Source organism: Ornithorhynchus anatinus, chromosome 11 (genome assembly GCF_004115215.2).
Source record: "Ornithorhynchus anatinus isolate Pmale09 chromosome 11, mOrnAna1.pri.v4, whole genome shotgun sequence".
NCBI lineage: Eukaryota > Metazoa > Chordata > Mammalia > Monotremata > Ornithorhynchidae > Ornithorhynchus > Ornithorhynchus anatinus.
In genome coordinates this window covers 40,657,716-40,725,069 of record NC_041738.1, presented here as the reverse complement: position 1 = coordinate 40,725,069, position 67,354 = coordinate 40,657,716, and the positions used below count along the sequence as shown (strand labels likewise).

At 47.1% G+C, this 67,354-nt stretch overlaps 2 protein-coding genes across 3 annotated transcripts; one reads left to right on the top strand and one right to left on the bottom strand.

Annotated features, from left to right (window-relative positions):
* Positions 1-11,135: 11,135 nt before the first annotated feature.
* Positions 11,136-31,728, top strand: GAS8 (growth arrest specific 8). The gene is made up of 11 exons (XM_007672553.4): positions 11,136-11,218; positions 15,887-15,979; positions 16,800-16,997; positions 17,320-17,526; positions 19,123-19,177; positions 19,700-19,905; positions 20,264-20,431; positions 21,007-21,093; positions 23,136-23,345; positions 27,583-27,648; positions 31,374-31,728. The coding sequence occupies exons 1-11, from the start codon at positions 11,216-11,218 to the stop codon at positions 31,521-31,523; spliced, it is 1,443 nt and encodes a 480-aa protein (XP_007670743.1). The 5' UTR covers positions 11,136-11,215; the 3' UTR covers positions 31,524-31,728.
* An 807-nt stretch (positions 31,729-32,535) lies between these two features.
* On the bottom strand, positions 32,536-45,163 carry LOC100079688 (cadherin-1-like). Of its 2 annotated transcripts, none has more exons than XR_005660570.1 (9): positions 45,046-45,163; positions 43,419-43,568; positions 42,810-42,965; positions 42,574-42,718; positions 41,216-41,274; positions 40,250-40,345; positions 38,233-38,372; positions 35,942-36,093; positions 32,536-32,868 (listed from the first exon to the last, which is right to left on the bottom strand). XR_005660570.1 is itself a non-coding variant. In XM_007672536.4 (9 exons), the coding sequence occupies exons 1-9, from the start codon at positions 45,103-45,105 to the stop codon at positions 32,779-32,781; spliced, it is 1,032 nt and encodes a 343-aa protein (XP_007670726.2). In that variant the 5' UTR covers positions 45,106-45,149; the 3' UTR covers positions 32,536-32,778. The 2 variants fall into 2 exon arrangements, 1 of the variants encoding a protein (XP_007670726.2); XM_007672536.4 differs by having other exon boundaries at positions 35,942-36,077; positions 45,046-45,149.
* Positions 45,164-67,354: the final 22,191 nt, after the last annotated feature.

Here is a 67,354-nt window from a genome sequence, read left to right as displayed (position 1 = left end):
TGTAAATTATAATCGTCTAATGAAGAAGCTGATAATGATGAAGAGATTGCAGTGTCCCCTAGGTATTTACCAACCCGATCAAATCCAAGGGCGGAGTTGATGGGGTCTTTGTGCGGCCCCTGGAATAGAAGGTCCCTTTCATGTGTGCTCGAGGAAGGTATCTTTGGACCGCATTGAAGGCCCCTATCACCGGTACGTCCTCAAGCATCAGGGCTGACGGTTTAATTAATTAGTTATAGTATTTGAGTGATTGCTAAGCAGCGTGGCTTCGTGGAAAGAGCCCGGGCTTGGGAGTCGGAGGTCACGGGTTCTAATCCCGGATCCGCCGCTTGTCAGCTGTGTGACCTTGGGCAAGTCACTTAACTTCTCTGGGCCTCAGTTCCTTCATCTGTAAAGTGGGGATGGAAACTGTGAGCCCTACGTGGGACAACCTGATTACCTCGTATCTCCCCCAGCGCTTAGAACAGTGCTCTGCACATAGTAAGTGCTTAACAAATACCAACATTATTATTATTATTACTATGTGCCAAGCGCTGCACTATGTCCCGGGGTAGATACAATCCCAACAGACACCGTTCCTGCTCCACGTGGGGCTCACATTCTAAGTAGGAGGGTGAAGAGGTACTGAATGCCCATTCTACAGAAGAGGAAACTGAGACAAAGTTAAATGACTTGTCCAAGGTCACCCAGCAGGCAAATGGCAAAGTTGGGATTAGAACCCAGGTCCTCTGACTCCCAGGCCTGTGCTCTAACCACTGTGCCATGGTCCAAACGGGGCCCGCTAGGTATCCCCGGATTGGATTGGGTCTTTCGAGGTCTTTATTTCTATTAGTGTCTGTCTCCCGTTCTAGATTGTAGTTCTTTATAGGCAGGGGATATGTCTGCTAATTCTGCTGTGTTGGTCATGGGTTCGAATCCCGGCTCTGCCACTTGTCAGCTGTGTGACTGTGGGCAAGTCACTTAACTTCTCTGGGCCTCAGTTCCCTCATCTGTAAAATGGGGATGAAGACTGTGAGCCCCACATGGGACAACCTGATTCCCCTGTGTCTACCCCAGCGCTTAGAACAGTGCTCTGCACATAGTAAGCGCTTAACAAATACCAACATTATTATTATTATTACTCTCTCAGGCACTTAGTACAGTGCTCTGCACATAGTAAGTGCTCAGCACTTGGCAAAAAGTCAGCGCTTAACAAATACCATTATAGTTACATTATTAAATACCATTGATTGAAAAAAATACCATTTATTTTGTGGCGGCCCCTGCCTGGGAGAGAGTGGTGATGAGTTTTCACTGGACTGCTTCAGGCGCTTCAGTGATGTGGACCCAGAAAAATGGCACTTCGGCTGCTTGAAGGGACCGACCCCCAACCAAGCTGGGGCAAGAAAAGCCAGCACTCACAATCTCGGCACACTTCCCATAAAAGGCAAATCCTGGACTGTCTGCCAGAGGGGGTTCCATCTCCTTAAGCCATTTGAAACTGGGCAGCCAGCAACCCTGGTCAAAAGTTCTTGGGAATGAAAGTACATTGATTGTTGGGGTTGGGGAGGAAGGAAAAGACCAGGGATAGAATAGGACTTTGTTGTTCCAGTTTCTCTGACGTCCCAAGAAACGAGCCTACGGAGGCGGTTGCCACAGACACGGTCTCCAGAGTGTGAACCTCCAAGGAGAACAAGTTCATGTTGGGAGAAGGGAATGAGAGTCCTCCTTCCCATCTGTTCCTTCCCGACTCCTCATTTCAAGAATCGGTTGTGGTCTAGAGCATGGGCTTGGGAGTCAGGAGGACTTGGGTTCTAATTCTGGTTCTGCTGCTTGTATGACCTTGCGCAAGCCACTTAACTTCTCTGGGCCTCAGTTACCTCATCTGTAAAATGGGGTTTAAAACTGTGAGCCCCATTTGGAACGTGGGACTGTGTCCAACCTGATTATCTTGTATCTACCCCAGCAATAGTACAGTTCCTGGCACATAGTAAGCACTAAACAAATACCATAAAAAAGTTCCCCTCACCATAATCGATGGGAAATAAATTCAGTTTTCATGATACGGGCACTTCTCTGCCAGTTCTGACTCTTGAATACCTAACTCTGCTAGTTTTTTGGGTTGGTTTTTTTTTAATGGTATTTGTCAAGCACTTACTATGTTCCAGTCACTGTACTAAGACTGAGGTAGATACAAGCTAATCAGGTTGGGCACAGTCCTTTTCCCATGTGGGGCTCACAGTCTTAATCACCACTTTACATATGAGATAACTGAGGCACAGAGAAACAAAGTGATTTGCCCAAGGTCGCAGCAGACAAGGTCACAGCAGACAAGTGGCAGAGCGGGGATTAGAACCCAGGTCTTCTGACTCCTAGGCCCATGCTCTTTCTACTAGGCCACGCTACTTCTCACCCATCTTGCTTTAAAGTAATCTCTGCACCCCTTCACCCTGACCTATTACTAACTCAACTCCGTGGACCTCACACAGTCTCTTAATACACTTTTGTGGCAGGGAGGGGCAGGAGGGGAAGGGAGTGTGTAGCAATTAAAGGACATAATTGTAGGGAGACAAAGACATTGCTCTAGTACAAGACATTCCAGAAAGCCGGATCTCGCTTACTATAATAGTAATGTTGGTATTTGTTAAGCGCTTACTATGTGCACAGCACTGTTCTAAGTGCTGGGGTAGCTACAGGGTAATCATGTCCCACGTGGGGCTCATAGTCTTACTCCCCATTTTACAGATAAGGCCCCTTTCTCTCTGCTCCTCCCCCTCTCCCTTCCCCTCCCCTCAGCACTGTGCTCGTCCGCTCAACTGTATATATTTTCATTATCCTATTTATTTTGTTAATGAGATGTACATCACCGAGATTCTATTTATTTGCTATTGTTTTAATGACATGTTCATCTCCTTGATTCTATTTATTGCTATTGTTCTTGTCTGTCTGTCTCCCCCGATTAGACTGTAAGCCCGTCAAAGGGCAGGGACTGTCTCTGTTACCGATTTGTACATTCCAACACTTAGTACAGTGCTCTGCACAGAGTCAGCGCTCAATAAATACTACTGAATGAATGAATGAACTGAGGCACGGAGAAGTTAAGTGACTTGCCCGAAGTCACGCAGCTGACAAGAGGCAGAGCCGGGATTAGAACCCACAACCTCTGACTCCCAAGCCCCGGCTCTTTCCACTAAGCCACGACGCTTCGGGAATAGAACAGTGGCAGGACTAGATTCTGTTACTAACCATCCTTTTGGGATTAGAGAATACGACCTAGAAGATATGAGAAGCCGTAAAGGCTATTCTGCCTAAACCTGGGAGTGTGTGAGATAGAAGTTTGGGATTATAAATTAGTGATCTATTAGCCTGTGGTATTTATTGAGCTCCTACCATGTGCAGAGTTTAGGAGAGTACAATTAGTAGACCTGATCCCTCCCCTCAGTCTATTCAGTCTACAGGGATTCAGTCTACTGGGGGTTCAGAAACTAAAATTCTCTGTGCCTCAGTTACCTCATCTGTAAAATGGGGATTAACTGTGAGCCTCACGTGGGACAACCTGATGACTCTGTATCTCCCCCAGCGCTTAGAACAGTGCTCTGCACATAGTAAACGCTTAACAAATACCAACATTATTATTAAAATTACAGATAGGAGGAAGAAGGGAAAGGAAGATAGATTCAATACCCTAACAGACACGATGATATGGCAGTGGTGGAGGAGCTATACAGCGGGGAGATGAGAAATTAATGTAGGGAAGGTTTCCTGGAGAAGATGTGACTTCAAAATAGAGAGAGAATTGTGAACCGAAAGAAGGCTGGTGGATAGGCAGAGAGGATACGTTGGAAGATAATATATGGGGACCAACTTTTCATTGTGAGTATGGGGAGAAAACGGAAGGAGGAGAGCTAGTAAGATTGGAGTTGAGAGGCGCAAGTTCCGTTACGGATCTGTACGTTGGTCCCAGGGGACTGAGGGAGGGGTGAATAAAGGGTGAAATCCAAGTGCAAGGATGATGAAGAAGACAAAATGAGAGCTTAGGACAAAACATTTATTTTGGTTAATCATTAATCATTTTGGTTATTGACCATTCATTTTACCTCCGGAGTATTCTGTGATACACAGTGAACTAGCCTTTCGATTTGGAAATTGACTTAGAGTCCTGGCTTTAAATGATAAATGAAATAAGTTTGCTAATCTTGGCCAACTTCCAATATTCCCAAGTTTATCCCAAGCGCTCAGTATAGTGGTTTTGCACACAGTAAGCACTTAGTAAATACGATTGGTCGATTGATTGGAGAGAGAGAAGGGGAGAGAGAACTATCCTTTATTTTTGAAGATGATGCCGTCGATGGTGAGATCGCTATCCATGTATAGTGAGTATAACGCCAAAGACCAATGAGGAGCCATGCCTCTCTGTCCACACTGGGTACGTGTAAAGATAGTTATTCGTGGCACTAATGAATTTGTCCTTTTCAGAGCTTGCCTCTTTTCCAGCATGCCTTTCCGTATCCTGATTTTTGCAAAGCCACGGGGAGCACAAGGTCCCTCTCTTGATTGTCACCTTTCCGACTGGTGGTCTGCCTCAGTCTCCCCACCCCCATCCCCGGGGCAGTACACTGGTAGGTTGCATCTTTTGAATCGGGGCTTCATTTTTGTCTTTAAATTGTTTCATTCTGGCTTTCTGACTTTCATGTCCCCCCTCTTCGGTTTGCCCTACGACAACTACTCGGGCATCCGGCTTTCGTCGATTCTTCTCTCCGGTCCCTCCCAGTGAGTTTCGGAGCAGTGCTTTTTGCCGGTGAGCTGGATTCCGGGCCTCTGTTGCTGGTTATCTTGTCCTGCCATTTGGGGTTCAGAATGGTTTGTCGTGACCCTGGCGAAACTGCCCAAGGAGCCAGATGTGACTTTGTCTCCTTGACACACAGAAGGTTGGACACCCCCAACAGTTGAATAGACTTTCAGCTCGGTATGGTGTTTGATGTCCCTTGTGCCACGCTCTATTAATCTGTCGAAACCTTGCTACCGCTCAGGGAGAAAAGGGTTTTCTTATAGAGTCAGGAAGCAGGAACTCTGATAGACCCAAGTGCAGCATGTTGGACCTGCCTAAGACACGGCTGCTCCTCTTCAGGGGGCCCAACGAAGGAGAGCAGCAGAAACTAAACCACATCTGGACAGGTGTGGTTCAGTTTTCTTCTTCATCTCAAGCTTCCTAGTCGGAGAGCTCGTCGAGCGACAGGGTCTGTGTTTAATTCCCACTTTAATACCCTTTTTTAATATATGTATTTGTTAAGTGCTTACTATGTGCCAGGCACATAGCGCTGGGGTAGATACAAGCTAATCAGGTTGGACACTTGTGGGACTCCCAGTCTTAATCCCCATTTTACAGATGAGGTAACTGAGGTGCAAAGAAGTTAAGTGACTTGCCCAAGGTCACACAGCAGACAAATGGCAGAGCTGGGATTAGAATCCATGCCCTTCTGACTCCCGGGCCCCTGCTCTAGCCACGAGGCAACACTGCTTCTCTTTCCCAGCCTTTAGTGCAGTGCTCTTCACACAATAAGTATTGAATAAATACTATTGCTATTACTAGTCCTTGATCCTCAATACCGATCAATTAATTAGAGATAGAAGAGCTCATTCAAATCAATCTCCTTCAGCACAAAAGGCCTCAGCTGGATATAATAATAATAATAATAATAATGTTGGTATTTGTTAAGCGCTTACTATGTGCAGAGCACTGTTCTAAGCGCTGGGGTAGACATAGGGGAATCAGGTTGTCCCACATGGGGCTCACAGTCTTAATCCCCATTTTACAGATGAGGTAACTGAGGCCCAGAGAAGTGAAGTGACTTGCCCACAGTCACACAGCCGACAAGTGGCAGACCTGGGATTCGAACTCATGACGTCTGACTCCAAAGCCCGTGCTCTTTCCACTGAGCCATGCTGCTTCTCTAACCCGATCTTTCTGTTAATGCACAATACTCACATGAGCTTTAAGCTCACCTTAATTAAATATCCAATTTACCTCTGGAATCAGCCACACTCCCTGTCAGTCCAGTTATTCTGGGAATTAACATTTCAGCATCCTCTGCATCATAGTGTCCCAGGCTTGAGTGAAACCGTGGGCCTCCTCCAGTGGGAAAGTAGAAAAAACACCAAAGATGAAGGTCTAGTAAGCTAAATTCCAGACGATGCATGAACACGCTGGACTTGCCTAATTGTCGAGGACCGTTTCGTTGGGATAGACTTCAGTATCCGTCTTTCTGGATCGCCAGGCTAACTCTAGAGGTCTTCTGTCATATACACATTCTAAAGACTCTAACTGGGCTTTGAAAATTGTTAAGTCTTGGGAATTCCTCAGAATAGAAGGTTAAAAAGTAAAACAAATAAATTGGGACGTGACTGTATGAGTCACCCTGTGCCGACTCCCTTTATAGTCCCACAGCTATGTTATTAACAGAAGCCTTCCGGTAAGTAACCTCACATTACCCAAATCAAGAATTCTGTTGTCGCTGCTGCTGCTGTTTCTGCTTCTGAGAGCTCCCTTCTCTGACTCTGCCAGGACAGTTTCAGACCCCTCTCTTAGGGACAGAAAGCACTTTGGTACGTAATTCCCAAAGAGCATCTCATGACCCTGGGGCCACGAGGTTCAGGCTCCGCTACTGGCAACTATTTCTAGCCTAATAATGCAGAATTGGAATGATACTGACTGGAGTTTGCACTCTAAATCTATATTGACCAGGCACCTTGTTCAGGAAAAAGGTTCATTAGGTTATTCAATCAATGGTATTTATTGAGCACTTACTGCATGCAGAAGAATTGCATTAAGTAAGCACCTGGGAGAGTATAAGAGTTGGTAGACATTTTCCCTGCCCACAAGGAGTTTATAGGCTAGAGGGGGAGACGAATTGTGGTTATGTACGTAAATGCTGAGGGGCTCAGAGTGAATATCAAGTGCTTAAAGGGGTACAGATCCAAGTGCAGAGGAGATATGGTGCATAGGGGAAATGAGGGCTTGGTAGGGGAAATGAGGGATTGATAGGGAAAGGCCTCTTTGAGGAGATGTGATTTTGATATGGCTTCGAATGTGGAGCAGTGGTAGTTTTTTGTATCTGTAGGAAAGGGAGTTGCAGGCCAGAGGAGGACATGATCAAGGGGTCAGAGGTGAGATAGAGGAGATCCAGGTACGGTATGTTGGTGTTAGAGAAGTGAAGTGTGCAGACTGAGTTGTAGTAGGAAACGAGTGAGGTAAGGTAGGAGAGGGGAAGGCGAATGAGTGCTTTTAAGCCAATGGTGAGGAGTGTTTGTTTGATGTGGGGATGGGTGGACAACTACTGTAGGTTCTTAAGGAATGGGGAAACATGAACTGAATTTTTTTTTAGAAAAATGATCTTGGCAGCAAAGTTAAATAAGGACTGGAATGGAGAAAGGCAGAAGGCGAGGAGGCCAGCGAGGAGGTTGATGAGGTATTTCTCAGGAAGTAAATAGGTAAACAATGTGCTGGTTTTTTCATTTAAAAAAAAAACCCAAAGAAAAGATGAGTCTTTGAAGTCTAGAGGGGTGAGCTGTTTGAGGGCGTGGACTGTGTCTACTAACTCTGCTGAGCTCTCCCAAGCGCTTCCTACATTGTTTTGCACGGAGTAAGTGTCCAGTAAATTCTATTCATTTACTGACTCTGTCACTTCTGTAATTGGGGAAGTTGGAGTGGACGAAGGAGAGCTGTGCACCCAAGTTGTCTGAAATCCCTAGAAGAGGCAAGTGTGGCACCTTTTGATTTCCAGGTAGATGAAGAGAAGCAGGTGCTTGTCTTGTGTTCGGGTTATGTAACTGTCAGCTCGGTGCTATAAAAGTCTCAGGCTAAATGTGGGGCAGGGTCTGTGACAACCTGATTTGTTTGTATCTATCGCAGTGGAAAGAACAGTGCTTGACACATAGTAAGCCCTTAACAAATACCATCATTTTAATAATATTGTTATAGATTGTTATATATTATTAAAATGATGGTATTTGTTAAAGGCTTACTATGTTTCGATGTCTGTCTCCCCCCTTTTAGACTGTGAGCCCATTGTGGGCGGGGATTGTCTCTATCTGTTGCTGAATTGTACTTTCCAAGCGCTTAGTACAGCGCTGTGCACACAGTAAGCGCTCAATAAATACGAATGAATGAATGTGTCAAGCACTGTTCTAAGTGCTGGGTTAGATACAAGGTTAGCAGGTTATCCCCCGTGGGGTTCACAATTTTAATCCCCATTTTAAAGATAAAGTAACTGAGGCCCAGAGAAGTCAAGTGATTTGCCCAAAGTCACACAGCTGACAGGTGGCAGAGTCGGGATTAGAATCCATGACCTCTGACTCCCAAGCGCGGGCTCTTTCCGCTAAGCCTCGCTGATTCTCAGATTCTCTGTTATCATATTTGAGGGTTGAAAACATGGGTAGCTGATGTTTAGAAGCTTCTTAATGATCGTAATCCCTCAGGGAAGAGGGCAACTGAATGACCTGAGGTCAAGAAAATCTTTATTGTCACTGAAACCAACTCTCTCAACACAGAAAGCACTGAGAAGTTCTCAAGGGAAACTCAAAGAAACTCTTTGGAAGGCACCTGTAGGAGAGGTCCGTCTTCCAAGAGGCCTCCACTGGGACATCATACTGCCAAAGGCAATTAGAGAAGCAGCGTGGCTCGGTGGAAAGAGCCCGGGCTGGGGACTCAGAGGTCGTGGGTTCTAATCCCGGCTCTGCCACTTGTCCGCTGTGTGACTTTGGACAAGTCACTTAAGGGCATGTCACTTCACTTCTCTGTGCCTCAGTTGCCTCATCTGTAAAATGGTAATTAAGACTGCGAGCCCCATGTGGGACAACCTGATCACCTTGTATCCCCCCCCAGCGCTTAGAACAGTGCTTTGCACATAGTAAGTGCTTAACAAATACTATCATCATTATTACTATTCTCTGTGCCTCAGTGACCTCATCTGAAAATGGGGATGAAGACTGAGAGTCCCACGTGGGACAACCTGATCACCTTGTATCCCTCCAACGCTTAGAACAGTGCTTTGCACATAGTAGGAGCTTAACAAATACCATCATTATTATTATACTCTGTGCCTCAGTGACCTCATCTGTGAAATGGGGATTAAGACTGGCCCTGGCCCACGTCCTCCCGCTGCCCTGGAACGCCCTCCCTCCTCACATCTGCCAAACTCACTCGCTTCCCCTCTTCCAAGCCCTCCTGAGAGCTCACCTCCTCCAGGAGGCCTTCCCAGACTGAGCCCCCCTTTCCCTCTGCTCCTCCTCCCCTTCCCATTCCCCCTTCTCCCGCCCTCTGCTTTTCCCCGTTCCCTTCCCCTCAGCACTGTGCACATTTCTATATATTATTTATTACCCTATTCATTTTGTTAATGATGTGTATCTCTCCATGACTCTATTTATCTTGATGATGTCTGCGCTAGATGGCTTGTTTTGTTTTGTTGTTTTGCTTTGCTGTCTGCTTCCCCCGTTTAAACCATGAGCCTGTCATTGGGCAGGGGTGGTCTCCATCAAGAAGCAGCGTAGCCCAGTGGAAAGAGCACGGGCTTGGGAGTCAGAGGTCATGGGTTCGAATCCATGCAGCTGTGTGACTGTGGTCAAGTCACTTAATAAGATTGGTATTTGTTAAGCGCTTACTATGTGCAGAGCACTGTTCTAAGCGCTGGGGGAGATACAGGGTAATCAGGTTGTCCCACAAGAGGCTCACAGTCTTAATCCCCATTTTACAGATGAGGTAACTGAGGCGCAGAGAAGTGAAGTGACTTGCCCACAGTCACACAGCTGACAAGTGGCAGAGCCGGGATTCAAACCCATGACCTCTGACTCCCAAGCCCGGGCTCTTTCCACCGATCCACGCCGCTTCAACCTCTCTGTGCCTCACATCTGGAAAATGGGGATGAAGACTGTGAGCCTCACGTGGGACCACCTAATGACCCTGTATCTCCCCCAGCGCTTACAACAGTGCTCTGCACATAGCACTTAACAAATACCAACATTATTATTATCTGTTGCCCAACTGGGCACTCCAAGCGCTTAGTACAGTGCCCTGCACCTAGTAAACACTTACCAAATACCAACATTATTATCTGTTGCCCAACTGGGCACTCCAAGCGCTTAGTACAGTGCCCTGCACCTAGTAAACGCTTAACAAATACCAACATTATTATCTGCTGCCCAACTGGGCACTCCAAGCGCTTAGTACAGTGCCCTGCACCTAGTAAACGCTTACCAAATACCAACATTATTATTATCTGTTGCCCAACTGGGCACTCCAAGCGCTTAGTACAATGCCCTGCACCTAGTAAACGCTTACCAAATACCAACATTATTATCTGTTGCCCAACTGTGCACTCTAGGCGCTTAGTACAGTGCTCTGCACCTAGTAAATGCTTACCAAATACCAACATCATTATTATCTGTTGCCCAACTGTGCACTCCAGGCGCTTAGTACAGTGCCCTGCACCTAGTAAACGCTTAACAAATACCAACATCATTATTATCTGCTGCCCAACTGTGCACTCCAGGCGCTTAGTACAGTGCTCTGCACCTAGTAAACGCTTAACAGATACCAACATCATTATTATCTGTTGCCCACCCGGGCACTCCAGGCGCTTAGCACAGTGCTCTGCACCTGAGAAGCAGCGTGGCCCAGTGGAAAGAGCATGGGCTTGGGAGTCAGAGGTTGTGGGTTCGAATCCCATCTCTGCCACTTGTCAGCTGGGTGACTGTGGGCAAGTCACTTCACTTCTCGGTGCCCCAGTTCCCTCATCTGTAAAATGGGGATGAAAACTGTGAGCCCCACGTGGGACAACCTGATCACCCTGTATCTCCCCCAGCGCTTAGAACAGTGCTCTGCACATAGTAAGCGCTTAACAAATACCAACGTTATTATTATTATAGGAAGCGCTCAATAAATACGATTGAATGAGTGATTACAGCGGTAAGGAGAGCGGCTTCCTCCCGGCCACACCCACACGCCCACACACATCTTCGCGCCTGCGCATGGCGACCACCTCTAGGGGGCGGTCGTGGGCCCCGCCCAGCTCCGCGGGCCGTTGCTATGACAACTGGCGGATGGGGAGGGAGGGAGATGGGAAGTCTCGCGAGGAGATGCCGGGGTCTCGCGCGCGTTCGCGCGCTCCTCCGCCGTTGCCTGGAAACCGAGCTCGGGTAGCAAGGAGGGCCGGTGCGGGCCGGTCCCTCCTCCTCGGGCATCATGGTGAGCGGCGCAACGGACCCTCCCCGGCCGGGACTCGGGCTTGGAGGGGGCAGGTGCCAGGGCTCCCCAGACAGAGCAGCAGCCTGCCTCAGTGGAAAGAGCCCGGGCATGGGTTCGAATCCTTGGCAGCTGTGTGACTGTGGACCAGTCACTTCTCTGGGCCTCAGTTCCTTCATCTGCAAAATGGGGAGGAAGACTGTGCGCCTCACGTGGGACAACTTGATTACCCTGGAATCAAGAACAGTGCTCCGCACCTAGTAAGTGCTTAACAAAAACCAACATTATTATTATTAAAGCGGCCAAGCCCCCAGGGCCAGCCCGGATCTGTGCCCTGCAGGGACCCGGCTTTGCCCTTAGCAGTGACCGAGACCCTCCGAAGGGGAAATCCGTCAATTTATCAATCAGTGGTGGTGATTAATAATAATAATGTTCATTCATTCACTCTATTGAGCGCTTACTATGTGCATAGCACTGGAATGGACAATTCGGCCACAGATAGAGAGACGGTCCCTGCTCAAGGACGGGAATTTGGTATTTGTTAAGCGTTTACTATGTAATAATAATAATAATAATAATGTTGGTATTTGTTAAGCGCTTACTATGTGCCGAGCACTGTTCTAAGCGCTGGGGTAGACATAGGGGAATCAGGTTGTCCCACGTGGGGCTCACAGTCTTCATCCCCATTTTACAGATGAGGGAACTGAGGCCCAGAGAAGTTAAGTGACTTGCCCACAGTCACACAGCCGACAAGTGGCAGAGCTGGGATTCGAACTCATGAGCCCTGACTCCAAAGCCCGTGCTCTTTCCACTGAGCCACGCTGCTTAATAATGGTGGTATTTGTTAAGCGCTTTCTATATGCCGAGCACTGTTCTAAGCGCAGGGGCAGATACAGGGTAATCAGGTGGATCCACATGAGGCTCACAGTCTTAATCCCCATTTTACAGATGAGGTAACTGAGGCACCCAGAAGTTAAGTGATTTGCCCACAGTCACACAGATGACAGATGGCGGAGCCGGGATTAGAACCCATGACCTCTGACTCCTAGGCCCGGGCTCTTTCCACTGAGCCACACTGCCAAGCACTGGTGTCAGCGTACAAGGTAATGAGGTTGTCCCACGTAGGCCTCACAGCCTTCATCCCCGTTTTCCAGATGAGGTAACTGAGGCACAGAGAAGTTAAGTGACTTTCCCAAGGCTACACGGCTGACAAGCGGCAGAGCCGGGATTAGAACCCATGACCTCTGACTCCCAAGCCCGGGCTCTTTCCACTAGGCCAAGCTGCCTCTCTATGGGCAGAGCACTGTAGTAAGCGCTGGGGAGAGTGAATGTGCCTTTAAACCGTCAGCACGGGACCTCTGGATCCCAAAGAGGGTGCCGGGATTGGGGGCTGAGGTAGGCAGACCCCGACTCAGGCCCCTGTAGGGCAAGAGACTCCAGAATCAGTCCCCAAAGCCTCAAGCAGCAGGGAATCAAGATTTTGAAGCATCTAGAAGTAGCCAGTTTGCATTAGATAGCTCTAATTAGGTAGGCATTAAATAGGGGTTTACCACGCAATGGACTTTCTGAATCAAATTATGGATAAAGAGTGAGAAAACAGAGATTGTTTACTCCACTGGGGTAGAATGGATAAAAGCACTGTGGTGAAGTGGAAAAAACACGGGCCTGGGCGTCAGAGCATTTGGGTCATAATCCTAACTCTGCCACCTGCCTACTGGGAGACCTTGGGCAAATCACTTACCTTCTCTGTGCCTCATCTGTAAACTGAGGATTCAATGCTTGTTCTTACTCTTACTTAGAATGTGAGCCCTATGGTTGACAGGTACCAAGTCTGACATTGTATCTTAATCTAGTAAGCACTTAACAAATATCGCTATTATTAATAGTATTATGATCATTATAAAAATAGGAGTGGGAGAAGCCATGCAAAGGAGGAAGAAAGGTTATTGTTGTTGCTATTATTTTTATAAAAATAAGAATGGGAGAAACAATCCAAAGAGAGATGAAAGTTCCACTCCAGTGAGTGGAATAAAAGCAGATAAGAAAGTCTGAAGGAAAAGGATCCACCCTTATTAAATTCAGTCAGTCAGGGCTGTAATCTAGTTCATTCATTCATTCATTCAATTGTATTAATTGAGTGCTAACTGTGCAGAGCACTGTAATACGCACTTGGGAAGTACAATTCAGCAACAAATAGAGACAATCCCTGCCCACAACGGGCTCACAGTCTAGTTGAACAGAATTGTAATGACCCTGACTCAAGTTTCATCTCAGAATGACTATTGTCTGGCACTTTGTTCAGGAAAAAGCTTCAAATATAAGGAAGAAATTGAACTGAACAGAATGTGTTGGGCTTTTTTAAAAAAAAAAAACAAAAAAAGTGAGTCTTTGAGCATTTACTGGGTGCAGAGTATTAATTCCAAGTATTAAACACTTGGAAGAGTACATAGATGATGATGATGCAGTCCCTGCCCAAGTAATTTATGATCTAGTTTGGGGAGACATAAAATAACAAAGAGGAAGAAATGCCCAAATAATCGATTATGTAATGTGATATGTGCAACATTGCTACTGGATGTGGTGAGTACAAAAAAGCTAAGGTGGTGCAAAAGTTTGAGGTGGTAGTGGGGAGGATGTGACCAAGGAGAAGAAAATGTAGACTGTGAGCTCTTAATGGGCAGGGATTGTCACTGTTTATTGTTGTATTGTACCTTCCCAAGCACTCAGTACAGTCCTCTGCACACAGTAAGTGCTTAAATACGATTGAATGAATGAATGAATGGGAAAACCTGCTTGAACAGTTGGGATTGCAGAGAAGCAGCATGACTCAGTGGAAAGAGCACAGGCTTGGGAGTCAGAGGTCATGGGTTCTAATCCCACCTCTGCCGCTTATCGTCTGTGTGACTCTGGGCCAGTCACTTAACTTCTCTGTGCCTCAGGTACCTCATCTGTAAAATGGGGATTGAGACTGTGAGCCCCGTGTGGGACAACCTGATAACCTTGTATCCCCCCCAGTGCTTAGAACAGTGCTTCATACATAGTAAGCCTTTAACAAATGCCATTAGTATTATTTCAAAGATTTAGAGAGGTGTGGTCTGGTGGATTTGAAAGGGTAGTGAGTTCCAGAGAAGAAGAAAGGCTGCGGTCCAGGGGTCAGAGATGGGATAGTCAAGAACCAGGCACAGTGAGAAGGTGGACTGAAGAGGAATAAAGAGTACAGGCTGGCATGTAGTATAGGAGAGTGGCTTGGTACGAGAATGAGAGCTGTTGGAATGCCATAGGGCCAGTGGTCAGGAGTTGTTTTTTTCCATGAAGATGAATTGTTAGCCATTGGAGATTTTTGAGGGGTGGAGAGATGTATGGTGAATGACTTTTTAAAAAGATGATCTGGGCAGCAGAGACAGGTCGGGAGAGGCCGACATATCAAGCTGGGCTGTGACAAGTCCCTGGACCAAGGTGGTGCCTAGTTGAAAGAGAGCAGAGTTGCAAGGATTATGCCAAGGTTGCAGGCTTTAGAAACAGAGGGGTAGGTGGTCTTGTCGACCACGATGAGAAGCGTACGTGAAGGAGTCTAGGAGGGAAGATGAGTTTGGGTTTTTGACATAACAGGCTTTACGTCCCAGCGGGATATCTGTATGAGATGTCTTTCAGGCAAGAGGACATACGAGTTTGTGGATTGGGGGTGAGAGGTGGGATCTAGTGAGAAAGATTTGAGGAAGCCCATAGATGCCAAAACATCATGCTCCTCACAGTTGGATAGGTGAAAAGCCATAGAGCCCAAGAGTGAATATTGCTTGCAAAACAGTTACCCGTTGAGTGTATTCAGTGTTCACTACTCTGGGTAAAGGGAGCTGATCTCTCTTCAGTTGCTTCTCATTTGAGTCCTGCCGGGAAAGTGCTTTGTCCCTGACCTATTAAATTTCACTTGCAGTGTTTCTGCTTTGGAAGCAAAGCATTCTACAACTCATTAACATTTCAGAATATTATGGTGACTAGGGTAAGATAGAGCTATTTTCTTCTCTAGCTTTTCATCCGTTTGTACGAAGACCGATGCTGATGTTCAGTAATAAGAGATGTGGGAATATTTACCCCAAAGCTGTGTTCCGTCTTTTCCTAAATAAAATCTAAAATCATTTCCATCGGGTACCTCGCCAACTGGATCAAGGAGGAAATACATGAAAAGATATCAAGAAACCTATAAACTTTTATGAAAGAATAGTCATTACAAATGACTTGTGGAATTGAATGTCTTTGTTGCGGACATTTGGTTGGGAGGGAGGACAACTCTAACATGCAGTGAACTTTCCTCAATAGATCAGTCTTATTTATTGAGCACTTACTGTGTGCGGAGCGCTGTACTAAGTGTTTGGGAAAGTACAATGTAACGGAGTTGATAGACACATTCCCTGACCACAAGGAGCTTCCAGTCTATAGAGGACTGGACTACTACCATACTCTGTTGTACTTTCCCAAGTGCTTAGTCCAGTGCTCTGCACAGAGTAAGCCCTCAAAAAGTACCATTGCTTAATTGACTGATTGATCCCAGCAGGCCTGTAGAAACTATTCAGCCATGTCCACTTCCCATAAGGTTGCTTGTCAAAGAATATGTGTCAGTAGGCTTCATGTCTTTCCTCGCTGTGCCCATCAATCACGTTTATTTTCTAATTTCAGCCGCCCAAAAAGAAAGCAGGGAAGAAAGGAAAGCCGGGAAAGGTCCCATCAGTTATCGATGGAATCGCGCCAGATGAGATGAACAAAGAGCAGGTGAGAGTTCCTTGGAATCCCTTGTTGAACACTGGTTGCTCTGTCAAATCCATACTATAAGGAGGAAAATACCTATTGCCCAGGATTTGCGTAGCTGTTTCAAGGTCGTTTGAAAGTACGATAATTAAAAGCACGTACAGATGTCTCTAACATTAAGTTTATTTTTAAAAACCTAACATCCCAAAGCTTGGAAAAGCTGCTGCCAGCGTATAAGCTGATGTTGACTGCCGTATCGTTCTCCCACTACACCTCAGCTCACGTTCTTAGTTCCTCTCAAGCTAACCTACTCACCGGACCTCGTTCTCATCTCTTTCACTGACTCTTTCCCACACCCTTTGTCTTAAAATCTGACAGACTACAGCTCTCCCCATATTCAAAGCCCTCATGAAATCACATCTCCTCTTGGAAGGTTTCTGTGATTAATTTCTTCTCTCTCCAGGTTATAGTCCCTCAACTGCCACTTCAGCACTTCCTTACCTCCTGAACACTCCAAAACAGTGCTCTCAATCTCCTGTAACATTTATGAACAGTGAATATCTCACATGGCCTGTTGCGTGATTGCTTATGTACATAACCTCTGTTTCCTTCTTCTATGTTATCTTAGTGTCTGTCTCTCCCACCAGATTCTAAACTCCTTGAGAGCAGGGTTCAGGTCTACTAACTCTATCGTACGCTCCCAAATGCTTAGTACAGTGCTCTATACAGTGTAGATGCTCAATGAGTGCTACGGATCAATTAATTGCTGTGGTCACTGGAGGTCTTCCCTACCTCTCCTGCTTCCGCTCTCCTTTCACCGCCTTCTCTGGTTTTGATTCTGCAGCTGGAGGAACACATGGGGCGCCTTAGGGAAGAGCTGGACCGGGAACGGGAGGAACGCAACTATTTCCAGCTGGAACGGGACAAGATCCACACCTTCTGGGAGATCACACGCCGACAGCTGGAGGAGAAGAAGGCAGAATTGCGTAATAAGGACCGTGAGATGGAGGAGGCAGAGGACAGGCATCAAGTAGAGATAAAAGTGAGCAAGAACCCAGCAACTTAGACCCAGAAGGGCACCATTGCAATCCACCGATGTCCAGAGAGGGCTACGATTGGAGGTCTAGGGCTTTATAGACTTTATCGCGTCGGATTATTGCACCGTAGCCCTTTGTGCTTTTGAGCCCACGGGTCTCTTGAGTGAGAGCGAACAGAACCGAGTCCTGAAAAGGCAAAAGGAATGGGAGAAAAACGTGGGTCAAATTCCAAGGCGGGTAACGACTCTTCATTTCCCCGTCTGCCCTTTGCAGTGATGATGCTGGGGTTAAAATTCAGTCTCTGGGCCCTCCCCTTCTTTGTTTCAGGTTTACAAACAGAAAGTGAAGCATCTGCTGTATGAGCATCAGAACAACCTGACAGAGATGAAGGCCGAAGGCACAGTGGCCATGAAACTTGCCCAGAAAGAACACCGGACCCAGGAAAGCGAACTACGTAAGGACATGCGCACTTTGAAGGTGGAATTAAAGGAGCAGGAGCTGGCTAATGAGGTGGTGGTGAAAAACCTTCGACTGGTAAGTGCCATACCATCCCTAATGAATAAACCTGGGGTGAGAGGACCCTCTTTTATGAAGACCTGTGAATGGAAGTTTCTTAAAGGGATAACCAAGTGGATGAGCGGTCTTGGCGGTCATGTCAGCATTGAGATGATTAGAGGACATTTGAGTGAAAAACATAAAATGCGGAACAACCTAGGGAAAAGTCACCTTTACTTTTTTATTCCATCCTGGAGTCTAGTAACAAAAAGTACTTCTGTGAAATTAGTGGCAGATACTTTTGAAAACAAAATCAAGGCTAAGCACAATGAATATGGAGGATTTCAGCAAGTGAAGCAGTGTGTCAGGGGCTTTTTTTGATATCAACTGCGATTCATTCATTTTGTGGTGGGGGGATGAGGAGAAGTAAGGAATATGTCTACCCCAGAGCTTTGTGTAACATTTTGCAAAACCAGATGCTCAACTATTTCCCCAACATGTTGACTACCTTAGCTTTTAAATAGGGTTAGAGCTTTTTTATTTTTTCATTTTTTATTCATTCATTCAGTTGTATTTATTGACCCTTACCATGGGCAGAGCACTGTACTAAGTGCTTGGAAAGTACAATTCAGCAATAGAGAAAATCCCTGCTCAGATTGGGAGCCCCCAAGGGAAAGGAACTATGTCTAATTCCCATGCAGGTATTCTCTCCCAGTGCTTAGTAGAGGGCTCAGCACAAAATAAGAGCTTAATAAATACTATTACTCCTAGAGTTTCTCCTCAGGAACTCATTGGTAGAATGCATTTTGGGGTTGTATTACTGATGACCTGATCCAGGACCCAGGTCTGCTGTTGCTAGGCTGAGTCCACTTCGTGTTAAAGATTGCAGGTGTGTAAACAAAAGCAGAGGCAGGTTGATACTTGCCAGTGATAGAAGTCATACCAGCCTAATAGAAAAACGTAGCATATAGATAAAGCTGGCTCATTTTCCAGTTTGTGAGAAGAGAAAACCAGAGGGACTAAAGCCCAAGCCAGTATGAGAGAAAAAAAACCTTCTCTTTGATGACTTTTTTTAAGTCCATGTAGGCATTTAGAATAATAATAATAATTGTGATATTTTTTAAGCATTTGCTGTGTGTCAAGCACTGTTCTAAGTGCCAGGATAGATAGGTGATATTCAGGTCAAACAGAGTCCCATAGGGTCATCACAGTCCAAGAAGGAGGAAAAACAGGTATCGAGTCCCCATTTTACACCTGAGGAAACAGGCACAGTGAAGTGATTTGCCCAAAGTCACACAGGAGATAAATGGCAGAGCAGAGAGTAAAACTCAACTCCTCTGTCTTCCAGGCCTGTGCTCTTTCCACTAGGCAACACTGCTTCCTTTATCTCCCAAACCCCAATTTTCAACTCTGGGGTATTTCCAGAAACCATTCTATACGCCATATTACATTTACAAGAACTTTCCTCCACAATATGGAGATGAAAGTAACAGCAGCCTGCCCCTGCTAACGTAAAGCAGCAGCGGGCCTGTCAACGTAGCTCTTTTTGGGCAACTGAGCGATTGGATCGACCCGACCGTGATTACACTTGCCATATTGAATGGGGGCTCTTCTTCTCCTGCTTACTCCTGTTAGAAACATGATGAGGAGACTACTCAGATGAGGAATGACTTCGAGAGACAAGTAAGAGGTCAGCCATCTTTTTCTCTCCTCTCTCAGAAACCTCTTCTCTCATCCCTGGGGCTTATCCGTCCAAGATAAAGAGGAAAGTAGTGGTCTACAGTCTGTTTTCTCCTCCTTAATGCAGAAGACAGAAATTGGCCATTTACATGGCTGATGTAACTACCCAGGGTAAACACTTTTCTCTGCCTTAGTCAAAAATAGGCAGAGAAAAATAGGTGGGTGGGAGTCGGCTAGAACTGTTCAGTCAGAACCCTCAGAACATTTCTCTCCATGATCCCAGTCCTCATTTGAACATGATCTGAAATGACCCCATTTCCTGATAATCGTCACTCTGTCTAATTCTAAATCCCCTATAGCTTTAGAACCAGAGCCCCTTCATGTAGGCTAGTACCAGGATTTTCCGCATGTTTATAGAGAAATGCACTGTGCTCGAGAGAGCTTGTCTCGATCCGCTCCCAGCTGTGCTGTGGAGCTTCAGTGATGATCACTCAGCCCTTGTTAAAATGCCTTTTATGCTGCCTCCTTTCAGAGATCGAGGCCAAGTATGATAAGAAGATGAAAATGTTGCGGGATGAGCTGGAGCTACGAAGGAAGACGGAGATCCATGAGGTTGAGGAGAGAAAGAATGGCCAGATCAATACCCTGATGAAAAACCACGAGAAAGCTTTCAGTGATATCAAGAACTACTACAACGACATCACTCTTAACAACTTAGCACTCATTAATTCCCTCAAGGTAACCGTACCTTGCGTAACTGTCCCAGACGCCACTCAACTGGGTGTTCCCCATATCCCATAAAACCAACAGTCCCGTGAAAATGATGGGACGCAAATTCCATCCCAAGTATCTCGTGTTAAACTGAACGTTGACTCCCCAGTGACTTACTGGCTAGCTGTGTGTTCCTCTCCAACATAGGTCTGAACAGATGGACTGAACAGCTAATTAAGACAACTTTAGGCTAATTCAGCCATCATCAAACTGCCAATGATTTGGGGGAGAAGCAGGGCCAATTCTTGGGGTTGGGAAAAATCCACTTGCATGTCCGGACCTCTTTAGTCTGCCTGAGGTCACACGTCTGTGTTTTGGATCCCAGGAGCAAATGGAGGAGATGAAGAAGAAAGAGGACCACCTGGAGAAAGAAATGTCAGAAGTGACGCTGCAGAATAAGCGACTGACAGAGCCCCTGCAGCGGGCCCGGGAAGACCTTAATGAGTTGCAAAAGAAGTTAGCCAACTATGAAAAAGACAAGGCATCTTTGGCTGTGAGTCTCTTCTTAACTTGGGCCCTTTTCAGGGCCAGGGTAGAGGGGGTCGTTTGAATTTTGGCTCTCTAATTTATCATATTCTTTGAGGTTCTTTGGAAGAAAAAGAGGAATTCTGAGGTTGCTGTGTTGTGTTGTCCAAAGCCTGAACTCAGATTCTTTTTTTTCCACACCTATCTAAAGAAGGACAGGTTGTAGAGATACTGCATTCGACCCTAGCGACTAGGGAAAGGAAGCTTATTGGTCAGCGAGGAGCAACACAAGGGGTGACGTTTATAGTTTATTTTCATTTGGCTCTCCAAAAGGTAAGGAAGAGAGGTGGTTGAGACTTTTGAGTTCCAGATAATCCAACCAGGAAGGAAAATAAAGTGCCATCCCAGATCTCGGAGAGGTACTGAGTTTGATGTTAACACCACCCGCTATCTTCCCTGCAGACCCTCCCTTGCTAAGGCTCCAGCCGGTTGCCTGTTGGAGCTGCTCCTTTCGGGCGATTATTTTTAGCCCTTCCGTCTCCCACGAGACTGTACCGCGCTGTTGCCTATTAGCCCTAAATACATTTTTCCTCTTTTCTCCAGAGTACAAAAGCCCGTTTGAAAGTCACTGAGAGAGAACTGAAAGACTTACAATGGGAACACGAAGTGCTGGAGCAACGGTTCATCAAGGTGAGAGGGCCAGAAGGAATGGCAGCGGGGAGGGGGTGGGGACAGACACATACTTTGGGCATTAGGCTCTGGGCAGGGAAGGCAAAAGATTTCTAAGAGTCCCACCGAACCAGTTCCCCATCGCCATTGGAAAGAGCAAAGTTGAGGCTTTCACATCTTTAAAGAGAGGCAATGAAATTTAGTAGAGAGAATCCTGACTCAATTTCCTAGTCAGCTGTGCACCTCTAAAGCAAGACAATTACTCTGTGCGTCGATTTCCCCATTTATGTAGTAAGGGAAATATCCCCGGTCCCTGTCTTCCTAACCTAGAGAGGTTGAGAGGAAAAACGAGATGATGTTTTTGAAGAAAAGCCCTAAAGGGAAGAGATGATGGGCTAAGAGGCCATCATTACAAACCAAACCACCCGATCAGTGATGCCACCAAAGAAATATTCTTCCCCACAACCACCCTGATCCAAACACTAGGGCTTTCATTTACACAGCTGGGAAACCAGACCAGCATCTGCGGAGATGTTTAGTCCCTTATGTAGGTTGCTGCCTGGCTGTCTCTGTGGCTCTTGCAGCCCCGTCTCCTCTTAGGCTCAGCTGACAAGCCTAGCTTTGTTTTCGGTGAAACAATTCTGCATGCTGGGCTGGTCCCATCCCGGCCTGCAGCTGAAACAGATGCAATCGTGAGCTCTCTCGTTGGAGGCTGTGGGATTTAGTGCCCAAACTGTCGTGACCCGTCTGTACAGGAAATGACCAACCCACTGTATTATAACAAAATTTGGGTTGTGGAAATATATTTATTTTGCAGGTGGTGAGCTGGTGGATTTTTATCTTCGTGAGGCATTCCGTTGGGTTTTTTTTTCCCTTTTAACCTAATTAAATTTAAGTCCAAATGAAACTAATTAGAGATTGGTGAAGAATTCCCAGGAATGGCAACCTGGATCCCAGCCCCTCTTTAATAGGACATCACAAATTCAGCTCTTCAGAAGCAGACATTAAGCATGATGTCTTAATTTAGAATCTCACAGACTCAAATTGGGTGGGCTCACTCTTTAAAACTCTAAGGTCCGATTTAAAAAAATATATATATTTTTTAGCTCTTAGAGAGGAGGGACTGAAAAATGTGACTTAAGCTTGTAGAAGGGAGGTGGGCAAAGGGACGGCTCTGAGAACTTTTTAAACCATTAAAGTCCTGTATGGGCGTATCCCAATATGACTTACCAATTTGTACTTTTTCTTTTATTTTTAAAAGTTTGCAGTTCTAAACGATAACCTGTATCTTCCTCTGCCGAGAGAAACAAAGATGTCAGAACTGCTACTTGGCTGCAAATTTCAAAGAAAAGCTAAATTGGCAGGCAGTTCAGCTGGTTAATTATGGGGAATTGTCAGCCCCAGTGGCTGAGGGCTAGGTTTGAGGTTGGCTAAGCTTCTCAGTCAGTGATCAGTTTGTAATAATAGTCATTTTAAGAAGGTCCCATCGAGAAATTACTCCCTTTACAAATATAACCCAGAGGCAGAAGTTATTATCCATGCTTTAGAAGGGGGAAACCGAGATTCAGGAGGATTCAGTGGCTTGCCAGAGATTACACAGCAAGTCAACATTGGAACCAAGACTAGACCCCAAAATCCCAGCTCTCTATAAGAATCTGGCCCCTAGCCACCCTGACGCTCAGCTAGCAGAGTCCCAGCTCTTCTAGTTTTGACCATCTCTCATGGCTAGCCCCCAAGGCTTTTTTGAAAGAGAAGAACTCCGTGCAGATGCCTTCTGCCAACATTTCCCTTCTGCCTTCCAGCCTGGGAGAGTCTGCCTTGTCAATGATTCTGTGTTTATGTAGGCAGGGGGTAAAATGTCAGATTTTTTCCTAAGCCCATATTATCCATTTAGAAACTAGGTATCCTTCTTAGAAGGAGCGATCAGTTATTGTTGGAGGTGGGCCATGTGTTGGTTTCTTCTCTGTTTTCGGTGGGCTTTGGAGAGTCCTGTGGGAAACCCGTGAAATTTTCCCAGTACACGAGGATTTTGTTGATTATACCTGCCCGTGTGTCCTGAACAGGTCCAGGTAGAGCGAGATGAGCTATACAGTAAGTTCACCAAAGCCATTCAAGAAGTGCAGCAGAAAACCGGCTTCAAGAACCTGATCCTGGAGCGCAAGCTACACACCCTCTCAAATGTGCTGGAGAAGAAGGAGATGCAGCTCAGTGAGGTCCTCTCCGCCTCCAACCTGGATCCGAACGCCCTCTCCATAGTCACCCACAAACTGGAGGTATCGTGACCTGCGAAGGTGCCCTGGAGGGCAAGATAGGACAGAGGGGAAGCTCACAATCAGTCGAGCAGTGGTATTTACTGAGCGCTTACTTTGTGCTGAGTACTGCACTAAGCACTTGGGTGAGTGCAATGCAATAGAGTTGGTAGCCTCAATCCTTGTCCACAAGGAATTTACAGTCTAGGGATGGGAAGGTGGAACAAAGGGGAAACATCAATCAGTCCATATAATAATAATAATAATGTTGGTATTTAAGTGCTTACTATGTGCCGATCACTGTTCTAAGCGCTGGGGTAGATACAGGGTCATCAGATTGTCCCATGTGAGGCTCACAGTCTTAATCCCCATTTTACAGATGAGGTAACTGAGGCACAGAGAAGTAAAGTGACTTGCCCACAGTCACACAGCTGACAAGTGGCAGAGCCGGGATTCAACCCATGACCTCTGACTCCCTAGCCCGTGCTCTTACCACTGAACCACGTTGCTTCTCTATGCAGAGAACTGTACTAGCACTTGGGAGAGTTCAGTATAACACTGTAACAGACACATTCCCTGCCCATAAAGAGCTTAGAATCTAGAAGAAAAGACAGACATTAACATCCGGAATGCGCATTAGTCTCAGAGCCTTTTCAATGCAAGGATTAGGGATATCAGAGACTCCAGCAAGGAAGCAGGGGTGGCTCTGTTATTGTGGATGTGACCTGGTTTATGCCACCATGGTGTCTGATTTTTAGTGTGTCTTTCTTAACTGTATTAGAATCCATTTAACCAGCCAAGTTCATTCATTCATTCAATAGTATTGAGCGCTTACTATGTGCAGAGCACTGTACTAAGTGCTTGGAATGTACAATTCGGCTACAGATAGAGACAATCCGTGCCCAGTGACGGGCTCACAGTCTAATCGGGGGAGACAGACGGACAAAAACAAGACAACGTAATCATGATAAATAGAATCAAGGGGATGTACACCTCATTAACAACATCAATAGGGTAATAAAATTATTTACAAATGAGCACAGTGCTGAGGGGAAGAGAAGGGAGGGGGAAGGAGCAGAGGGATAAGGGGCTTAGCTGAGGGGAGGTGAAGGGGGGAAAAGGGAGGGAGCAGAGGGCAGAGGAGGAGCAGAGAGGGAGCAGAGGGAAAAGGGGTAACTCAGTCTGGAAGGCCTCTTGGAGGAGGTGAGCTGTCAGTAGGGCTTTGAAGAGGGGAAGAGAGTTAGTGTGGCGGAGGTGAGGAGGGAGGGCATTCCAGGACAGGGGTAGGACGATGTCAGTCGGGCAAGGAAGGGGGAAAGGTGATCTTGAAATCTTCGCAAAAGGCTTAAATTCTTATCTTCGCTCTGAAACGGACTCTCTGTGCGACCTTGGGCAGGGCATCCTTTCTACATTTTAGGTTCCCTCAGAAAAACAGAAATAATCATGGAGGAAGGAAATACCTGAGCTTAGGTCAGTGCTGCCATCTTCTGTTTAGATCTGTGACTCTTTTGGAACAGCAATCGTCAGTGATGCTACAGTAGTTTGGTGGGAAGTCGCTCTCGGGCGGTGGTATTTACTGAGCACTTAATCTGCGCAGAGTATTAAGTGCTTGGGAGAGTATAAACCACACACAACTTAGTCGTGTGACCAATCAGAGGAACATGGTGAAGAACTTCCAAAATCTTTTCAGGATATTTTAATTAGGTCCAGCAGAGATCTAGGAGAAATAGATTAGCTGTGCTAACAGGAGGGTATAGGTAGGGAAACTGATCGGTGAGAGTGGATTGACTCAAGCTCGCACCTTGACAGTTAAAATCATGATGAGAATTTGGGGCTCTTGACCTTTCGGCGAGCTCCGCGGCTTCAGGGAAGAATCCCCTGAGCTCCAGTCAGCTCCTGTGATTCAGGTTAGGCTCAGGGCCCTCTTTAGGACGTGGTTAATGATTCATTAGAAGGAACGGGTGGATCGTGTGAGAGAATCGGGGGGCTGCAGAGGAAGACTTTTCAGCCTGGAGTTTTATGGTTATTTCGAGGAGACTGGTGGCAGTGTCAGCAAGAATGTTTTCATAACCTGGAAAAGTGCTTACTGTCTTACTCTGCTGCTGAACGGCACCAAATAAATGATAGCCCCATCTATCTCACCCTGAGGGAGGGGCCCAGAGGGCTATAGAATCCAGCACTTCAGACTCAAACAAGGCCGGGTGCTGTCTTGGTTCCGTGCAGCTGCTGCCGTCAACTGGGATCACAACAGGTCTAAATGGTTCGCATTCAGAGGCAGCCAGTTCTGAGTCTTGAGCCTTCCCGTTGCACATCACAGGAATAGTCACGGCCTTGACAGAGAGACTGCTGGTGGGGAGAGGAGACGGAGGGGAGGAAAGGATATATCTTCCTATAGGCTTAGTCCTTTTGTTCCCAGACTTAGTGCCCCAAGTCTGTGTCTAGTGAGGAAGTGCATATCCATCTTGAGATTAAGGATCACCTTCCAAAGTTAAGTTTGTCCTATTCTGGGGCTCGGACTGCTTCTAACCCAGGCGGCTACCCAGCTCAGCCCTGGTAATCTGCGGTTTCTCTGAAAACTTCTTCCCTTTAAAAAGATATTACTGTTTCATCTTTTTTTTTATAGTATTTTGAAAGCGCTTTCTGTATGCTTGTACTAAACATTGAGGGCGATACAAGATAATTGGGTTGGGCACAGTCCCTATCGCTCAGTCTTAATCCCCATTTTTACAGATGAGGTAATGGAGGCACAGAGGAGTTAAGTGACTTGTCCCAGAGGGGCAGAACAACTCGGGCTGACTCCAGAAACTGAAATGGTTGAAGTGAACTGAGTTATGTGATCTCCCAGGTGGAGAGTGGTGGTATCACTCAGTGGTATTTATTGAGCATCTACTGTGAGAACACTTTACTAAGCACTTGGGAGAATCCACTTCAACAGAGTTGGTAGAAATGTTCCTGTGATCCTGGATAGCATATGGCTCGAGTGACAGACTCCTCTGCCATTCTTGGACTTTCCACGGTGAGCCGGGTTTATGGTCACCATGATTTAAGTGGAGTAGGGCTTGTTTTGCATCATCCCCACTTTGTCATTCCTGCCTTCATGTACTTACCCAGTGAAATGACTGCAGGGGATAGCCGGGGTGAGGAACTCTCGGGGAAGATCTGACGAGCAAAACCAGGCTGAGAGACCCTCTCGGAGCAACTCTTCGAAATGAAAGGCTCTAGAGCACAAATGATGTAAAGGAGGCTGGGGATAAAACTCAGCCGATCTAGTAGAGCAGCGGTTGCTGGCAGATGTTGACTATGTATTTTACGTCTGCATGCCAACTTCCTGGGGAAATAAAACTCTGAGCCTCCCACCAGAGGGAGAAGAAAAATCATCATGTCATTGTGGGCAGGGACCATGTCGGCCAACTCTGTTGTAATGTACTTTCCTAAGTGCTTAGTACAGGGCTCTGCACATAGTAAGGACTCAATAAATACCACTGATGATGATGATGATGTCAAACCAGGTAAAGGAGCAACTAACTTGGGTTCTCCCTGCACACTTGAACAGATTCTCTCCTCAATGGATTAATCATTCAGTCAACGTTTATTGGGTTTCTACTTTGTGCAGAACACTCTACTGAGTGCTTGGAAGAGTGCCCTTAAGAGCCTTCTTACAGTCTGGTAGGGGATACATTAAAAGCAATTATCAAAGAGAAGAAGAGAAAAGAAAAATCATAGAGGAGCAAGTCTAAATACAGTCCATTAAATACAGTCCATTAGATTAAGCAAGAAGGAGGTTCATGTTTTCCTTAGAGAGGACAGTCGCAGTGGAGTGAAGGGGGTGGAAGCCAGAGGATCAAGAAGGGAATTGGAAGAGATAATAATAATAATAATGATGATGGTATTTGTTAAGCGCTTACTATGTTCCAAGCACTATTCTAAGCGCTGGGGGAGATACAAGGTTATCAGGTTATCCCAGGTGGGGCTCACGGTCTTAATCCCCATTTTACAGATGAGGTAACTGAAGCACAGAGAAGTTAAGTGACTTGCCCAAGGTCACACAGCTAATAAGTGACAGAGCCAGGATTAGACTCCATGACCTCTGACTCCCAAGCTCGTGCTCTTTCCACTAAGGCACACTGCTTCTCTGTGAAAGCAGTGGGTGTTTACCCCAGAACTCCAAGCCTTTCCCCTTTTGGCTTAAGCAACTCTCAATTCAATGGCCTCTAACAGAAAAAAAAAAACCCTAAACTCAAAATTCTTATTTCTTTTTCAGGATGTTCTGGATTCCAAAAACAACGCCATTAAGGACCTTCAGTATGAACTGGCTCGAGTCTGCAAGGTGAGATCACAACGGAGTGAGTGCGGGTGACACGCGGGAGTCTAGCCTCCGGCAAGTCCTGACCTCATTGCCAAAATGCACTTCCCTATTTGTAAATGTCTACGCCTGTCTCCCTCGTTCAAGTGGGAGCTCCTGGTGGGCAGGGAACGTCCATAGGGCTTCTTTTGTCCTTTCCCAGGTGTATTCTGTAGTGCAGTCAGTAGAATTTATTGAGCATTCACTCTGCAGCACGCAGTACTAAGTGCTTGGGAGAGGACGGTGAAGTTAGAAGAAGTTAGAGTTAGAGAAGCAGCATGGCCTAGTGGAAAGAGCAGAGTCCTGGAAGTCAGAAGACCTGGGTTCTCATCCCAGTTCTGCCTCTTGTCTATTGTGTGGCTTTGGGAAAGTCATTTAACTTCTCTGTGTCTGTTAACTCATCTGTAAAATTAGGATAGACTGTGAGCCCCAAGAGGGACATGGACTGTGTCCAACTTGATTAGCTTGTATCTACCCCAGTGCTTAGTACAGTTCATGGCACATAGTAAGCATTTAACAGATACTGTTAAAAAAAAAACACCATGGGAGGATTGAAAAAGAGAGCAGAAGTTTTGAGGTCAAAGACTCCAGATCCCTCTATCTCCAGGCTAATCTAATGCTTATTCATTCATTCTTCATTCATTCAGTCATATTTATCGAGCACTTATTGTGTGCAGAGCACTGTACTAAGCATTTGGGATAGTAGAATATCACAATAAACAGACACATTCCTTGCCCACAACAAGCTTACAGTGTAGAGGACTGTAAGAGGACTGTGTATCTCACCACCCCATTTCCCTAGGCCAGGACAAAAATTTTGTGACTTAAGCCAGGCTGGAAGTGAGAGAGGGATTCATGCCTAGAAATGATAACTGCTCCAGAATCACCCCTGTTTTTCATACACTTTCCCAGCAAACTCTAATTTGCTTAACTTCTCTGACCCTAATCCCTTTCCAGAAGATTCTGGAATAGTATAGGCTCCTCCCTGGGAATGTCTTATGTTCCCCAGGGAAGAATTTAGCTTGTGTAGTTTGTCTCGAGTGGAATCAGTGATCTGTATTGAGTACTTACTTTGTGCAGAGCACTATATTAGGTACTTGGAAAAGTACAATACAACAAAATTAGTGGACCTGTTCCCTGCCCATAACTAGCTTACAGTCTAAAGGCAAAAAGGAAATGCACATGATATAATGAAGAAATTTACTAGGAAAAGACCCAGCACTTGATACAGTTCGATGCATACAGAAGGCAGTCAGTCAGTATTGGTTGATGTGCATTGTACTATATAAGGTTCAGGAACTTAGCTTTTTTTCTCCAGCCCCCATGTGGGACTTCAGTCATTTTAATGCAAGATCTCAAAGCTTTTTGTCAAGCATCTCTTAGGTATCCATCAGTGGTGTTTATTGAGTACTTACTGTGTGCAGAGTACTGTACTGAGCACTTGGAAGAGTACGGTACAATCGAGTTGGCAGTGACGTACCATGCCCACAGTGAACTTACAGTCTAGAGGGTATCTGACTCAATGTCATGGGTCTCTTTTGGTTATTCATGCCTGTTTCTTCTCCTCCCCTGCTCCCCTAGCCAGGGCTCTGCTCTTTCACTGATCACCCCTGGATTTTACTTTCTTCTGGGAACTTCCCCTTATTTCTATTTCTTTCCTCCTACCACTTATCTCCCATGCCACCCTGACCCCAGGTTTTCCCTAGCTGACTCTCTGCAGAATTGGGGGCCTTGAAGCGTTCCTAGACTGAACTTTTAGAACTGTTGCTGGAGACTGTGCAGTAATTAAGAACAGCTGATTAGACTACTTTGACCTTTGGCCTTTTGTGCATTGTTTGTACAACACAGAGGGAATGTCTGACTCATATAAACTTGCCTGTTTGCATCAGTGCTAGGCAACAGAGGGATTTATTGAAGAGCAGCAGGACAAAAGAAACGTGGATGGTCTAAGCTCTTAATTCTTTTGGGGTGAATTTTACATTAGTGGCTTCTGGGTACCGGTTGTGTGTCATTTGCCCGGTTTTGTGTCATTTGCCAGCTCGTGAATTAGCCAGCCAGGACAGACATATGCTATTCCAGGTTCCTAGCCTAGTCCCCCAAAGACAGTGGTTTAAAGATGGACCAGTTTAAAAAAGTGAAACAAAAGGACAAATTTGGGGGTGGATCAATTATTTAATTCCTCAGCTCCTTTCTGCACCAACCCTCACCTTCCCAGTTCTGTTTTCATGCTCTGATTTCCAGATTTACATTCCATTTTCCATGCTGCTCTCCTGCTCTCCAGTGCTGGGCCCTGTTCTCTCATCTACCTAAAGTCACCACTTTCCCCACTTCATTTCTAGCCTCCTTTCTTGTCGTCCAGGAACCAGTACTCCTGGACTTTAGTCCTCTTCAGGATCTCTTTTCTCTACACACACCCCAGCTTCCCCATCTCCATGGGGGCATTTTGGGGTGAGGTGTTCTTGGTGAAAGTACTGCTGTTGCAGGATGTTACAATAGGATCACTCTAACCCTACAAGTAAAAGAGTCTTTCTCCTCAGATTCCTTGATAAAGTTTATGGGAGCCCAGATAAGTGCCAATTTATGGAAACAGTGATTTTTACCATATTCCCACCTCTGCTCCTGAAAATACATGTAGGGAGAGGGCCCCACGTAGCTCCAGTGCTTCCTTGGTGGTAGAGGTCTGTTAACTTGTTTTGATGTCTTTCTCCCCCCTTCTAGACTATGAGCCTGTTGTGGGCAGGGATTGTCTCTCTTTGTCGCCGAATTGTACTTCCAAAGCGCCTAGTACAGTGCTTTGCACACAGAAAACACTGAAAAAATATGATTGAATGAATGAAAGGCACTGTTGGGTTTGATTGAGTAAACTGTGTGACAAGTGTGACACAGTAAATGTGACAAGTTTAACTCCTAAGGGCATCGGCTACAGTTCTCTCATTCCACGTGTTGCTGTATATCTTGCCTCTGACACCCATGTTTATGTGTCTCCCCTTCTCTCCCCACAGCTCTTACAGCCAGACCAGATAAGCCCTCACACTTCATCCCGAGGAGGGAGGGGGTGGGCAAATTACCCCCATATTCAGCCCTCACCAGACCCCCCAGTCCCATTTCATCTGTGAGAGCTCCATGACTCATTCACTAGATCTGTGCGGGCTCCAGGTAGACAGTCAGAAGTCAATGATGGGATCTGAATTACCCGACTGAGCGCTAAGCGTTGAGCGAACCTATAGGATAACCCCTCGGCCTTCCTCTCCCCTGGGGCCGGGCTTACTGGGGCAGAGCCCAAATGGCCAGCTCTCAGATCGTGTGAAAGGGGGAAAGCTTCCTGACAATTTCCAATTTGTGAAGCATCCGTGTCCTCTACTTCTCTTCCTCCTAGTTGTGTATTATTTACTGTGTTCCAAACCAACACCTCCTTTAGAGGGTACACAAATGAAATAATAGGAGATAAGTCAAACCATCCATTAGTGCTTGTAGTTTTGGCCTAAAAGTATAAAGTGACTGAAAGAAGAGATCGAAGTCAGGGATTTTAATTACCCAAATTATCCCTGACCCTCACTGACATAGTTTTGCCTCTCTGGATTTGTGTTAGCTTCTCTTCCAAGAGCATCTCCTTGCGAAGAAGCTGGTGAAAGGGATGACAGAGATATCCCTACCCCAGCAAGCAAACCGTTCAGCTCACTGACACCTCATAAAACCTTTCCTCATTTCAGGCTCACAACGACTTGCTGCGAACCTACGAAGCCAAGCTCCTTGCTTTTGGAATCCCCCTAGACAACATGGGATTCAAGCCTCTGGAGACCACAGTGAGCGGGCAGACTCTGGGACAGGGCCCCGCTGGACTCGTCGCCACTCCCACATGACCCCTCCACGCCCAGCCTGGGCCATGGCCCGGAACCGAAGCCTGCTTCTGCTGCTGTAGCGTGGCCCGGGGAATAGAGGCCTGGGAAAGACTGGAGCGCTGTTCATGTCAGTACATTACTCTCCCTCTTTGCAGACCTAAAGATGCTTTTTTTTTTTATTAACTCGTGTTTTCTATAAATGAAAAATTTATATCTTGAACGGTAAGGTCATTTGTCTAGCTCTGGAGCCCAGCACTGCGTGGAAACAGCCTTGAAGGTAAGGCGAGAAAAAACACTTGTCCAGAGGCGGAAGACTGGATCAGATGACCTCTTGAGCTGGTCCCGCCTAGCTCGGATTAATAATTTATTATTATTATGGTACTTGTTAAGGGCTTACTATGTGCCAAGCACTGTACAAGCACTGGGGTAGATATGGGATGATCAAGTTGAACACAGTCCCTTTTCTCCATGGAGCTCACAGTCTAAGTAGGAAGGTGAACAAGTATTGAATCCCCATTTTACAGCTGAGGAAACTGAGGCACAGAGCAGTTAGGTGACTTCCCCAAGGTCATACAACAGGCAAATGGCAGAGCTAGGATTAGAACCCAGATCTTCTGACTCCCAGTACTATGCTCATGAAACTATCTCTGTATCCTTACACCTCTGAAGAGTGAAACTCTGCACATTTCATCCCAATATTCCCCTTCCCCTTCGCCATGTTCTTGGTTTTCCATCTACCATTTCCAGGATCACTCTGAATAAATTCCCTTTTCGTCCCCCTCTTCTGGCAAATTTTGAGAAGCTGAATCCTCAGTTCTGTAGCCCTCATCTCCTTCCATTCTGCCATCTGCTGGGTCTGCAGTTAAACATTTTCAGAAATCCTTTGGGTGCAAGAAGGGACAGCGACTTCTCGTTACGGGGAGCGAGTGTAGTTACTGGAGAAGAGGAAGTTCCATAGATTAAAGTGTGACACTTAGAGACAATAAAGAAGTCCCCCCCGTCACTGCCAAAGATACCAGCGGGGATCCACAGATTATCTCAGCCACTTTATCACAGCAACTAGCTGGAAAACTAACTGTGGAGGGAGAATGGGAGATGTTATTTTCAAGATGAAAGAAAGATGAATGCAAAGTATATTATTTTGTGACTACCACAGGCAGCTGTTTTGACATTAGTGACAGGCTCAGGAAGAGGGTGAGGCATAAGATTTGTAAGAGTGGCTAGCCTCTTGGACATTTCCTTCTTCTGCACACTTGTTTTTTGGGTTCTTGGCATTCTAGCTCCCCCTGTAAGTGGTGTAGGAGAATGGACTCAACAGCAAGGGCACATGGAGCTTCTTTGTTTCATTTGTAACGGTGAAGATAACCTGGAAAAAAGAAGTCAGATTTCATGTGAGAGAGGTTACATCATGGAATAGGACAGTTGAATTTCTCAAGGAATTCTGTCACTTGCCTGCTGTGTGACTTTGGATGACTCAATTAACCTCTTTGGGTCTCAAATTCCTCATCTGTAAAATGGAGGTCAGTTTTCCCTACCTCTCAAGGAATCCCGTACATCTGATTCTGACTAAATTTGGTAATCAGAGGGGAGGTTAAATAATCCAATCAGTCAATCAGCGGTATTCGAGCGCTTGCTGAGTGCAAAGAACGCTCCTAGACTCTCGAGAGAGTATAATAATAGCAATAATTCATGGTATTTGTTAAGCGCTTACTATGTGCCAAACACTGTATTAAGCACTGGGGTAGATACAAGATAATTAGATTGGGGCTCATAGCCTAAGTAGGAGGGAGAACAGGTGTTCAATCCCCATTGTGCAGATGAGGGAACTGAGGTACAGAGAAGTTAAATTGCTTGTCCAAGGTCACACAGCAGGTAAGTTTCAGAACCACAGTTAGAACCCGGGTCCTTTGACTCCCAGGTCTGCATTCTTTCCACTAGGCCACGCTGCTTCCTGAGGAGGTAGACACTATCCCTGCCCAGAGGACCATAGATTCTAGAGGGGGAAACTGACATTAAAATACATTTCCGATAGGTACATAGGTGCTCTGTGGGTGGGGTCAAAATCAAAGTGCTTAAGGGTTACAGACCACGGTGCATAGGTGATGCAGAAGAGAGGGAAATATGGAAAGTAAGGGCCTAGTCCCCTTCTCAGGATGGCACCTGCAGAGTTTCCAGTACTCTATCAGTCTCGCTAAGGGAGGGAGAGTCAAGCAGAGGCATACCCATTCCATTCCTTGCTTGGGCAGTGGCTAGCGAGTGAAAGGCAATCTGCTATAACTCAAAACTCACCTGTGCTGGGCAGCAGTGGCATGGGAAAGAGTCAAGGGCGGAGACTCAAGTTTACCGCATGGAAGAAGGCAATGGTAAATCACTGCCATATTGTTACCGAGAAACTATGGATACACTACCAGAATGATTGCTGGTGGAGGTGGGGCATTCTGGGAGAGATGCGTCCATGGAGACGCTACGGGTCGGAAACGACTCGACAGCATAAGACACAAGAGGGCCTCGTCAGGTAAGGCCTCTTAAAGGAGATGTGATTTTAGAAGCTCTGAAGATGGAGAGAATGTTGGTCTGTTGGATATGAAAGAGGGAAGTCAAGGCCAGAAGGAGGATGTGGGCAAGGGGTCGGCTTGTGAGAAAACAAGACTGAGGTACAGTGAGCAGGTTGGCATTAGAGAGAAGTGTGTGGGTTGGGTTGTAGGCAGTCAGGTAAGGTAAGATGGGGAGAGCTGATTAACTCCCTTAAAGATGATGATAAGGAGCTTCTGTTGATGTGGAGCTGGATGGGCAACCATTAGAGGTTTGTGAGGAGAAGAGATGTGGACTGAGCTTTTTTTAGAAAAATGATCCAGGCATCAGAGCAGTAGAGACTGAAGGGGGGAGAGACAGATCAGCAAAAAGGCTGATGCAACAGTCAAGATGAGAAATAGGTGCTTAAGTCAGGTCGGGTGGAGAGAAGGGGGTGGATTGTAGAGATGTCGTGAAGATAGACTAACAGGATTTGGTAACAGGATGTGTGGGTTGAATGAGAGTTAAGTCAGGGATAATACCAAGGATATAGGCTTTGTGGGTCAGATGATAGTGGTACTGTCTACAGTTATAGGAAAGTCTTGGGGAGAACAGGTTTGGGTGGGAAGATGAGCATATCTGTAATGGACATGTTAAATTTGAGGTGTTGGTGGGACACCCAAGAAGAGATCTCCTGAAGACAGGTGGAAATGTGCAGAGAAGGAGAGAAGTCGAGATTGGAGAAGCAGATTTGGGAATCATCCACATAGAGATGGTAGTCGAAGACATGAGAGTGAATAATTTCTCCAAGGGAGTGGGTGTAGGTAGAGAATAGAGGGGACCCAGAACTGAGCCATAAATGTCTGAACAAAAGATGTTTTTTGAGCAGCAAGGAGTCAGTGTGGCCTAGTCAGGGGACCTGGATTCTAATTCTAGATCGGTCACTTGCCTGCCTTGTGACCTTTGACAAACTCAGTTTCTTCATCTCTAAGATGGACACAAAATATCACTTCTCCCTCCCTCTCACTGTGTGGACAGGGTCTGTGTCCAATCTGATTATCTTGTATTTACCACAGTGCTTAGTTCAGTCCTTGGCACAAAGTCAGCACTTAATACCGCAGTTATTGTTTAGAATTTTAAGGAGGCTTAACAAAATGTGATACCTAAGAAAGGGATTGGCCAGCGTAGGTGGGAGCAAAAACCAAAGGTGGTGTTTTTGACAAAAGGAGAGAAGTGACCCATTGAAAAAGCTCTCCATTTTGATCAGAAGAAAGTGAAAAGCTTCGGCCTTTTGCTGTCTGTCTGGTTCTGACTAGCCCTTGACCTAGAAGCTGGGAATAAACTGGAGAAGCGAGAAGAGCAGGCAAGCTGAATTCTGAACTCTGTTGAACATCCTAGCCTTGTAAGGGAAAAATGAGTAATAACTTTCAGCCTTCCTCTCACCTGGCACCACCCAAAGGAGCTTCAAGGACCATTGGGCAGGATGTGTGCCCCAGCCTCTCCTAGAGGGCATATGGGCTACAGAGTAAATTAATACCTTGGATTGCTATAATACCTCTGTAGCCCATCTATGACCTCACTTATTCTCACAACTTCCCTGTGAAGAGGGAGGGCCAGGAGATTACTATCCCCATTAAGCAAATGGGGGAAACTAAGGGATAGAGAGGTTAATGAGTTGCCCTAGACCATCTAGTGATGATCCCGAGTCCAGTCAGTGTCTGGAAGCAGCAGCAATATTTATTAACCCCTTCTTAGAGGAAAACACACTTCTAAGTGCTGAGGGAATGTGGACAAAAAGAAAGCTGAGGTGCCTGTCTGTCTTTGAGGTGCTTACAGCCTAATGGGGCTCTACCTCCTAGACCTCTGTGCTTTTTAGCTTGCACACACACACACACACTCCCCCCCAACCCCTTTCCCATTAATTTTACCTCCACATATGGGTAGAAGCTAGTCTGTCCCATCTGATTCCAGTAACTTCCTGTGTCAAAGAACAACTTGTAGGTGCCAGGCTTCAGCTGGGAAGAAGTTAAGAGCCCAGGGCAGCGGCCATCTGCATTGGTGTAACTGGGAGAAGCAGAAACTGAGGGATTAGAAAATGGAACCAGCATCAAACTCTAGCCGTTTCTCCTTTGGATCTTCACCCCATCCTTCACCCCGGGCCCTGTCATAGGATTTCGCAGGTATAATACGCAGTTTGGGGAGTTGGTTCATGTTTGGGGGAAAAAGGCGAAGCCTCCCTGAAGGAAACTCACTCAGAACCTGCTCAGATCAGTCTTCAGAGCCCAGGGGGCATCTGATGAAACTATATTATCGGTAATTAGCGTCGCCCAGACTAGAGAAGGGGTGACCTACCATGACCACCACTGGCCCAGCCTAGATTTAGAAGCAGGGAAAGTCACATTCCTTTCTCTGTCACAGAAATCCTTTAACTAGGGGCTCCCGGTAACTTTCATCTGGTGGCTGAGCATTAGCTCAGCCCATTATGCTTGACCCATGGGATTTTCGAGAGGTTCTGGTCTGTCAAACATTCCACCTGAGTATCCACCACATAACACCCACATTCCAACCCCCGCAGGCAATTGCCCACTCTGCTCTTGCTCCTGTCAATGGAGGGAGATGAAAAAGCAGCTTAATTTTCAAGGGATTTGGAGCACTGGAATCGCCCATCCCCAGCATACCTGTCTCAGTCCGTCGATCAATGTTATTTATTTTTTTCTATGGCATTTCTTAAGTCAGATGTGCCAAGCACGGTTCTAAGCACCGGCCTAGATACAAGCTAATCTGGACGGACACAGTCCATGTCCCACATGTGGCTCACAGTCTTAATCCCCATTTTACAGATGAGACAACTGAGACCCAAAGAAGCTAATATGCCCAAGGTCACCCAGCAGACAAGTGATGGAGCTGGGACTGGAACCCAGATCCTGACTCCCAGACCTGTGCTCTAACCACTAGGAAATACTGCCTCTCTTTTTTCTAATTGAGTGCTTACTGTGTACAGAGCACAGTCTCTCTCATACTGAGCCAATAGCGCCTTCATTTTTTCTGGTAGTTACAAAGCAAACGGGAGACCAAGACGAAGAACAGAGAGGCTGCCGGAATAAGCACCGCAGTCTAAGCTCATTATTGGCAGGGAATGGGTCTGCTAATTCAGTCATTCATTCGATTATATATATTTAGGGCTTCCTGTGTGCAAGGCACTGTACTAAGCGCTTGGGAGAGTACAACTGACACTTTTCCTGCCCACAACGAGCTCACAGTCTAGAGGAGACAGACGATTAATATTCTGTTGTATTGTACTCTTCCAAGTACTTAATACAATGCTCTGCACATAGTAAGCGCTCAGTAAATACCACTGATCGATTGAATTATCATACTACTTTGCCACCCTCCACCTCTCTCCCAGCAGTAGTTTCCTTGAATGAATCAGTCACCACTAGAGGGGACCCTAGGCTTTAGTAGAAATTCAAGCCACCGCTTGTGAAAATTCAGGCTGAGCGAAGCAGCTAACCAGGCCCACTCACCTTGGGTTTATTACCATCACAGTGGACCCTAAAAGAAAAGCGTTATTAAAGAGCTGGGGACGGACCAGAGATGCTAGGAGGCTTGCTCCGATATCTTGAACTCTTCCCAACACAGGGGTAGCTAATAAATCTTGTGGGTCCATTTCCTGTCGTACAGGAGAGGACTTCGATTCAGAACTCTGGACCGGAGAAGCCTGGGCTGAGAGCTCTCCTCTTGGAATAAACACGGGAGATTGGGTGGAGTCTGATGCTTCATACTGTTTGACATTAGGCAAGGGTCAACAACTCAACCAGAGCAAAATCTCTCTCAATATACTCCTCAGGGCCTGACGGAACAGGAATATCTGCCGGGGCTTATTAGCATGTATCCCTTCGGAGGTCTGATAATTGTAGGGTCCATCTGCCTCCAGGGACCTGGGGCAGGGGAACTGGTGGCCTGATTATCTTGCTATCTCAAGGCAGCCACAACTTCCCACCACAGCATCCTGAGGATGTTGATCGGGAAACATGAAGTTAATGGAGATTTGGGTCTGCAAAGTCATTTTTGATCTTTTTCCCGCCTCTCCAAAATCCTATCTCCACCTCCCCCAAGGGTGGCTGGGTTAACCTATCTCCAGTTCTGCCTCTGGCATCATGAGAGGCCTTGCTGGCCGATGGCCCTCCGAGAGCACCACCCTGAAGAATTCCCGGGGTACCTTTTCCGCAACTCGGTCCATTGCTGGTTTGAATTTTCAAGCCTGGATAGGCGCAGGAGAAGACCCTGGGCAGGAAGACCTGATGCAGTATCCAAGACGTGAGTAGTTAAGGGAGAGCCCACTGGCTCCATGCTCCCAACCTGTCCAACAGCAAAAAAAATTAAAAAGCAATGAGCGGTAAGAGGCCGAATTCCAAATTCCTCCCCCGAAACTGAGTCCCGTTGAGGTCCCGTTGCCGACAACCTCTTGTTTGCTGATTGCAAATAGAATCGGGGAACACTGACCTAGTAAGATGTTGTAATGTAAGAGAGTCGAGAGTAAACAGATGGAAAAACTGGTCAAAGTTCTTTCAATCTCCCCTTCAGAAAACATTCTTTCCCTCCCACCTGAAAAGCCATGCAGAGGTGGGTGACAGAGCAATTTGAATTCAGTGGAAATAAAAACTGATGTGGTTTATCAATTTCCCAGTTGGGAATACCTGGGCTGTAGTTACACCAGGAGGGAGGTGCTGGGTCCTAAGAGACACTCTCCAACAAAAAAAGGCAACATACACCCCTCCCTCCTCCACACCCCAATGCATTCCACTCCTCAAAATGTGAAACATGAACTCAGCCTACATAGGTTGGACTGCTCAGCCCCAGGTGTTCACACTAAAGGTTTATTGTCCCCGCTCAGAACCACACCAAAATTAATTTCCACTCGCGTGCTTGACGGGAGGATACACAGGCACACTCTTATTATGTGTTTCAAGTTGTAAAATTAATGCGAAGCCCCAAGGTACCAAAACAGCACCGTGGCATGGAGAAAGAGAGTCAGCCCAGAGCCCCGGCCTCTAAGATTCTTCATTTCGGTCCCTCCCGGCTCGGCTTGCTGGGGGGCAACACTCGGCTTTCTGGCCGTCCTCCCTCTCGTTCCGCGGGGACTTGCCCCGTCTTACCTCTCTGGGGGCGAGCTGCTGCTGCACGTGCCCTAGCCGCCGAGCGCTCATGGGACCGCTGCAGCTGGGCTGAGTGACTGAGTGACCCGGCCCATCCCCGTGCCAGCACTGAGCCAGCTGCTTCCGGATCAGAGGGAGTTAAACCTGTAGGTGGTGCCCTGTGGCCAGCAGTGGGCAGGGGCTGGGACAGTTCAGCAAGAAGCCAGAGATCGGGCACTCTCGCTCCAGCGGGAGTGAGAGCGGGTGGAGGCCTACCTCCAGAGCCAACTTTGAGTTTGGGGCCTTCTGGAAAGCCATGCTGTGTGCCAGGGGAGTGAAACTCCCACCCACCCGTGCCCCAGGCTACTCCTGCCACCACAGAAGTGCCCAGAGGAAAACTGGCTGTTACACCCACAATGCCTGCTTGGCATTGCCCCTGGCTGAACTATCTCACTGGAGTGTCCCGGGCCCAGCTGAAATTCTTGCCTCTCTACCCACCCCAAAGGTGGATCGGTGGTCTTGCCCACTTCGGTCAGCAGAAGGATGGACCTGGGAGAAGAAAACCCTTCCAGAAATCTGTTGCCAACTCACAGGGTAGGAAGGAGTGTGCGGAGGAGCAGACTCCTCCCCAGCCAGACAGACAGGAAGGGGAGTTCCACTGGAGGGCTAAGGCTCAGGCAATTAAAGAGACATTGTCTGAGTCTGAGCCTGCGATGGAGGAGAGAGGGGAAAGGGGGAAAGGCAGAGGGAGGAGGAAACTGGAAGGGAAAGGGAGCTTCTAAAGTAGGAAAGTAGATACCCTAGATAAAGTCAATCAACCAATCCACAAATAGCATTCACTGGGTGGCTACTGTGTAAAACACTGAACTCAGCACTTGGGAGAGGACAATAGAATTAGTATACCAAATCCCTGATCTCAAAAGGTCTCTGACTTTGTAGGCTGGCTTCTAAATATTCAGCAAGAGATAGATTTTTCAAATATCTGAATGAAAAGACATCAGTCTCTCTCTGATTCTGGCTTAGGAGCACCTGTAGAACTTATTTCAAGAAAGGTAAAGGGAACCGTATTATAGGAAGAGACCCGCAAAGTTTTGACATTACCGGGCTGATGACTTCTATTACTGCCGTGGCTGTTGTACTCAAACCTAAGCCTGCCAGGTCAGCGGCTTGAATGATCAATTTATACTGTGAGATTGTCTGCAAATCAAGCACACGTAAAAAATAATGGTTAACAGCTGGGCTTAACCATAGGCTACTAAAATAGCATTATGATCATGACAGATATTGAAAGTGTTTTTAAATGCCTCCCTCCCAGATGACCATATGTCACACAAAGCTAACTGGAGGATGCATAGCTACTGTTCTCTCTGTACAACCAGATGAGCCACTCGGTTGGAAATGCTGACAAACTCACCTCTCAGCTCATCCCAACCACTCACACTCCTGGGCTGTGAGTGGATCCTATTTGGTGGTGGGATCTGTGGGATGCCCAATAATCCCTCAACAGAAATCCACATCTTGACCAACACCCACAATGTAGTTCTCTCACAGGAGGACGAGGCAGCAATGGCTAAATAATGACACTGTGACTAATGAAGAAACCCCCCTCACCTCCCTAGCCTCCTCCCAGCTCAGGTGATCTTACTTCTGACAGATCAAACTGCCCTGAAACGATGAGAATTGAGCTCAGACAAATACCAGTAGACATCAATTCCACTCCACGCCTGGTGAAGCAGCTAAAGGCAGCACAACCTCTAGACCCTTCTCTCTCATCCAGGTTATGCTATCTAGGAGTGTCAGAGCGGGAGGGGGTTGAACACAGTCCCTGGATTAGATGCCACTGCCTCAGAAAGCCTTTTCAGTGAACATGCCCATTGTCTCACCCTCTGAATACTCACCTCTCTGTCCAGCCCCGTTGTGAGCAAACTGATCACTCCGGTATCTCGATTAATGGTGAACAGGTTTTCATGAGGCTGTTTGGGCTCCTGGCTGAGGATAGCGTATTCAAGTGCTGCATTGTAAGTGTTTGGATCATCATTCATTCAATAGTATTTATTGAGCGCTTACTATGTGCAGAGCACTGTACTCATCCTTATCCGTGGCGGTGACTTGCATCACGGAGGTTTCTTAAGAAAGTTGAAGGACAGAAGATGTTAGGGGCAGGCAGACTTGACTCAGTTCTCTGACCCATATTATTCCACAGTCCCCATTCTGTCCTGAGAAACTGGGTGATTGGGGGTGGGAGGGGTACAAGGGGGAACAGAGGGACCATCAAAATAACCATTTCAGAGGTCTTTCATTTCCCTTCACACAGCATTTTCGTATAGATCTTTAAACTCTGTTGCTTCTCCCCACCTGTATTTTACTTTAATGTCTGTATCTCCCATTAGATTGTAAACTCTTTGAGGCCTGGGTTCATCAATCAATAAATAATAAGTATTGAGTGCTTACTGTGTGCTAAGCACTGTACTAAGCCCTCGGAAGAGTCCACACAGTTGGTAAAACATGCTACCTGACCACAAAGAGTTTACAATCTGAAGGATCACATCTACTAACTTTTTCAAGTGTTCTGAATGGAGTAAGCACTAGATAAATGCCATTGATTGATTGCGTTGAAAGACAGGGGGGAAACATGGGTCTATCAACAAGACCACTTCAGAGGTCTTTGGTTTCCCAATTCATGCAGATCCTGCCCTTGTCTTTAGGCCCAGAACTTTTTAAACATTCACCCACAACCTTAAATAAGCTCCCGAGAGATCCAGCAGGGTCCACTTAGATAAGGAGTTGTTTTGCCTACGCAGTCTTGGCCATGAATCAGGGAGATTTTCTGAGCCATTCCACTCAGCTATTCCAATCAGTCAATCAATCCACCAGCTGCCTTTATCTTAGACTAGGAGTCTCATATTCATTTAATCATATTTACTGAGCGCTTACTATGTGCAGAGCACTGTACTAAGTGCTTGGAATATACAATTCGTATGGGACAGGGACTCTATCCAATCTGATTATTTTACTTCTATCCCAGATTTTAGACTGTAAACTCATTGTGGGCAGGAAATGGGTCTGTTGTATTATTACATCGTACTCTCCCGAGGGCTTAGTACAGTGCTCTGCACACAGTAATTGCTCAGTAAATATCACTGACTGACATTCAGCACAGTATTTGGCACATAGTAAGTGCTTAACAAATACCACAATTATTATTATTATTATCTCAGCACTGGGAAGACCCAGCCACAGAAGTGCAGAGTTTTCAGAGAAATTATCTGTCCAGAAGAAGAGATGACTTGGGGTCCCAGACCAACTATTTCATACTAAAAATCAGCGGGAGACATGAGTTTTTAGTGCAGTCATGTACTTTACACGGTCGTGTAGCTTCTGGGTTTAATAACTACATTCTAAGAAATTCCCCTCCTCTCCACTACCTGGAGAAGATCCTTCGACTACTGAGCCCTCGAAGATCTGCTGGGTGAACTCGGGCCTGTTGTCATTCTGATCAATCACGGTAATCACCATCTCCATAGGTTCTTCCACGGTCTTCCCATCAGAAGTCACCGCATGGGATTGAAGCTGCAAAACAAGCAGGGAGTCTCACAATGTCTGCTGGGACCCCAGCGGACTTCAGCATCCCCCAGTCTGCAGACCATCCAGAAGGACTCACAATATATTTTGGAATTTTTTCTCTGTCCAGCGGTTCCGTCACTTTCATCCACCCAGTTTCTCTTTCAATAATGAAGACCCCTGTGGGAGGCTTATCTGCTCCTTGGCCAGTGATACCATAGTAAACCTTGGTTTCTTTGTCCCTGTTAGATGTGATCTGGAAACAAAGCAGGCAGAGGCAGAAAATGGGGAGGTTGACTTTTGGATCTTCAAACCCAAGAGAAGCAGGGTGGTCTAATGGTTAGAGCATGGGCCTGTGAGTCAGAATGACCTGGGTTCTAATCCTGACTTTGCTACTTGTCCACTCTGTGACCTTGAGCAAGTTACTTAACATCTCTGGGCCTCAGTTCCATCATCTGTAAAATGGAAATTAATACTGTGAGCCCTATGTAGGCTAGGGAACGTGTCCAACCTCTTAAGCTTGTACCTACCCCAGCGCCTAGTAGAATACTTGGCGCATTATATGCACTTTACAAATACCATTGAAAAAAGATAAAAAGAAAAACGCATTAGTCCGGATTTCCTCCTTCCCAGCTTCATCAGAGCACTCCCCTCCAGGTTTAGTGCCTTGATGGTCCCACGCTGAAGTGGGAGAAAGTTTCCATCATACCTGAACCAGGTTTTTAGGAAATGGTCCTTTCTCATTCTCAGGACAGTTGATAGGAGGGATAACCCAGTCCCTCTTCTGCCTCTTCAGACCAGAGTGGGATTCAGGGAAGAGCAGCACTGGGACCTCGGTCTGAGTCTCAGGAGAAGATTCCTGAAGGGAGAAGAGAACCAAGCACTGAATCTCAACCACCTCCCGTTCTCCGTCATATGCCCTCCTGAAGCACAGGATAAGGGAACTGAGGATGACTGCTTGGCCTGCCGCCTCTTCTTGGCCTAGACACCCCCAACTCAGCTCCCACGGCAGAGGATCTGTCCCACGGTCGCAGGATCTGTCCCACGGTCGCACGGGCTGGAACTGCTTTGGAGTGGGGGTGAGTTCCCGAAGTCATACGTCGGGCTTGCTCAGCTGGCAGGGGACTGGCAACAGGAAGGGGCAGGTGTGGCCAGCCCGGCCCGGCCTCTGGGAATGCCCAGCCTTCCCCAGAATGGCAGGTTACGGGAGAGGCTGGATGGAATGGGTGGGCAGCAGAAGTCACAGAGGGGGTGAAGGCGGAGGAAGAGGAGGCGGGCGGGACCCGCCTGGGCCGTATGCTCTTACCCATGTGTCCTCCCGTCGGCTGCTCCGGATGACGACCCGACTAGAGAACCCCTCCCCGGTTGGGTCCTGGGCCAGAACAGAGAAGCTGTCAGGCCCCCCGGGCAGCTGTGTGGAGAGGGCTGCCTGGACAGTCCCATCTGGAAGCACCCGGAAGCTGGAGTCTGAGGTCCTGAGGAGCGCTAGCTTACGTCCTGGGCACTCAGCAAACCCCACTATGCAGAAAAGGGGACAGATGGGCCATTAGTTTGGGGGAGAAAGCAGGGAGACAGTTGCCGGAGAGAGAAAGTGTGCACTTTGACCTTTGCCCAGGGCTTGGTTCGGCTCCAGCTCCCTCTGGGGCACTAGGAACAGGTAGCTGGATTTGGTGAAGCCCATCCGACATGACTCTGCCTCCTCCCGACAGAGCCCTCTTCCCTCCTGTCCCGGGAAGAGCGGATCGGGGTCAGCGCCGCTGGGATTAAGGAGAGGGCCTGTCTCGGCCAGGGACCATAGCTGCCCCTAACTGCAAATGCAAATTCCCACACTAATCACTACTGCCCGATGAGGACCGGACTACACTGCTACTGCCGCAGCCTGGGTTAAAAACAGACAACCGAGGACTATGGGGAGGAACCAGGAGTCCCCATTCCCACAGCCAAGAGGAAATCTGTCCTAGTGAGGAACAAAAGAGCGCGACCGAAAAGCCAGAGGCCAGGGAACTGCCATCCAGCTCAAACTAATCATCTTCTCTCTCCCCTAAATTCCCTCTAGGTCCCTCAACCCAATCCTTTGCTCCCTGGGCCTAGTTCCATGGAAAATAAATGGGTTTCTCCATTTATTACCCCGAGTTCCCTGAGGCCAGGCCTGAGTTTGCCAGGGTGAAAAGACAAACTTGTATCTACCCCAGTTCTTAGGCACATTGTAAGTGCTCAGTAAATGCCATAATGATGCTAGTTTATCGGTAGCAGTAGAAAGTAATTGTAGTAGGGAGTTCTGCTGTTCTCTGAAATCCTTAGCCCCGCCTCCACAGGATAGAAGCAGGAGTCCTTACCTGAGCAAGCAGGTAGAGCAGAATACAGAGGCTGCTGAGCATGGTCCCAGGGTGGCTCATTCAGCCTGCCTGCAGACAGGGAGAAGTTGCTGACCCTCTCTCCTGCCCAATCTGTTCTGCCTGGGCCTCGGTTGGAGATGCTGCCAGGTGACGCTTTGTTTACCATGGCACAGTCCGCCACCCCACAGCCCTCCCCATCCCATAGCCCCAGGCCTCTAGAGGTCAGGGTGAGAGCCGGAACTGAATCACATAGACTCTGAAACCCCACTCTTTTAGGCCAGAAGGAGATGGCTGTGGTCAGTAATGAATCCTGCCCTCAATGTGGGGAAACAGGGAGACCCCACCAATGAGAGGTGGGATTGGAACCTGGGTCTCTCTCCTTCCTTCCAGTCCTCTATTCCTTCCACAATACCACACTGTCTCACAGCTCACATCTGAATTCAGCTACTAACTCTCCCCACAGGCAGAGAGCAGCTTCCTCCCCAGGGTCACTTGTGGGCAAATCTGAACAATTCTACAATGGCTACAATCCTTGAATTCCTTCCCCTCTGCCTTCAAACATGCCCACGTCTCCCCCATCCTAAAAAAACCCGCTCTTGACCCCACTTCCCCCTCCAGTTATCGTCCTATCTCCCTACTACCCTTCCTTTCCAAAATCCTAGAACGAGTCGTCTACAATCGATGCCTAGAATTCCTTAACTCCCATTCTCTCCTAGACCCCCTCCAATCTGGCTTCCGTCCCCTCCACTCTACCGAGACTGCTCTCTCTAAGGTCACCCATGACCTCCTTCTTGCCAAATCCAATGGCTCCTACTCCATTCTGATCCTCCTTGACCTCTCTGCTGCCTTTGACACTGTCGACCATCCCCTCCTCCTCCATACCTTATCTCACCTTGGCTTCACGGACTCTGTCCTCTCCTGGTTCTCCTCTCACCTCTCTGGCCGATCATTCTCGGTCTCCTACGCTGGAGCCTCCTCCCCCTCCCATCCTTTAACTGTTGGAGTTCCTCAAGGGTCAGTTCTTGGCCCTCTTCTGTTCTCCATTTACACTCACTCCCTCGGTGAACTCATCCGCTCTCACGGCTTTGACTACCATCTCTACGCAGATGACACGCAGATCTACATCTCTGCCCCTGTCCTCTCCCCCTCCCTTCAGGCTCGCATCTCCTCCTGCCTCCGGGACGTCTCCACCTGGATGTCGGCCCGCCACCTAAAACTCAACATGAGCAAGACTGAGCTCCTCATCTTCCCTCCCAAACCCGGTCCTCTCCCAGACTTCTCTATCACCGTGGATGGCACGACCATCCTTCCCGTCCCGCAGGCCCGCAATCTCGGTGTCATCCTTGACTCGTCCCTCTCGTTCACCCCACACATCCTATCCGTTACCAAGACCTGCCGGTTTCACCTCTACAATATCGCCAAGATCCGCCCTTTCCTCTCCACCCAAACGGCTACCTTACTATTACGGGCTCTCGTTATATCCCGGCTAGACTACCGTGTCAGCCTTCTCTCTGACCTCCCTTCCTCCTCTCTCGCCCCGCTCCGGTCTATTCTTCACTCCGCTGCCCGGCTCATCTTCCTGCAGAAACGATCTGGGCATGTCACTCCCCTTCTTAAACGACTCCAGTGGTTGCCTATCGACCTCCGCTCCAAACAAAAACTCCTCACTCTAGGCTTCGAGGCTCTCCGTCACCTTGCCCCTTCCTACCTCTCCTCCCTTCTCTCTTTCTACCGCCCACCCCGCACGCTCCGCTCCTCCGCCGCCCACCTCCTCACCGTCCCTCGGTCTCGCCCATCCCGCCGTCGACCCCTGGGTCACGTCCTCCCGCGGTCCCGGAACGCCCTCCCTCCTCACCTCCGCCAAACCGATTCTCTTTCCCTCTTCAAAACCCTACTTAAAAATCACCTCCTCCAAGAGGCGTTCCCAGACTGAGCTCCTCGTCCCCCTCTACTCCCTCTGCCATCCCCCCTTTACCTCTCCACAGCTAAAGCCTCATTTTCCCCTTTTCCCTCTGCTCCTCCACCTCTCCCTTCCCATCCCCACAGCACCGTACTTGTCCGCTCAACTGTATATATTTTCGTTACCCTATTTATTTTGTTAATGAATTGTACATCGCCTTGATTCTATTTAGTTGCCATTGTTTTTACGAGATGTTCTTCCCCTTGACGCTGTTTAGTGCCATTGTTCTCGTCTGTCCGTCTCCCCCGATTAGACTGTAAGCCCGTCAAACGGCAGGGACCGTCTCTATCTGTTGCCGACTTGTTCATCCCAAGCGCTTAGTACAGTGCTCTGCACATAGTAAGCGCTCAATAAATACTATTGAATGAATGAATGAATGAATGAATTCATCAGATTTGGAGAAGAAAGTGTGGATATGGATCTTAGTTTTGGTTTGCCTGTGCCCTGCTAGCCATCTCGGAGACTTCAAGATCAGACCAAGGCTCAGACTCACACGTTTTTTTCATGAGGACATCTCCATCATCATCAACAACACTTCCACCTGGCGCGTGGCCATTGGCTCTAGCCTGAGGTGTCAGATCTCAGAATTCCAGCTCTGGAGAGGATCCTGAGAGCCTTCTGGTTGGTTTTGCCACTCCAAGTAGGTGAGGCCTAAATCTTCCAAACTAGATTATTTTCTAAAAGATCTTGAGGGATCTAACACCCCCACAACCCCCAGGCCCCACCCTCCAACTGCTTGAACCATTTTGATCTCTTTCTCACATTCCTTCTCTCTTTCTCGATCCCTACATTGATTCTGGGGGACTTCAATATCCATATAGGTGTTCCCGATGACCCTTCCACGGCCCAATTCCTAGCACTCCTCCACACCACTGAACTCCTGCTCTACCCCACCTTACCCACTCATCAACTTGGACACACACAATCTCATCATCTCTAGCCACTATACGATCTCTACCTTCACCAACTCTGAAATCCCTCTATCCAACATAACCTCTTCACCTGTCTTCTCACCCTCACTCCTCCTCCCCACCATTTGTTCTGTTCCCCCAAACTCCTTGAGCAAGTTGTCCACACCCGCAGTCTCCGGTTCCTCTCCTCCCGTTCTCCCCATGACCCCCTCCAATCTGACTTTCACCCCCTTCACTCCACTGAAACCACCCTCTCAAAGGTCAAAAATGATCTCCTTCTTGCCAAATCCAATGGTCTCTACTCCATCCTAACCTTCCTTGACCTCTCAGCTGCCTTTGACACTGTCGACCACCCCCTTCTTTTGGAAACATTATCCAAACTTGGCTTCAAAGACACTGTCCTCTCCTGGTTCTTCTCCTATCTCTCTGGCCGCTCATTCTCAGTCACTTTTGCAGGCTACTCCCCTATCTCCCACCCGCTAACTGGGGGAGTGCCTTAAGGTTTTTAAACCTTCTATTCTCCATCTATACCCACTTCCTTGAAGCACTCATTTGCTCCCATGGCTTCAACTACCATCTCTTTGTGATGATTCCCAAATCTACACTTCCAACCCTGATTTCCCTCCTTCTCTGAATTCTCTCATTTTCTCCTGCCTTCAGGGCATCTCTACTTGGATGTCCTGCCAACACCTCAAAATTAACATGTCCAAAACAGAACTCCTTATCTTCCCACCCAAACCCTGCCTTCCTTCTGACTTTCCCATCACTGTAGACAGCACCATCGTTCTTTCTGTCTTGGTGTTATCCATGACTCATCTCTCTCATTCAACCTACATTTTCAATCTGTTGCTAAATCCTGTCAGTTCAACCTTCCCACCATCAGTAAAATCCTCCTTTTCTTTCCATCCAAAGGGCTACCATGTTGATAGCTTATCCTAGCCTGCCTGATTACTGTGTCACCTTCCTTGCTGACCTCCCTGCCTTCTGTCTCTCCTCACTCCAGTCCACACTTCACTCTGCTGCCCGGATCATTTTTCTATAAAAATATTGAGTCTATGTTCCCGGACTCTTCACTCCTCCAGAACCTCAAGTTCATCCTCCTCCACATTTAACAGAAACTCCTTACCCACGGGCTTTATAACACTTAATCACCTTGCCCCTCCTATCTTGCCTCCCTGCTTATTTATTTATGTTAATGTCTGTCTCCCCTCGCTCTAGACTGTAAACTAGTTGTGGGCAGGGAATGTGACTGTTATATTGTTATATCCAACTCCCCCAAGTGCTTTGTACAGTGTTCTGCACATAGTAAGCACTCAATAAATACAACTGACTGACTGACATTGATCTCTTCTCTCTCACCTCTGACCTCTTGCCCAAATCCTGCCTCTGGCCTGGAATGCCCCCCCTCTATATCTGATGTATGATCACTCACCTCACCTTCAAAGCTCTACTGAAGGTACATCTCCTCCAAGAGGCCTTCCCTAAGTCCTCATTTTCTCTTCTCCCACTCCCTTCTGCACCATACTTGCACTTGGATTTTCACCCTTTCACCCCTCCCTCAACCCCACAGTATTTGTGTACATAACCGTATTTTTTTTTTTATATTGTCTGTCTCCCTCTCTAAACTGTAAGCTCATTATGGGCAGGGAACATGTCTACCAACCATTTTACTGTACTCTCCCAACCACTTAGTGCAGCGCTTTGCATACACTAAGCACTCAACAGATATGGCTGACTAATCGATTGAAACTCCACATGCCCCTCTGAAGCTTGTTACAATGTTTTATCATTTTATATCCCATCCTGCCACAATTAAAAGCCATTTCCTCTTCAATTCTGCATGGACACGAAAAACTTGTCTCATAAAAATCCCTCCTATTGTAAACTCCCCCATGGCCGTGATCATGTTCATTCATTAATTCATTCATTCAATAGTATTTATTGAGTGCTTACTACGTGCACAGCACTGTACTAAGAGCTTGGAATGTACAAATCGGTAACAGGTAGAGACAATCCCTGCCCATTCGTGTCTCCCAACTGTGTTGGACTCTCTCAAGAGTTGAGTACAGTGCTCTGTATACAGTAAGTGCTCAGTGAAGACCACCGATTGATTCCTATGTTTAAAGGCAATTAGTAAACCTCCCTCATCCTTGTCATTTTCCCCACCCTCAGGTTAGATGGCAGGTGCCTATTATCTGGGCTGCCTTAGGGCAGACTCTGGAGGAAACCCTCCGAATAGCCAACTCCCCCTCCTAATAAAGACGCTGATCTGGTGGCAGGCTGTCCCCACCGACCTCTTACCTTTTTGAGAAGCAGTGTGGTTTAGTGGAAAGAGCACTGACTTAGGAGTCAGAGGACCGGGGTTCTAATCCCGACTCTGCCACTTGTCAGCTGTGTGACCTTGGGCAAGCTACTAAACTACTCGGGGCCTCAGTTATCTCGTCTGTAAAATGGGTATTAGGACTGTGAACTGACAACTTGGCTACCTTGTATCTACCCCAGTGCTTAGAACAGTGCTTGGCACATAGTAAGCACTTAACAAATACCCTAATTATTATTATTACCCGAATCTAAAGGCAGACCCGTCCTCCTCTAGGCTGTGCGTTCGTTGCGGGCAGGGAATGTGTCTACCGACTCTGTTGCGTTGAACTCTCCCGAGCGCTTAGCTCAGTGCTCTGCGCACAGTAAGCGCTCAATAAATAAATAAATAATAAATAATGGATTGCTTTAGTCCAAAGGCGCCGGCAGGGGGCAGCCCGGCCCTTGTCCAGCTTAAAAACTTGCCTCTGTCCTTTCTTCCACTCCTGCTCTTCATCCTGCATCAATTCCCACTCCCATTGGGAATTCCAGCCTTCATCCCACCCCATCTCTTCTGGTGACCCACCCTGTGGATAATAATAATAATAATGTTGGTATTTGTTAAGCGCTTTCTATGTGCAGAGCACTGTTCTAAGCGCTAGGGTAGACACAGGGGAAATCAGGTTGTCCCACGTGGGGCTCACAGTCTTAATCCCCATTTTACAGATGAGGGAACTGAGGCACAGAGAAGTGAAGTGACTTGCCCACAGTCACACAGCTGACAAGTGGCAGAGCTGGGATGATCTGGGCAGCACCGCACTCTCCTTTTTTTTAATGGCATTTGTTAAGCACTTACTATATGCCAGGCACTGTACTAAGTGCCGGGGGTAGACACAAGTTAATCAGGTGGTTCACGGTCCATGTGCCACATGGGCCTCACAATATTTAGCCTGTTGTTGGGCAGGGACTGTCTCTGTCGCCGAATTGTACATTGCAGGTGCTTAGTAAAGTGCTCTGCACACAGTAAGCACTCAATAAATACGATTGAATGAATCCCTGTTTTACAGATGAGACACAGAGAAGTAAAGTCAGTCAATCATTTTTACTGAGTGCTTACTGTGTGCAGAGCACTGTATTAAGTACTGGGAAGAGTATAATACACCAATAAACAAATTCCCTGCCCACAGCAAGTTTACAGCCTAGTGTTGACTTGCCCAAGCTCAGCAGGCGAATGGCAGATTCAGGATTAGAACCCAGATCCTTCAGACTCCCAGTCCTGTGCTCTATTCACTGTACTGCTTCTCTACCTGTCTGTCTCCTTTGCCACTCTGAACTATGCCTTTTATATTGTTTTTGTGTTTCTACTGTTGTCATTTTTCCTTCTGAGACTTTGTCTAATTCTCACCTAGGTCATTTTTCCCGGTGCTTAGTAACAATCCTTTATAACCATAGTATTTGCTAAGCGCTTACTATGTGCCAAGCACTGTACTAGGGCTGGGGTAGATACAAGATAAACAGATCAGACACAGTCCCTGTCCCACTTGGGACTCACAATCTAGGTAGGAGGAAGAACAGGTATTTAATCCCCATTTTACAGGTGAGGAAATAGAGGCAAAGAGAAATTCAGTGAATTGCCCAAGGTCACACACAGGTAAGTGGGATTAAAACCCAGATCTCCCGACTCCCCTGTGTGTGCTTTTCCCACTAGGCCATGTTGCTTTCAGTATAGCACTTATTACAGTTATTCCCCACAGGGTTTAGAGAAACTGTGTGGCCTAGTGGAAAGAGCACGGGACTAGGAATCAGAGGATCTGGGTTCATTCATTCAATCAATATTTATTGAGCTCTTACTGTCTGCAGAGCACCCGAGGTCACACAGCAGGCAAGTGGGGGATCTGGGATTAGAACCCAGGTGAGAGAGAAAGGAGATGACCCGTTGGGGAAAAGAGGTGAAATGGTGGCAAAGAGGGAGGGGGCAGGCTATTGTTTTGATGTGAGCAGCTGGGCCACCACTCTGATCTGCAGGGTGGAGAGAAAGGACAAGGAGGCTGCCCCACCCTTGCCCCAGGCTGAAGCAGATGGAGAACAAGGAAAATAAAGACGAGCAAATGGAAATTTCTGCTTCCCCACCCCCATACCCTAGGGCGGAGCGGCTCTGAATTTGTGGTTTGGGCCCGGCCGGGGCTGGAAAGGAGAAAACCCCCCAGCAAACCTGCAGCAAAGCCTTGCCTATGGACAGGCCACAGGCGGCTGGCTGACAGAGGCAGACACAGGAACCCAGATCCCAGATCCCAGATCCCAGAACCTCCCCCCGAAGAGAAGCTTCCCCAGCACTGCAGCCTCCCTCTGGATCAAACAGGAACGAGTATGGCCTAGTGGATAGGGCCCAGGCCTGGCAGTTAGAGGACCTGGGTTTTAATTTTGGCTCTGCTACTTGCCCGCTTTGGGACTTGGACAAATCATTTAACCTTCCTGTGCCTTACTTTTCTCAACTGTAAAATGGGGATTCAGTCCCTGTTCTCCATACGTTTAGACTGTGAGCACCATATGGAATCTGATTAATCTGACCTGATTAACTTGTATCTACCCTGGCATTTAGAACAGTGCTTGACCCGTAGTAAGTGCTCAATAAATGCTATATTAAAAAAAACCCACCCTCCCAGGGAAAGAGGCAGCCAGTCACTATTCCTCGGCCCCTCCGCCACCTCCTCTTTCTACCCCACTTCAGATCTGGACCCTTGCAAGGATGCAAGGGGATTGAGACACTGAGCCCCATGTGGGACAGGGACCGTGTCCATCTTGATTTGCTTTTATCCACCCCAGTACTTAGTACAGAGCCTGGCATATAGTAAGTGCTTAATAAATACCATAATAAGAATTATTATAATAATAATAATGTTGGTATTTGTTAAGCGCTTACTATGGGCAGAGCACTGTTCTAAGCGCTGGGGTAGACACAGGGGAATCAGGTTGTCCCACATGGGGCTCACAGTCTTAATCCCCATTTTACAGATGAGGTAACTGAGGCCCAGAGAAGTTAAGTGACTTGCCCACAGTCACACAGCTGACAAGTGGCAGATCCAGGATTCAAACCCATGACCTCTGACTCCAAAGCCCGTGCTCTTTCCACTGAGCCACACTGCTTCTAGTCTGGGTGTCTGGATGGTGCAGCCAATGGGCTGGATGGAAAAGCAGTGTGACTTAGTTTAAAGAGCAGGAGCTTGGGAGTCAGAGGGTATGGGTTCTAATCCTGGCTCCACTATTGGTCTGTTGGGTGACCTTGGGAGAACCACTTGACTTCTCTGTACCTCAGTTACCTTATCTGGGATTAAGACTGTGAGCCCCTCGTGGGATAACCTGAGTACCTTGTATCTACCCCAGAGCTTAGAGCAGTGCTTGGCACATAGTAAGCACTTAACAGATACCATTATTATTATTAGTCCATGTGTAAGGGGTCTGGATGGAGCAGCCAATAGACTGGGAGGCTGGGTAGAATAGCCGGGGGTTTAGTGCCAGAGAGCAGCATGGCATAGTGGATAGAACACAGGCCTGAGAGTCAGAAGGTCATGGGTTTCAATCTTGACTTCACCACTTGTCTGCTGTGTGACCTTGGACAAGTCACTTCACTTCTCTGTGCCTCAATTACCTCATTTATAAAATGGAGTTTGAGACTGTGAACTCTATGTGGTCTGGGACCATATTCAACCCGATTTGAGTGCATCCACCCCAGTGCTCAATAAAGTGCCTGGTATATAGTAAGTGCTTAATAAATATGATTTTTTAATTTAGTTTGGGGATCTGAATGAAGCAGCCATGGACTGGGAGAGTGAATGGAATAACCAGTGGTTTCAGGGTGTGGATGGGGCAGCCAATGGGCTGGGGGGGCTGGGTGAAAGGGTGCCTCAGTTACTTCATCTGTAAAATGGGGATTAAGATTTTGAGTCCCAAGTGGGACATCGACTGTGTCTCACCTGATTAGCTTGTATCTACCCCAGTACTTAACAAATGCAACTGATAGCAACAAAAATGAGTATATAAATGAAGGAATAAACCCCTCTAGACTATAATAAACTCCTTGTGGGCAGAGAACAGATTGTATTGAATCCTCCAAAGCACTGAGTACGGTGCTCTGCACAGGGTAAGAACTCAAATTCCACTCACATGCTAAGCTTGGTCCACTGTGCTGGGTTTAGGCAGACCGTGAAGCCTACAGAGCTGTTTTCTGGGTTAAAGAATAGGGATGGAAATTGACTAGTATTTTCCCTAGAACTAATCAGTGTATTTATTGAGCACTTATTCTGTGTGCTGAACTAAGGCTTGGGACACAGCCAGTGATGTGGAATAGACCTGTCAATTTCTGATTTCCAGCTAAAACATGTGAACTCCCCATAATGTTGAACATTCCAGTTTTTTTCTTCCACTTCACCGCTGCTTCCAATCACACTGAGTCCTATCCCAGAAGTTAACAGTGCAAGGAAGGGGGTGGTTCTATCAAGGGCAAAGGGAAGCTGGGCCAGTTTCAATTCATGTCACCTGAGTTTCTAGAAAAGTTGCTCTCAGGTGAGGCTGACTCTGCTTCAACAGCCTCCTGGGAGGAGATCCCATCTTCTTTCTGACCTCTGGCACAATGTGAGGTTAGATGTGGTGAGGGCTGATTCCTGGATGGGAGGAATTTAGCTGGGGAGTGAAGACTCTATCCTGCCGTTAGCCACTGGAAGAGAAGCCTCTGGGCAAGTTACTAATGCCCTCTTCCTCCTCTGAGACCGAAAAGCAGTCGTGGTTCAACTGTTTCTCTCCCAAGGGGGTGGGCAGGGGGAGTGGGAAGATGCAGATCTAGAGTTTTCCAGGCCCAGTGTGCACTTGATTGAGAGGTAAACAAGAAGTCCCGCTGCGGCTGGCAGAGTTCAGTGGCCTCCCACTTGTTCTTGGCTGTGAATCCCCCGGAAGCCACCTGTCAGACTCAGGTTGCAGGGTAGCTCAGGGCACCTCAGCTGTGAGAATGCAGGTGGGCTGAGAACAGAAGGGTGACCAGACAGCACAATTTAGTCTGCATTTTCACACTTTCTGAGGCTTTGTTCCACCATCTGAAAGACCTGAGGTGGCAGTGTAGTGGGAAGTTAGATAAATCCTTCCTCTATTTTTCCTTTTTCTCAACAGCAGGAATAGTGAATATTGGTCCTGCTGCTACTAGAGCTGATCTGACTCCATTCCAGCCATTTCTCCCTCTTCCTCCTTTTCCCACTCCGTCCTCTCATCTTTGCCTCTCGGTTCCCTTTCCCCCATTTCTCTTTCTCTCTCCACACCCTTCTCTGCTTCTCCCTTCTTTATTCAGCCACACTCCTTGGAAAGCCCACCCAATACTGCCTTATGCTCCAAGGAATTTGGTCATTTTAGGGAGGGGGAGAACAGGGAGGAAGGGAGGAGTGAAAGGGAAAAATGAGTGGTAATGGTAAGAGAATATATTAGGCACCCACCAAGCATGAAACCAAGAGCTTGAGAAAGCATAATGGATGTATGAGTGGCAATTCCTGCCCACAGGAGCTTGTGCTCTAACAGAAGAGAGAGATATAGAAATATTGGTAAAGAGATTCATCAGAATAAGTAGTATAAACACAATTGAAATAGTACAATTGATTAGGTGAATAAAAAATGCTAGTGGAGGCTGTGGAGTTGATAGGACTCAAGGTTTTTCAAGTTTTGGGGTTTTTTTCTAATGATATTTTTAAGCACTTACTATGTGTCAAGCACTGTTCTAAATGCTGGCATAGATAAAAGTTAATCTCTTTCCCCTAGGCCATACTGCTTCTCATGCTCTGAACCCTGATCTGGAACTCCCTTCCCATTCTAATCTGCCAGACCACAGCTCTCCCCAGGTTCAAAGCCCTCCTAAAAATCCAACCACCTCTAAGAAGGCTTCCCTAATTAAGGAAGCAGCGTGGCCTAGCAGAAGCAGCAGAAGAAGCAGCGTGGCTCAGTGGAAAGAGCACGGGCTTTGGAGTCAGGGCTCATGAGTTCGAATCCCAGCTCTGCCACTTGTCGGCTGTGTGACTGTGGGCAAGTCACTTAACTTCTCTGTGCCTCAGTTCCCTCATCTGTAAAATGGGGATTAAGATTGTGAGCCCCACGTGGGACAACCTGATTCCCCTATGTCTACCCCAGCGCTTAGAACAGTGCTCAGCACATAGTAAGCACTTAACAAATACCAACAAAAAAAAAAAAAAGATAAAGTATGGGACTGGGAGTCAGAGGACCTGGCTGCTAATCCTCTGTCACTTGTCTGCTGTGTGATCTTGGGCAAGATGCTTAACTTCCCCATGCCTCAGTTTTCTCCACTGCAAAATGGGTATTCAATCCCTGATCTCCTCTCTAGACTGTGAGCCCATGTGGGGCAGGGACCATGTCCTACTTATATCTAACCCAGTGCTTAGAACAGTGCTCGACACACAGTATGCACTTAAGTGCCATAATAATAATAGAGGGAGATCCTGGAAACTCTTCTCTGGTCGGGAACTGCATTGGGTTAGGCTGGTCCTCCCAGTTTGGGGATTCCCCTGTACTAGAGGGTCATGGGGTGCCCCTACTCCTGCCCCACCAGTACCAGGGGTGTGATGGGAGGTGAAGATGGAGCAGATCTGCATATTTGACCCCGGTAGCCTCCCGGTGAGATCCTGGGATAGAGGACCAAGGGAAGCGGTGAGGTCCTGAGATAGCCATTCATCCTACCAAATCCAGAGGGAGAAATCAACACAGGGAGTACACCATGTTGGTTTGTTGTTACTGAAAACTCTTCCTCTGGATGGTAAGCAGCTTGTGGGCAGTTCATGTGTTTACCATCTCTGTTGAACCCTCCCAAGTGCTTAGTACAGTGCTCTGCAAACAGTAAGCACCCAAAAACCCTTGACTGATTGTGGGAGTGGTCAGAGAGAGAGGCAGGGTGTGCTGAATGACCCTTAATGTTTTCTTCCAGCTCTGGGATGCCATGATTTTGTGTGCAAGTGTGGCAATGGTGAGCCTAATGAATCATCCTTTTTTTGCATTTGCTTGGTGTTCTAAGAAAAACAGCTAGGAAAAATGTCTATTTGCATTTTTAAGACAAGATGATCAGATCTGAGAAGTCTAGAAACTTCCTGGATTGATGTTTATTTGAAGAGGGAGCCAAAAGTTTCCCCCCACCTCTTCACTCTTACCGTCTCTCCCAAATAAAAAGGATTGAAGGGGCAAGAAATCTGGTCACTTCGAATAGGGTAGGGGTAAAGGAAGGGAGGAAAGGGGATAAGGGAGAGAGGAGAAGGGAGACAAAAGAGTTGGATTTTTTCATTTTTTTGTTTTTAATAGAACTTACGTGGCAGGCACTATACTTACCTCTGGAGTTGCTATAACATCATCAGGTTGGACACAGTCCCTGTCTCACATGGGACTCCTGGTCTGTCGGAGAGTAGCTTTCTCTCTCTCCTTCTCCTTTTCCTCCTCCAAGGCTGCAGCAGCTGCTGTTTCACCACCGTCTCAGAGTCCTTCGCGTCTGTGCTCTCCCCAAACCAATCTTCAGTTCCCCACAGCAAAGTTGTGGTTTGGTTAGGACAACTACTGTCCAAAAGCAGGTTTGGGTGAGGTGAGCTGGTATTGTGTTGAATGAGGGAAATAGCAGCTGCCACCGCCCTCCATCAGCCTGCCTAAGTATTGACTTTGTGTCTCAGCCAATCCTGAGACTTTCTCATCCTTTCCTCCCCTCTTCCACTTCTCCTTTCCCCTCCTTCCCCTCCAACCTCAGTCTGGGACAGCACGCTTCTGCCCTTAAAAAAGCAGCTTCCCAGCAGAAGGGAGTCATGGTTTATTCAGGTCAAGCCTTGGGTGTCTGAGAGAATCAGCTTTAAAGTCTGTGGGTCAGTTAAGTCAGCAGTTTTTGTAGCCTCAGGAGATAGAAGCAGCAATGCCTAGTGGCTAGAACACGGGTGTTTTAATCCCTGCTCTGTCACTTGTCTGCTGCATAACCTTGGGCAGGTTACTTCACTTGGGAAAGTACAGTGGGACAGAGTTCATTCAATCATATTTATTAAGCACTTACTGTGTGCAGAGCACTGTATGAAACTTGGGAAAGTACAGTACAACAATAAACAGTGACATTCCCTGCCTACAGTGAGCTCACAGCCTGGAGTTGGGTGGGGGGACAGACATCTATACAAATAAAATTATGAATATTTCCATCTCCTAGTTGAATGGAATGGGTAGAGTTGGAAGACCAGCAGTTGATGCTATTTGGATAATTCAGTTGCTTAGGAAATACGGTGAATGTTGTGCATGACTGAGAAACTTCAATCAGGGGAAAGTTGGAACTGGGATGTCTTCCTGTGGGGGCTGGCACTGAAGTCTAATTACTTCAATTTATGAGAACAACACATAAATTGAAGATGGGTGGGCAGCCTGCCTGCCCTCCCAAAAACTTAGAAAGACCTGTAAGGGACAAGGATTATTATTTATTATTTTGGATATTTGTTAAGCACTTACTATGTGCCAGGTGCTGTGGAAGATACAAGCTAATCAGGTTGGACACAGTCCCTGTCCCACATGGAGTCCATAGTCTTAATCCCCATTTTACAGATAAGGTAATTGAGACACACAAAAGTTAAGTGATTTGCCCAAGGTCACACAGCGGACCAGTGGCAGAGCTGGGATTAGAACCCAGGTCCTTCTGACTCCCAGGGCCGTACCTAAGCCACTAGACCACCCTGCTTCTCTTATTTGTTAAACAGTCCTATCAACTCACTTTGCCACCTGGAAAGAAGGTGCAGGTGTCCCAGGACCACCCTGAGGCAGTCATCCCCTCAGCTCCCCCTCCCCATACCTGTTCTTTCTTACATCTGCTGGTTAGGAAGCATCGGAGGAGCGAGTTCAGGCCCAATAGCATGGAACTGTTCCCATGTTCCAGTATAGGTGGGAGGGAGGGAGACATTTAATTTGGGAAGTTTCCAGAGCTTTCAGGGACTACCAGGACTTCAAGTTGCCCCTGCCTTGTGCACAGTGCTATATAAGAGGTATTTACCAAAACAGTTCAGATAGGCCTAGTCCTGGCCCTCTAGGACCTTGTAATCCAACAAACAGTCCTCTAGACTCTAAGCTCAGAGTGGGCAGGGAACGGGGCTACCAACTCCAGAAAGCAGTGTGGCTTAGAGGAAAAAGCACAGGCTTGGGAGTCAGAGGTCATGGGTTCTAATTCCGGCTCCGTGACTTATAATAATGTTGGTATTTGTTAAGCGCTTATTATGTACAGAGCACTGTTCTAAGTGTTGGGGTAGATACAGGGTAATCAGGTTGTCCCACGTGAGGCTCACAGTTAATCCCCATTTTCCAGATGAGGTAACTGAGGCACAGAGAAGTGAAGTGACTTGCCCACAGTCACACAGCTGACAAGTGGCAGAGCAGGGAGTCGAACTCATGACCTCTGACTCCGAAGCCCAGCCTCTTTCCGTGTGACTTTGGGCAAGTCACTTAACTTCTCTGTGCCTCAGTTACCTCATCTGTAAAATGGGGATTAAGACTGTGAGCCCCACATGGGACAACTTGATTACCCTGTATCTATCCCAGTACTTAGAATAGTGCTTGGCACATAGTAAGCACTTAACAAATACCTTTTTTTTTTTTTTGAAGCAGCATGGCTCAGTGGAAAAATCACGGGTTTGGGAGTCAGAGGTCATGGGTTCTAATCCCAGTTTAGCTGCTTGTCAGCTGTGTGACTTTGGACAAAGTCACTTAACTTCTCTGTGACTCATTTACCTCATCTGTAAAATGGGGATTAAGACTGTGAACCCCACATGGGACAACCTGATCACCTTGTATCCTCCTCAGTGCTTAGAACAGTGTTTTGCACATAGTAAGTGCTTAAATGCCATTATTATTATTATTATTATTGACTCTATTGTATTGGACTCTCCCAAGTGGTTAGAACTGTGCTCTGCACCCAGTAAACACTCAATAAATACCACCAATTGATCGATTCAACAGGGGCACAGTCTGACAGTCATCTAGAAAAAACTGCAACAATCCCAGCCAAGATTTAGAGATGCCTGAGTAGATAAATAATAAAGATTAAAGGTGTACATTATTTATGGGTTTACTGATTTGTGGTCAATTTGTTTATGTTTTATGGCTCCCTGTCTCCAGAGCAGAAACAGGGTGGGCAGCAGGGGCCAGGGGAGGGAAGGACTGGGGGAGTAGCGAGGAGACAGGAGGAAATCAGCCTTTTCCTCCTTTTGAAGCAAGAAAGGTTTCATAGAGAATGCCGGCTTGCAAGAGGGCTTGGGAACTTGAGAGAGGATTCAGTGGAGTTGAAGTAGTATTAATCGTGTTTATTGAGCACTTACTATATACTAAGCTTTGGGAAAGAATGCATGGGTGAGTTCAGGGAAGGGTATGCAGAAGCAGGAGGAAAGGGACCAGGATTCAGAGGAAAGGAGGGAGCTGGAGAAGCAATGTGGCCCAATGGATAGAGAATGGGCTTGGGAGTCAGAAGGACCTGGGTTCTAATTCCAGCTCCACTACTTACCTGCTGTGTGACCTTGGGCAGGTCATTTGATTTCTCTAGGCCTCAGGTGCCTCATCTGTAAAGTGGGGATTAAGACTGCCTGCCCCATGTGGGACATAAACCATCTCTAGCTGATTAGCTTTTATTCATTCATTCAATAGTATTTATTGAGCGCTTACAATGTGCAGAGCACTGTACTAAGCGCGTGGAATGTACAATTCAGCAACAGATAGAGACAATCCCTGCCCATTGACGGGCTTACAGTCTAATCGGGGGAGACAGACAGACAAAAACAATAGCAATAAATAGAATCAAGGGGATGTACACCTCATTAACAAAATCAATAGGGTGATAAAAATATATACAAATGAACAAATGAGCACAGTGCTGAGGGGAGGGGAAGGGAGAGGGGGAGGAGCAGAGGGAAAGGGGGAAAGGGGGCTTAGGTGAGGGGAGGTGAAGGGGGGGCAGAGATCCCTCAGCACTTAGTACAGTGCCAGGCACATAGTGAGCACTTAGCGAATACCATTTAAAGAAAAACAAACAAAAATAGTTGGGTACTGAGAAGCAGCTTGGCTTAGTGGATGGAGCACAGGCCTGGGAATCGGAAGGATCTGAGCTCTAATCCTGAATCTGCCACATACCTGCTGTATGACCTTGGGCAAATCACTTAGCTTCTCTGTGCCTCAGTTCTCTCATCTGCAAAATGGGGATTGAGACTGTGAACCCCATGTTGGATATTGACCATACCCCCATACCCAACCTGATTAGCTTGTATTTATTCCAGCACTTTGCACACAGTGCCTGGCACATAGTAAGCTCTTCATAAATACTATTAAAAAAAAATCTGAGGTGGCTTTCACTGGAAGAAGCCAAACATAAGACTTGGTCTGCTTAGCTTGCCATCAAGGCACTATAATCAGGGTTCAAAGTCTTAATCCCCATTTTTCAGTTGAGGTGACTGAAGCACAGAGAAATTAAATGATTTGTCCAAGGTCACACAGCAGAAAAGTGGCAGAGCCAGGATTAGAACCCAGATCCTCTGACTTCCAGGTCTGTGCTCTTTCCACTAGGCCACATTGCTTCTACTTATGTGAACCTGTGTGATTTTTTTCCCCCCAGGTTTCTTCTCTACAACTCTTCTTCCTCCTCTTCCTCCTAATCTTCCCTTATCCTGTGCCCCAGAACTCTTCATCCTGGCAGTTGGAGTTGGTAGGGAGTGAGGAGCAGAAACGTTTGACTCATCTTTAATGCAATCACTGCCCCAGAAACTCCTGGATATGATCAACTTTCTCCCTCCACTGAAGTGGCCTGAGAGGGGTGGAGTGGTCTTCCAGAGCAGCAAATTTATTCCCAGCTTGGGACCGGGAGGCCGTCCCAGGTAGGTGAGTGGGAAGGTGGAAAGTGTTTTCCAACAGAGAACCACCTCCTCTCCTTCCAAACGGAAACCGAAAGCCCTTCGGCAGCAGAGAGAATGATGACCACCCCCAGGGCCTGTCCATCCATCAGTCAACCATATTTATTGAGTGCTTACTGTGTGCAGAGCACTGTACTTAGTGCTTGCGAGAGTACATTATAACAGAGTTGGCAGAGAAGGCTCCAGGGCTGCAGGCATTGTCTGGCTGAGGGAATTTCGATAAGCTGAGCCCCAGAATCACCTTCCAACTGGGGGCCCTGGAGGGAAGGATGGTTGAGTCCCTTTCTGGGAAGGCTCTGGGCAGTGATCCTGGTGGAGCTTTGGGTACCCTCTCTTGGTGCAGCTGAAACTGACTGTTAACAGCCATAAAGTGCTCACGCTGCAGCAGGACAGGATGAGCTGACACTCAATTTACCAGCCAGTCAATATGTCCTGCAGTTGCTCTATCCACTACACCATGCTGATTCTGCTAGCACTTTGCTAGGTTAAGTGTCCGGTCTCTGTCCTCAAAGGCAAGCAGAAACAGCATGGTGTAGTGGATAGAGCACAGGTCATGGGTTCTAATCCTGGCTTCACCATTTGTCTGTGGGTGACCTTGGGCCTCAGTTCACTTCACTTCTCTGGGGTTCAGTTCCCTCATCTGTAAAATGGGGTTTGAGATTGTGAGCCTCACAGGGGATAGGGACTGTGTCCAATCTGATTTGCTTGTATCCACCCCAGCGTTTAGTACAGTGCCTGATACACAGTATTTGACAAATACCATTAATATTATTATTATTATTATTTTTAACAAAGATCTAACTATTGAATGGGAAAATGGCTATTCTGATTTCTTTAATCCCTGTTCACATATCATCAGTATTTTTTTGAATGCCTACCCTATGCAGAGCATGATGTTAAACTTGGCATTATCCCTGACTCCACCCTCTCTTTCAACTCTCATATTGGGTCTGCCACCAAATCTTGTCCGTGCTTCCTCCCCCAGACCCCTTTCTTCTAATATTTCCAAAGGGCCTCTCCCTGATCCAGGCACTTACCGTAGCCTGGCTTGACTACTTCCTCAGCCTCCTCGCTGATCTCCAGGCCTTCAGTTTCTCCCCTCTTCAAACTGTATTTCATTCTGTTGCCCAGATAATTTTCCAATATATCCTTCTACCTATGCCGTAGGCGGGGATCATGTTTACCAACTCTATATATTCTAGGCTCCCAAGTGCTTAGTAAAGTGCTCTGCACAAAGTAAAGGCTCAATAAATACCACTGATGGATTGACTGGTGTCTCTCCATTCCTCTAAAACCTCCAGTGGCTGTTTATTCCTAACTGCAACAAGCAGAAATCCTCGCCATGGTCCTTAAGGCACTCTGTCAGCTCTCTCCATCCTACTTATCTACACCCTTCTCCCTCTACACTCCAGCTCATACTCTTCATTCCTCTCAAGCTAATCAGCTCATGTGCCTCATTCTCATCTCTCTCATCACCAATTTCTTGCTAACACCATCTCTCCTGCCTGGAACTCTCTCATCCTTTTAACCCACACTGTTCTCCCCATCTTCAAAGGTCTTCTGAGATGTCATCTCCTCCGGGAGGCCTTCCTTGATTAATTTCTAGTCTCCTCATCTTGTATCGGTATTTCTGTGTCTCCTAATCACTAAAGCACTCACAATCCCAAAGCACTTACATGCATATCTTTAATTTATATTACTTCCTCCTACCTGTAAATAGTTTTAGGATCTTTCTCCACAACTAGATTGTAAGCTCCTTTAGGGCAATGGTATGCCTACTTACTCTATGGTACTCTCCCAAATGTTTAGTACAGTGCTTCCCCTAGAGTAAGCGCTCGATCAGTTGATTGATTGAAAACACTGTCCTAGACACCTCGGAGCATAATGGTCTAGAGGAAAAAGTATGGCACAGGAAGTCAGGAGACTCGGTTTCTAGTCTTGCTCTGCTGTGAACCAAGTCACTTACCTTCTCTGTGCCTCAGTTTCCTTATCTATAAAATGGAGATAAAAGATCTGTTCTCCCTCTCAAACTGCAAGCCTCATGTAGGGTGGGGATTATGTCTGATCTGGTTAATTTGCACATACCCTATCACATAGTACACACAGCGCTCGCCCCATAGTAGTTAATAAATATCATCACCGCTAAGTATAAGGCATGGCCCCAGCTCTCGAGGGGCTTGCAGTCTAATACATATAACAGAAACAGGAGTAAAAACATAGATCCAACTGATAAGAGTAAAAGAAAACACATAATGAATCAACAGCTAAGACACATGAGCGGCTGGCAGATTGCCTTGACCAGGAGGTGGAGATTAGTTCGCCTTCTGGAAGAGGTCACTCTTTAGAGGGCTTTGATGACTGGAGATAGATGTGGTTTGGCGGATGTGAAGTGGGGAGGGAGCTCTATGCAGGGGGAAGAGTGTGCACAGCGGGCTGGAGATGGGAGAGTTAAGAGCAAGATCCAATCATGAGGGTAGTTTGGGTAGAGGATAGAGTACTGCAAACTGAGGTGTAGCAAGAGAAGGCAGTCGAAAGATAAGACGAAGGCAGCTGGTGGAGAGCCTCCCAGACAATCTGCTTCTCCACGCCTTTAATAAACCAGGATGTAGGCCTGAGAATTCCTCTTTCTCGCAATTCCGACTCAGCCAACAAAGCATTAACAGTGCAATGGAATGTGCCTTAGAGAGGGAGGGGAATGTGTTAAATTCCCTGCTGATTATAGCCTCCAATGCAGAGGAGAAAGACTAAGCCAGGAGAGCAGAGTGCTTCTTGTAGAGACCTGCACAGCCTCAGGCTGGGCTGGGGGAAGGTGGGCTAGGTTTGGGCTGGATTGGTGGTGGCAGTGGTGATGGTGGTCCTTCCCATTTCAGACCCTCTTGGCCTCTGGCTAGTGGGTGTGGGCAGGGGAGCGTTGCAGGTCCCAGCCAACTTGGTGACTGTGGTGCTGGTGAGAAGCCAGTCACAATTTTCATCTCTTCTGAAGGAAGTCTTTAGCCACCAGCAGGGACCATAAGGCCCAGCAGCCCTCCAAACCAACAGCATAAGCATGACACAATTTCTGTGGTAATGATATCTGTTAAGCACTTACTATGTGCTAAGCACTGTACTAAATGCTGGGGTAGATCCAAGATAATCAGGTGGGACACAGTCCCTGTCTCATAGTAGCTCTCAGTCAAAGGGGAAGGGAGAACAGGGATTGAATCCCTATTTTACAGATGAAGATAAGGAGGCACAGAGAAGTGAAGTGACTTTCCAAGGTCACACAGCAGTCCAGAGGCAGAGCCAGGTTTAGAACCCAGGCCCTCTGATTCCCAGTCCTGTACTCTTTCCACTAGGCAGTGCTGCTTCTGTATAAACAACCTCCCTTTCTCCTGCCACCCCAAAGGTCAGGTTGGACTCAAGTCTGATGTGATATGGGTCTTTTAAGCTCCACACAGGTCCAAGCCCATCCAGCACAAACAGCAGAAACAGCTCACCCACGGAAACAGCATGGCCTAGTGGACAGAGCACGGACCTGGGAGTCAGAAGGACCTGCGTTCTAATTCCGGTTCCACTACTTATCTGCTGTATGACCTTGGGCAAGTCACTTAATTTCTCTGTGGTTTAGTTACCTCATCTATAAAATGGGGATTAAGACTGTGAGCCCCATGTGGGATAGGGACTGTGTCCAACCAAGTGCTTAGAACAGGGCTTGACCCATAGTGAGCGCTTGACAAATACTATCATCATCATCATCACAGAGTAGCTCTTCAAAACCCCAAACTGACCTGAACCCAGTCCCATCAATGGATAGAGCCCATGACTGTGCAGTGAGTCCATCCATGCATCAAAGTTTTTTCCCGTGGGTAGAGGGGATTCGTAGCCTGCTGAGTGCCTGAATTCCTCCCGCAAATACTATGGTTTCTTTGGCATCATACTGCAGCTTCCTGGCCCAGAAAAGGAAATAACATGAAGCCTAGGGACCTCTGAGCCCATATGAACCCAGCAATACCTTAAGGGGTCTTGGAATTCTTGGGGTAGGGTCCGCCCTCACAGGACCCCCATAGTGACATTCCCTTGTGCTTGGCTCAGGTTAGGTCTGGCCTGGCCGAGTTCCAGGGTTTCAGCCTGGGCAGGGCTCTGGTTTCTTGGTAACTTAGATAATTTCCCCCAATTCAGGGTCAGAAAAGCTGACCCCCCCGAGAGGCCAATCGACTTACTCAAGGTCACCTATCAAACTGAGGGAGAAGCTGGGAACTGAACCCAGGTTTCCCGTCTCCCAGGGCTGTGCTCTTTTAGGCCATGTTGCCTCCAGCTAAGTATTCCAAGAAAAATGAATAATTGATATTCAGCATTTGTCCAGCACTTCATATTTTCAAAGTCCTTTTATCATCATCATTAATTAGTCAGAACTTGGAGAAAGCTTTGGTCAATAAAAAACAAAATTGCCTTTAATCTTTCTGTCACCTTTTGTTGGGGATCTCAAAGAACTTTATCAATCTTCTTTCATTCTAGGGGTGTCCAGGCCAAGGCTCCATGGCATGTAGCTTCTTGGTCATCACACTGTGCTTCACGTTCTGTTGCTTGCCTTGACCTCGAGAAGATAGATTCAGTGGTTTCTTCCAGAGCCAGGGAAGTCAGGCTCTCAGGAGGCTGCCAGGCCCCAACAAAGTAGAATGATGGTGTTCTCTGAAACCAGAACCCTAAGTCAGTTCGGAGGCTGAGGCTTTAGCAAAGCCACCAGGTCGATGGTTTAAAATAGAAAGTCCACTCTAGCCCTGCCAGGGCCAGGACCACCCAAGAGGGGAGCCTAAGCAGGAGGCTTCCCAAGTTTTAGAGGAAGTTTGAGAAGTCCAAAGAGTGTCTCTGGATCTCTGAGGGGTCCTCCCCGAAGCTCAGCTCCATTTCTGCTTGCAGGAGGCAGTGGGGTCATCTGCAGGTCCAGGCACCATGGTAGAACTCCCGCTTCCCGGTCCAGAGGGGATGGGAGTCCTCTAGAAGCAGCATGACCTAGTGGAAAGAGCACAGACCCAAGAGTCAGAGGACCTGGGTTCTAATCCCGGCTCCTCCAATTGCTTGCTGTGTGATCTTGGGCAAGTCAAACCCTCACTTCTCTGGTTTTCCCTCCTACTTAGACTGTGAGCCCCATGCGGGACAGTAAGCACTTAAAAAAAAAAAATCCCAGCCCCTGGTCCAGGTGCACCCCTCAGGCAGCCACCCAGAAAGTC

Excerpts from the sequence above, each read along its gene's own strand:
- GAS8 (XM_007672553.4), top strand. Across the intron at positions 19,178-19,699 it reads CTTCGAGAGACAAGTAAGAG|AGATCGAGGCCAAGTATGAT; the intron begins GTCAGCCATCTT and ends GCCTCCTTTCAG. Across the intron at positions 19,906-20,263 it reads CACTCATTAATTCCCTCAAG|GAGCAAATGGAGGAGATGAA; the intron begins GTAACCGTACCT and ends TTTGGATCCCAG.
- LOC100079688 (XM_007672536.4), bottom strand. The coding sequence starts at position 45,105 with ATGAGCCACCCTGGGACCATGCTCAGCAGCCTCTGTATTCTGCTCTAC. Across the intron at positions 42,719-42,809 it reads AAAAAATTCCAAAATATATT|CTTCAATCCCATGCGGTGAC; the intron begins GTGAGTCCTTCT and ends CTTGTTTTGCAG. Across the intron at positions 38,373-40,249 it reads TAATAGAAGTCATCAGCCCG|GTTGGGAGCATGGAGCCAGT; the intron begins GTAATGTCAAAA and ends GCTGTTGGACAG.